Raw genomic sequence first — 72089 nt, forward strand, 5'->3', positions numbered from 1 at the left:
GATTTGACAATAATATTCACAACAGGGTTATGTCTTATGAAATTGTTTTTGGCCCGATCACCCAAGCGTTTGTAACTAAAAATTGTTATCTAAATTGCAACCAGGGAAATGAACGAAATACAATAGTCCAGCTTATTGGGTAATAAATCTAAGTTTTTTTGTTTTTTTTTTAAATTTATGACCTTATCAAATTTCGGTGTAATTTTACCGGCACACATGTTTTTCCAATGTAACTCATAGGTAGTAATGTTGTATGGTAAAGGCAAGCACACCAGAAACACAAACTGTACATTGCTTTTATTAAGTATTATTTATTTGCACCAATTAAAAATCAAATCCATCTACACGAAAGAAACAAGTATTGTATTCGTTCCTTTTAACAAAACCAAGTAAATACGTTAGTCACTTACGTTTAGGCGCAGAGTTAAACATGGGTTCATTTTTTTCCTCTTTACATACAGTGTACTTTAAAGGATGATTGTTATGCAACATTTCCCAAAATTTGTAACAAAATAACTATGTTCATGTGACACCAAATCTAATTAAAGAAATTTTAAAAGCTTCATAAACTCCATGTATTTGATTAAAAACCCCAAACATATTGATGATTCTATGCCAATGTCTACATGTATATCCCATTCGATTCCTTCAATTCAATTATTTCACAAATTGTTCACTCTATAAATGAACTTGAAAAAGCTATGACAAATTATGAAGAAAAAAAAGCACACCGATTACATCTTCATAAAAGTAAAATCGCACTCAAAGTAAAGACATGGGGGAATATCACAGTACCTGCAAATGCCTTTAAAAAAATGTACACCTGGAATCAATTGTTTGTTTAATTAATTTTCAATATCAGATTTGTGACAGAAAACGGGAAAAGAATTTGAAATGAGTGCAAACAGTTCTACTCATAATAACTACAACGTCCTCATGTCTGTTAAGGAATACTGAATGCTTATGTAAATAATTGTGTTACGGTAATCAAAAGATCAGAACTTACCAGTTGAATTCAATGGTGGTCACAAAAAGAAGTGTTCTGGTGAAACCAACACTTCTGCTATTTTATATTAGATTCACACACTTTTACAATGTACATGACTAATCATCAAACAAATTACTAAATTTTGTATTAATACATGTCTCATTGCAGAAGTCTAGCTGAACACTGATCTAGTCTAACGTAAAACATATATAACAGCAATGTTCTCAACATCTTCACTGCCCAATCATCACCTGTGTTTCAAGATTAAGGAATGAAAATTACTCGTTCTGTAAATGCTTCCAATCTTAATCAACATAATATAAACAAGGCCTGGAAACAAACAAACAGTTACATTAATAGCCAAGCAGTACTTTTCGTTTCACAAAGGTTTCTTGAACTTAACGCTACATGATTGGATCATTTCAAGCAACAAAACTATTAGAACTATTAGTGTTCGACTCGTGTGCCGTGGTGGCATGGGTTCGAATCCTGACCGTGGGAACATGGTGCTTGTGGCTCTTGAGCAAGGCACTTTACCATTATTGCTTCGTCCTTCGGATGGGACGTAAAGCCGTAGGTCCCGTTTGTTGTGTAATGCACGTTAAAGAACCCAGTAACACTTATCGCTAAGAGAATGGGTTTGCCCTGGTGTTTCTGGCAGTGGCTGCAATGTGCGCCGCAGCACCTTGTAAACCATTATAAGGTGCTACATTAATGGGTCTCATATTTCTCATAAACTTTTTTACCTTTCTTTAATAATTGACATAATTTCCAGCTCCTTGTTGGTAGATACGTGCGCTATATAAGACTCCGTTATTATTATTATTATTACAAAGTTGCACGAAATGTTCCAAAAAAAAAAATCATCGCATTGGCCCCTTTAAGATTTCAAGTTATGAGTTATAGTTGAAGTAATAATAAAAAAAAATTGTTTTCATACAATGTTACATCAGTTCTTTAGCCCTAACATGTATTGTCTGTAAAGTGAAATTGAGTATTTAATTACTTGTACCTATCAATGTTCAAGAGGTGCTTATGTTAAGTACTACTGCAGAATCCAAAGAATTCATCATGCCATTTCTAAAGCAACACCAAGTAAATATAATAAAATTGATCACTCTTATCACAAGCACATTTTAACATTGTCAAATATCATGTACAGTACATATGCTTTAACAAGTTATAAGCAGGCATATCTTATCTGAGCTGATGCAATATCCACTATGCATGTTGTTGGAGTCAAGACGTCCAATGCAGCAGCTGATTGTAAGCATCCAGTCAACTGCTTGATGATTTAGGAGCACGCTTAGATCAGGAAAAATCAGTGTACATGTAGAAACATTTCAATTATTATACAAAATACCTTTTCATTTACCCCTTTAAATGTGTAATTTACTTGCAATCTATGTAACTCATATTTGTTTCTCATCTAGAATAAACCATGCTTACCATAACCATACTTGGTAACAAATTGTAAATGTTGCAGTCGAATGATACAATCAGCGTATTTTAGTATTCTGAACTGCATGTTTTATCGTCTTGGTGATAAATATTGGCCGACTGCTGGGAGCATTTGGGAAAACAACTAAAAACACAAAAAGCTTTGGAGCTTGTTTCACCTTTTGACAACTGACATACTCAATAAGCAGTTTTCTTGAAATTCAATGTACAGTTTTTGTGTTTACATCAATATTTGGATGGGTACAAATGGTGCCTTCTTGGAATGAACCCCTTAATTTATTGTAATATTGCAACAGGCAATTTAAATACTGTTCAATTACTGTATAAGATGTATAACAAACCGGAAACACGTCACACATGTCCCAAAACTTTACAATAATTTAACCTAATGTTTACCTGAAATGGCTTCCTGCGCAAAGAACTTGACATCCACATCTGAATCCCCATTCAATTTATCCAAAACAGGCTTCACTTGACTCTGTACACAACTAAAGAACAAAGGTAAGTAAGTAAAGTCTGTCATGAGCCAATGTGGCCCATCAGGACGGCGTTTATCTCCGGTTTCAATAGCATGAAACAACTGAGAATATTTCTATTCCCCCTGGACGGGATGCTAGTTCACGGCAGGTGGAGATAGGCGAGTGGTGATGAAGTGGCTTGCCCAAGGACACAAGGTATTACCAGCAGCTAGACTCCAACCCCTAACGAATCTTAACCGCTAGGCCTCACTCACCCAGAACAAAAAGGGTTCAATTTCTTAGCACATTTCAAAAACTGTTCACTGAGCATAAGTATTTCCTTTGGCTTTGCAAGGCTGTTTGGTGAAGGGGTATTTAGATTACATTTGAGGACATTTCTGCGAGTTTTGTTATCAAACATACAGCCTGTCCCAAAAAAATGCTGCAAGCAGAAATGAGCTCTGTGTCCTTGGAATATTGAAAAATGTTTAATGATGCTATATAATGTTAAACCTGGGATATTCAGCTTTCAAATGCTATTTGTTTTAACTATTTTGCTTTTGCCAAACCCAGAGATATGGTCCATTGAACACAAACACTCAAAAATCAATTTGTGCCACTTTCCGTAAGTTGATGCTATAAACAGCAGTATTGCCAGTATAATACACATGTATAATCGTGCAGAAATACAATTTGTAAAGAATAGGTAAGGAAACACTGGTAAGCTCAATTGAAGTCGGATTTGAACAGGTGCCATGTCTTGTCATGTCATTATTGGCCTAATAATGTAGAAAGTGGCACAAATTGATATTTGAGTGTTTGTGTTCAACGGACTATATCTCTAACTTGGCAAAAGCAAAATTGATAAAACAAATAGCATTTGAAAGCTGAATATCCCAGGTTTAACATCATATAATCATCATGAAATATTTTTCAATATTCCAAGGATACAGAGCCTGCGTCTGCTTTTTTTTGGGGGGGGGGGCAGGCTGTAGTGGAGTGACAATAAAAGTTGTCTCTTCTTATCTTGTTTAATCATCAAAAGACTACGTGCATGTGACAACTAATGCGTTCTAACGACTATACAATTTCACAAATCAAGGTCAATGCTATCTGACTTGAAATATTTTGTCAAAACAATGTGCCCCAAGGCTTTTTCTGTGGGTCACTAAGGCAATTTAAAAAGGAGTCCAGTTCCAAGACTTGAATAAAAATAAGGCCTTCAAAAGTCTGAGTTATTCTCTTAACCAGGGCATTTGACATTTTTAGCCCTGTAATCTTAACAATGCTGTACAAGATGAGCAACTTACTACAAACTAATCGGTCAACCAAACTTAGAAGCCATTACTACTGCAGAATAAGACTTATGCGAGCAGGTTGCAAATATGCACAATGCTCCTCCGACATATATGTTTGTCAAGTTTGACAAGCATGTACAATAATGCCACCTCAATAATGACTTCAAATTGCGCTGGACGGATCAGTATACAAGCAGCCAAAACAAAATAAACAATACAAATATGCAGTTTCAACAACTGTTGTGAAAGTGATTGGTAGTAATAATTCATACTTACCCACTTTCTAAGTTTGGTGCTAGTTTCTGTAATGTTTTAGCCACATTGAACCGAACATTGGCCACCTGGTCAGAAGCCAAGGTAACCACAACAGGCATTAGCACCTTATTGGTCACTTCTGCACCGACCACATCAGCCATCACATTGATGCAAAACAAACAAGTCATCCGGTGTAGGTAGTTCTGATCCCTAGACATGGCCAACACTTTAGGAAGAACTGTATTCTGAAATAGCAAGTCACAATTATAGACTATAGTTATGACCATGAAAGTGATTTTTGGCAGAAATAACAAGATGTTTGAATGGAAAATTGCAACTAGATAGTCTATATCCTCTTGCACAGCAGATTCCGCCATTAATTATGCAAAACAAGACTGCGTCTCGACCTCAAGATTTCAACCATTCAGCAGTCGCCTTCTATTGTGTCTTTGGTAAGCCATTGTTGTTATTACAAAACCATGGCAGTCAATTTGACCAATCAATAGCTTAGTCCACATTTCTGATTGAACTGACGTCACAATTTCTCAAGTCGACTACGATAGGCTGGTGTGTGGGGTCGCATACAATTTGAATGCTCACATACATCAGGTGTTGGTTACAGGCAGGGCTCCGTTGAACAACAGACAATACTCAAACTACAACTAGAGGGCACCTACAGAAGTGACCACTTCAACCAACCTACTTACAAAAAAAACCACTTTTCTTTTGCTAAAATATCTGTAAACATTGAGGGATAAAAAGGGCCACAGTAACAATTATTTGAAGCAGATATAAAGGATTCATGAAGTGCGCCTACCTGGGCCCAGTCAGTCCCAAATTTCTCTACAAGTTTCTTGAGATTGTTAGTAGCGGCTTCTCTGATGGCAAAAACTGCAATGATAATACACACATTTAATCAAACATGTCACAAACACAAATGATAAATTTAGGGAATTACATGTATTTTATTTTATATATATACAATTCGTTAACAAACAGCATTTTTATTAGTAAATTTGGATCATTTCATAAAAATATGAACTTTAGGGGACCTTACTTACAAGTAATGCTACGATTCCATTTTCTATGACATAAATAGGAGGCAAAGTCATTCAGTCATTCAAATGCGCCGTCTATTTGAAAGGTTTGTTCTTACAGCGAATGTCTTTGGCTTTCATTAAGACTGACTGGGGAAAGGAATGGGACACCTTGACTGAGGTACCGGTACATGTAACAATTACACAGCAATTGTTATCATACAAATTCAACATTGCTGCAGGGGTGAAGTGACATTCTTTTCCAAAAGTGTGGAATTATTTTGACTACCTCCAAAAGTGGAACAGAGGGAGAGGGAAGGGGAGGGGAGATAGTCTATACCAGCTTATAACCAGGGACACCGAAAGAGAAGCACAACAAAATTTGAATTTGTTTAGGTCAATCTCATATATTCATTCTTAAAAGTCAACAATTTGTCAAGGATATCCCTCCCATTGAATGCGTATATCCAAAACGCTTGTAGCAACAAACTCCCTTGCAATCACGTTTGAATAATGGGGATTCTAGGTGCAATTCCCTGGTACTATTAACCAGTTAGACAACAACTAGAAAATCAAAGTGTAATAATGAATCACATATCTTACACACTGATGTGTACAATTTATTGTCGTTGCAGCAGAGTATGGTGATATAATGACCAGGCTAGTGGTGTTCCAGTAGCTGCTACTGGACCTTTACTCACCGTGATCTACAAGCCATGTCATACAAAGACTGTTGAGTTTCTCATCAAAGAATTCCACTCCCTGTAACAACATCAGCAGATTGGGAAATGACACACATTAGAACTTATTTTATTAATCAATAATATTTCAGGAATGGAATAAACCCTACCACTCAAAGGCATCATCAGCATATAAAACACATGAGCCAAGCTTGCCAGCCGACCCTGGCAAGCTTGGTGGTCAAGTGGTCAGATATATACACTACTAAGCAGTCCGACCTGAGTAAGCTTATGAATTTTTCTTGCAAACCCTCAGACAACACCGAGTATACAAATGTACAGTGTTAATAAAATAGGTTGTTAAGGGCAAAACCCAATATATTAAATCAACATATTATGGTTACTGCCAGATAACGCTGTAATGAGGCAATTCAAGTCAGAGTACACTAAACAGAAATATGTGAAACTGTACTCTCCCAACTCAGAAGTCCTGTATTTGTTTATAGTCAAACTATACTAAATTACTAAATACAACAAATGTAGCTATCTTGTCATACTAAATTTAGCCGGCTGGGGCGCATCCATGTTTGTGCACATCCATGATTGTATGGACCGTACATGAGCGTGTCAATTTGTTATTTGTAGAAGGGAATGAGGAGTTAGCACTTTTCTTGTATTTGAATAATTTGTTTTTGCTCAAACGCCAATTTGTTTTTGTTTTTTGACACAAGCGCAATGCATCATACATACTCATGTTGCAATGTACCACACACGTGTTATGTACGTGTGTCGGCAACTAATGTTCAATAAATACTTCCACTCATCATGCAGTGCATGCACAATTATCCTAGACTTGCACATCCATACACTTAGCTTTTAAAGAGAATATACAACATTTGCAAACATAAAAACACCAACTAACTTTTTATGAAATACCTTACTGGACTGTTAGTGAATGACAGTCTAAAGTGTCCTGTAAAATCATGGCACCTGGTGTGCTGTCATTTTTAAGAAAAGTGGTATTTTTGTATCAATTTCCAACGCCCAACGTTGGTCCCCCAACCAGCGTTGGAAAAAACTGGCTTTTTTTCAAATATTGCCCCCAATTTACCATATTTAGTCTGAATTTTGTTTGCAATAAATTACACATCAATGAAACAGGTACAAGCCTTCTAGACTGGTTCCCGACGTCTGAAAATTGCTCCATTTCAGGTTAACTACACGAACACTAAACGAACACAAAACTTCAAACAAGTCAGTGTAACAATATTTGTTATGAAATACTAATCCCCAAATCCATCCATTTCTGAAAATTACAGCAAAAGCAAATGTTGTATATTCCCTTTAAACTATTGTTTGATGCACAATGTGAATGTGCAAGTCTTCCCAAAAAGCTTGCACTTGAATTGAGTGCACCAGATACGAGTCAAGTACAACACAAAGTGTGTAACTAATTTTCTTGTTGGCTATCAAACAACATGTAACAAAAGTTCCTATTGGCCGAACCACCACATGTAGCCAGCTTTTTTCCCTTTTTCCTCAGTGGACGCAACTTGAGGATTTATTTTCGCAACCTACAAAAATGGAATGGAGTACTTTTTTCCAAAGTAACAAAAGCCAGAATTCAAGCTACAGCAGGAAAAGTGGCATCCCTGCATACTATTCACTCACACTGAACTAAATACACATAACCTCTATATTAAGGGTCCCTACTTCCCATGATAGGCAGTTTGTTGTACTTTCAAAGCAAATAAAATCTTTGATGTGATATATTTAATTCACGATTAATTCGTGGGCTTAACGATTTCAAACATTGCTTTAACGTTACTTTCAGAACAAAAACCCATCAGATTTGTTTTGTAAAGGTAAATTTTTGTAAGAAAATGCGACTCGCTACTAAAGAGTCTTTGCTACTAAAGAGTCATTTGCATTTGTGTCATGATGGTCGAATCTTATTCAATGTCATGATGGTCAAGTCTCAGCCCAAGTCATGATGGTCGAATCCAAGTCACGATGGTCGTCTTAGTCCGAGTCATGATAGTCAAGTCCGAGTCCGAGTCCGAGTCTTGATGGTCAAGTCCGAGTCCAAGTCGTGACGGTAGAATCATAGTCCAAGTCTTTTGCTGATGTGACTTGAGTCAATTCCAATTCAATGAATTTGTGACTCGAGACAGAATGCAGTCCATGTCCTAATAGACTCGAGTCTTATAAAACTGAAAAACAAGCATTCAAAAAGCATTCAAATTTAACAGCTACAAGAAAGGTCAAATCTTAACCTCTATAAATCTGTCTTCTTTCTATATGGAGGACGAAACTGATTATTAAAGATTAAGGCATTTGTTATTATGCAAGTGAAGGTTTGTAGATACAGTAGAACGCCGCTACAACTAACATAGCTACACTGAACAATTGGCTATAATAAAACCACCCCCTTTTCTCCCCAAATGTTGTATACAATTACTGGGCATTGGTGGCCAAAATACATGTAGCTACAGTAAGCAAGCACTGTACCAAACACCTTTTGTGGACTACATTGTTCGTTATAGCAAAGTTCTACTGTATACTTCACCGTATTATGAAATAAAGAGAAACCAGTCACATAACATATGTCTAGATTGCTGCAGCTGAGACCACTGTTAATGAACAGTGCAGTACTCAGTAAGGCACCAACTAAATCGCCTAACTGAGAATTACACTGTCAGTGCTTCAAGCAGCAGCAATCTTCAGCACATATTATATGACAGACACACAGAGCTGCCAACAGATAACAAAGTTAGCCAGGTGTCAACCTTTTGCCCATGCTTGTGTGAATAGTTTCATCTCGCATAATGTTAGCTTCATTAGGGCGTCCCTTTTTATTTCTCTAGTTCTCATTTTTTTGCCTCTGAAGTAGTAGGGTTGGTCATAATGACATTAATATTCCAGGGCCAACTTAACCTTGGGGTCTTTGTCTGTGCCTAGTTTGAAGTCAATCTGATTGCCATTTTTAAAATTTTGCAAGGATTTGAAGTCGGCGTATAAGCCGCATCGGCGTATAAGCCGCACCAACTGCAGCGGTTCAATTTTGTAAGGCCTCCAAATTCTAGTCAAAATGCTCTGAACCAGTTCCATTTGCACTACGAAAGCTATAAAAGGGCCACAAATGTTATGTCAAATCATTTACAGTCAATTACTGGAAATTGATGATGAGAAATAAAAAACGGGAATTGCTGCCGGCTGGCTCGTCAGTGAGCCTGTGCCGGCGAATGACATTATTTTCCCCCAGCACTTGAGAGAGTATGCAACCCACCATGTGTTGTCTGACTGCAGCGCTACAAATCCTGCTTTGTGGCAACAGACGCTGAGTTGTTTTGTCCTAAAGGATACACAAGTCCGTTTTTACAGCAAAACTTATCAAATTGTTGTGATTACTAACGAGTAGTAACGTCAAAACTTCAAGTTTGGATCGTAACTTTCTTCGAAAACAGTCAAAACGATGCCGAGATTTTTATGGACGAATCCATTAATTTCGTAGGGGTCACCCCTGTTTTGAGTTTTACACCGTTTCTTGAATACATTTCAAGAAAAAAATTATATTGTGACGTTGAACAACTGATTATCAAATAAAGATATGTTTCAAACTCCATAAAAAGTATTAGTTGTCTTTTTCCTTTTTTTAAACTGGGGAAATATTGGTAATTATTGTTCCCAAGAAAGTGCACCCCTTTATTACCACAGATGGTGTGGTCCATGGGGAACCCATGCAGCATGCATGCAGCATAGGCAGCATCACGTACGGCCGGTTGTCGATGTCCAAGGGACAGCTTTCACTAGCCGTACTTTTTACCGCTCGGTATCTTTTTGTGGGACGTGCTTTCGGTTTGTTAATGACTTTCTTAATTGATATTTAGTAACACATCTCTTCTTTTACTAGTACATTAAATACACATGTAAATGTCATTTTTATTCTTCAAGTCTCGGCGTATAAGCCGCCCTGTGTATAAGCCGCAGTAAACATTTTCATGGGCAAATTCAACGTATAAGCCGCGGCTTATATTCCGAAAATTACGGTAGAATAATTTTGCTAATAGAAAATTAGGTGAAGACGTCATGTCACTTCGGATTTTGCATATTAGTAACATTATCTATCTACCAACCCACCAAGTTTCAAGACGATCAGACCTACTCTATATGTATTTTGAAAAATTGTATTTTTGATGACATCATCATGACGTCACATACTTGTCAATTTTTTTGGCAAAATATGTATGACTTAACAAACCTATTACAAAAAGAATTTTAAATTTAGCTTGTTCTGTTGATGAGATATGGCTGAAAGGTAAAAAAATAAAATCAAAAATTGATATAAAATCACAAGATGACGTCATCATGACGGCACCTCAATTTTTACCCATAATACATCCCGGTGTACCTACATACCAAGTTTCAACCCAATTGGACTTATAAATCTGTAGATATAGAATATTCAAATATGCACATTTAAGATGACATCACGTGACACATGATAACGTCATCATGACGTCATCATGTATGTAGACTGGTATGTGTTATATATATGAAAATTGAAGTCAAGTCACAACAACGTCATCCTGTGACGTGACGTCATATGAAAAGCGCATGTTTCCAAGACAAGTATCTACATAACTATAAGTCTGATTGGGTTGAAACTTGGTATGTACCTAGACCGGGATGTGTTATAGACAAAAATTTGAAAACGTCATGATGTGACATGTGACGTCACATTACCATGATTACAGGTACACATTTTGAAGGCAAATATCCACCAGACTGCATTGGTCCTGATCACTCTACCGTACATGTCCCATCAGTCTATGATGACATAAGCATACAATAACAAATTACCCAAACAGCCATATGTTTGCACACAAACAATTAAATCTTGTTATCGTGATGTAATTACACATCAAATAACAATCAATTTATGATCACATTTTCAAAATAGCTTTTGAACTGAATAGAGTACCATGATCGTTTTTCCTCAGGAATTAAATGGTGCCTCGAGCTACATTTCTTTTTCCTGGAAACAAGACCGCATGACCTTTACTTCCGATGTTACCGAAAGTGCATTGAGAATTGGATGCAACTAGAAAACGGAAGCACTTTTACTAAAATTAAAAATATGATGGAAACGTTGAGTGAGGGATGCCAAATGCAAGAATCATGATGTTACTGAACAATAACTGAAAGTTATTGTTGGGAGAATTTGGAAATCACTTTTCATTGTGTTTTTTTTTATTCCAATCTATCATTGATTCATGTCCAATGATGATGTTTGTAGCAGAAATAATGATATCAGCTACAATGTTGACCTTGGGCTTCCTAAAGCCATGACGTCATCAAACCGCAAGTTAGGTGTTATCAGAAATGTTCACTTCATGATGATGTGTGCTTTTTGAACTAAATCAATAATCATTTTGCTCATTTTAAACTGATGATGTCATCGATCTGGAAGTAACATGTGCATAAAACCCAAAGGAATGGGGTTTTTTTTCTCTTCAAATTAAAGCAAATAGTTCCAATGGAAAAAGCTGAATTTTGTGATTCTTCTTTTTGTTTTCACATAAAAATATTCACAACCTAACTTGTTAATGTCCAATGAAAAATTGCCTGCCCGATGACCCTGCGTTTGTAACTGCTCTTATTTGTTGTTTTGTTAATGAGGTCCAGACGGGATCGATAGTAATTAAATAGTTTTTTTCCCTGGGGCCTGGAGCCCAAAATAAGGTCGGTCGGAAATGAGAACCAAAGAAATAAAAGGGACGCCCTCATACCATGCAGGATGACCAATCACAGCGTATGAATCACTGTCTATGTATGAACAGTATTTACATGTCATTCAATCCCAGAAGTCCAATCATCAAGCATTTTTTTTGGGGGGGGGGGGTCTGTGCTAAGCCTTTTAAGGTTTGTATGTCTTGCAATGCTTGGCACTAACATGTGCATTACCGCAAAATGTCTATTTTATGACATACAGTTCAAATCATTGTTTTCGTTGACTATTCACAGAAAAACACACTTATACTGGTATGTAAATGGAATAAATATATGATCTTAATTTCAAACATGTTTTGTCCAAATGAACAACTTTGCATGGACACTGGATTGTCTTTAACTCAGTTACTGAAGTTTTGATAGTTGAGAAGGGGAGCAAAATCACCCCCCCCCCCCATAAGATGGCCCCCAACATGGCTCTTTTGGGGGTTAATGATAAATTTCAGATTTTATTTGCACAAAATTGGGGCACGTTCTGTGATATTTGGCCACATTTGTAGATTAAGTATAAGGGGTTGCTCAAGGTAACCAAAATTCTATCCATTTTGTTTTGACTCCCTTATTTGTTTAAGAAAGTTTGTGAGCATTGGGATGCTATTCAGCATGATATTTTAAAGTAAAACAGGTTAACAATGCAACGTGGACACACCATTTTTACCACATTTGGTTAATATTTGAAAGTTTCATGCACACCTTTTCCCCGATGAATAGCCGAGAACACAACAAGCCATTCCAAAGTTGTACTTTTGAAATTTCTAAGAAATTAACAGATTTCTGAGGTTAGCACTAAGGCTTCACATAAACTTTTCCAACTACATGTTAGGAATGGTCAGAAATATTCTCAGTTAATACTTGGGGAAAAAAAACCTGGTGCAACAAAGTTACAGTACTTACTTAATATGGCAAAAATGTGGTGTCCATATTACATTTTTAACCCATTAAACCATTTATACTGAAAAACATCCTAATACTCCAAATCCTTTATTAACAACAGGAAGAGTTACAATCCAAATGAATAAGTTAGTTACACTGGGTGACCCTGTACACCTGTCTCAAAATGTGTTCAAATCTTACAAGTGCTTATCCCAACTTCCTGGAAAGACACACCTGCAAAAAGGACAAGTGTCCCTTTGACAACTTTCCGGAATCATTCAACACTATTGGTAAGAACTTGGTGTATTTTTTTAAACAAAGGACAAGTCAGATAATGCAAGTCTTAATGGATGTGAGTGAAATGCTTCCCTTGGCTGACCACTAGCTTGTGCTTGCATTTGTATGAAATGTTATTATATGAACTTTTAAAACCTTTCTCTAGTTTTATTAGCAGGGGAATGGGTGGGACTACTGGTTTAGTTAAGAATAATTAAAGTTTTATTTTGATCACATAAAACGAAGGATAAATGTAAGCTTAAAAATGACAGCAGAGAATGAAGCACTGATTTTAAACTGATTGTCGATTTCAAGGAAAAAGGTTATAAGAATAAGTTGTGCAGAAAGAAGATAACTGTCAGAAGACATGTGACCTGTATGGTTATCATTCAGCAATAAATTATTCAACTCCTCATTGCTTTCGGGCATATATGTACGTGTGGTTTGACAGAAAAAATGTACATGTCAACTATGCTAGAATGACGAGATGTCACCTAAATATTCACAACAGTTTTCAATGAAGGCTTTCTGCCTCATAGTTTGACTGGAGCATGCCTACAATTAATGCATTTATCCTGCCCTTAGGACTGTGATTGAATGGGTTAGAAATCTGCAAGATCAATGGTATTAATTTAGCTTGGTGACAACATGATTTTGTGTACATTGTACTTGTTTAACAAAAGGCTTCATTTCAGGACATACCAAGTGATGGGTACCAACGAAGAGCTCACTGCACTCTAAGAACTGACTGAACGGGATGTGTCTCAACTTTGTAATTTGTACTTTACATCTTCAACGCTGTGATTATGTGGTCCATTTGTGTAACTATACAGGGCGTCTTAAAAAAGATTACCATCTCTTAATGTAAATTATCAGAACTGTACTGAATATTTAAGAAAGAGGCAACTACAAGGAAAAATCCAGGATGTCATTGAAGACTGAGCAAACACGGCCTCTATGAAAGTCAAAATCAGCACTGTGACAAGTTAGTACATGTACACAATGGAAAAGTGGTGATACGGACAATGATTAGATGCTTCATTGAAGAAATGCAATGAGACGATCTTTCTGATCACTCAATCTTTTAATTCATTTTTGTGGTAGGAGTGTCACACCCATGAGTTCACACCTTTTCACCTCTCTCTTCTTCATTCAACTACGTATCTGTTTTTTCCCTAAATCGCTCACCTTCATCCTCATCCCGCACAGCGCCTAATGCCATCTACGACAGCACTGACTGGGCTACTGCCCTTCACCCTGCAGCTCCAATCATGGTATTTGGTAACTTCAATGTCCAAGACAAGGATTGGTTGATACAACCACGCAATACTGATATCCCTGGCACTGGGGCTTCATTTTTCATGATCTTATTCAGATAAAATCATCACAACTATCTTGGATCGTGATTTTGATGGGAGACACTTGCTCGACCTCTTCTTGTGGTCAACCCTGATTATTGTGTTGCCAACATCTTTCCTCCTGATCATGCTGATCTCCATGCTAAAGACTCCACTCTCTACTGTGCTTCCCCCAACTCCTCTTACACTTTTTGCAATGATGTCGGGGTACAACGTCATCATGATATGAAGAATGGGTTGAAGTGGGGAAGGAAGAAATGGTAACCTTCAATGCTAAGAAATGAAATTACCGTCTCCATCTCACTATAGAGACAATACGTATCCATAGGGTCCATTGAAGGTATTGACCTCCTGATGCTATCCTGTATAAGACAACCGTTCGACCCCTTATGGAGCACTGCTGTCACATCTTGGCTGGAGCTTCTGCCTGTCACTTATCTTTACTGAACAGAGTGCAGAAGCGTATATAGTTAATCTGGTTAGTGAATAGTTGGGCTCATTACAGCCGCTTTCCACCGTAGGTCTGTTGCCACCCTCTGTTTTACAGATATTGTCATGGTCATTGCTCCATTAGTCTATCCAACCTGGTTCGGCCAATCAGAGTGTTTAAGAGAATCACTTGGCTTTCTGCATGTTCTCATCCATATACTGTTGCAGCACCTACCGGGTAGATGTGAAACAAAAGGATATTCCAATAGCTTTTTCCCACGTGCTGCATCTCTTTGGAATTCCTTGCCTGGCGCTCGTATCCCTCCAACCTACAATCTGTCCTGTTCAAGAGGAATGTTAATTCCTACCTTCAGTTTTCCTGAGTACCTACTCTTCTTTTAATTTCTCTTGTAGCCCTGTAACTGGGCTTGTTTTTGGCCTTGTTTAGGGTGAATATCACAACGTTGCCTCATGTCTCTGAAAGCACGTCTTATAATATATTTCCTTGTCTTGGCGCTGATTCGCCTAATCCACTATCCCAGTTCATACTCTTGAATGTTAGCTTGGGCATGGTGAAAACCTTATCTTTCAAGTGACCCAACAACAAAAAGACACAAGGAGTGAGATCTGGTGATCTTGGGGCCATTCAACTCTGTGAAATAACGAAATCACCCCGTCACCAACAGCTCTGCCAAGCGATGCCTCAAGTATGTGAGGCAGGGTTCCTTCCTAAACTTATCACACCCATCTGAAAGCTGTATGTCACCGTCTTGGGAAGATCAGCTTCATATGTGGTACCGTACCATAAAGTCAATGATCATATCCAGATAGCCTACATTTGGTGGACCTGGCCTATCATATATTCCTAAGTAACATAATAATACATCTGTCTGCCCTTTGCCACCCAGGTAAAAACTTGTCACAGTGCTGATTTTGACCTTTTCCATAGAGGCCTATTTGCTCAGTCATCCTGACAATGACGTAATGCAATTAGTATTATTGGATAGAGGACATCCTGTAATTCATCGTAATTCCTAGCAAGCTACCTCTTTCTAAATATTCAGTACATTTCTGATAATTTACAATCAAAGGATGGGTATACTTTCTTGGAGACACCCTGTACAGTACCTAATACAGTACTAGCAAAATTCAATCAAGGGCTGTTCATTTTCAAATTAAGTAGTTTTCAATTATTCTAAGTTGGACTTGATCAAATTTTGAATATCGAAATGCACTGATCAAGTGGTCTAGTGGTTAGTGTTTGTGACTCATGATCAGAGGGTCAGGGGTTCGAATCCTGCCGCTGGCCATATGTTGTGTCCTTGGGCAAGCTACTTCATCCTCACTTGCCTCTCTCCACCCAGGAGTATAAATGGGTACTGACATAAGCTGGGGAGTAACCTGTGATGGACTAGCATCCCATCCTGGGGGAACAGAAATATTCGCAGTCGTTTCATGTTACAGAAACCGGAGATAAACGCCGGCCTGATGGGCCACATTGGCTCATGACAGACTTTACTCACTGATCAGATTTAACATTCGCCATGCTTAAACGGCTGCTGTTCAGGATTTGCTCACAGTTTGTGAATATTTGCATTGAAAAAGAAAATGCTATTCATATATCTGGTTGAGAATGGAAAAGTGGGTATATTGGTCACATGACAGCTTACACTATCAGCTTAAAAGGTGCAAAATGCTCTTCACTGAATAAATGTAGCTTCCTTGTAAAGAAATCTTGATGTTGGAACAGAATTGGATCAAACTTCTCTTTAATATGTTAATTGTACACAAGTGAAATCTGCTTGAGAATTAGCTGCTCACTCGTTTTATCATCATTCGATGTGGTTTCAATCTCTCACTCCACTTGTTAGCACAAGTGGACAGAATCTACAAAAAAACTACAATTTGTTTTCAAACCATTTCTGTTTTATGATTAGTAACAGCACAGCATAAACAAGTGCACCGGAAAACGATCAACATATATAATATTACTGCTTGTGTAACTAAAACCAACCCTGATCACACTGAAGGTTGACTGCACCAGCAGACAACCAACAGATAGACTCGGAGTGGGCATGATAAAGATATGACCCCATTATAAACACACACACACAAACACCCACACCAAATCATAAAGTGATTTTGAAGACAGCAACAGAAAAGTAGCAAGAATACATGATATACTCATTGAGCATAGAGATGTGCATGATCACTGAAGCAGCAAGCATGCATGAAAGCATGATGATCTGGCACCTCCATGTGGCTTCATGACATGCACAACTCAGCACAATTGAGTCACGGCTACTAACCAGTTGGCCGGCAAGTAGCGGCATGTACTCAATAATTGCCAGTCGTACACGCCATTTAGTATCTTCAGCAAGTTCCACTATGGCAGGTAGTAATGACTGTGATAACTGTTTGATACCAATAACATTGTTGACACAGTCCAGGTTGCTAATGATGTTGAGACGGACCTCAGGGCATTCATCCTTCAACTGAGCCAGGAATAGGGGAAGCAGATGGTCGATAGTTCTGCAAGTGAACAAACCACTTTATCATTGGGAATTCATCTAATGATATCAAAACATCATCATTTTCATTTCAGTCTTGAACCTTTTAAATTTTTCAATTTTCATCTGTGAATGCATTAAGATTTAAACACACATACCCACTGCCACTTAAAGCTGATCAACACCATTTGCTAACATTCAAAAAGGAAATGTTCTACTGGACTGTATGTAAATAATAGCATCTAGCATCCTGTGAAATTGTTGTGCCTAGTATGCCGTCATTTCCTACAACAGAGGAAATATTGTTTCCTTGTGAGAAAAAAATGGCTGCTCCCAATTCATCAAATTTAATATATTTATTTTGCAATCGCTCACATATCTGTGATGAGATTATTTCTCAGGAATGACAAACTTGGGATCATACCAAGAGAGGGTGCCAGTCCAACCATATTTTGGACAGGAGAGGGTTATAGACCTTTATCCTGCCACCATTTCAGTCATGTTCCCTGTATCCAATAACATCATTGAATGATAAAAGGAACCAGCCGTGCTTTGGTTACGTTGATTTGAATGGAACAAATTGAAATGGTCACAACATGATAATGGTCTATTGACGGAAACCTGGCTTTGAGTTGAGAAAACCTGAGATGCATTTTCATAGTTATCTCCACGGTCTGCATAATGCAGTGATGAGGCGATTGTCAATGGGAAGGGCCGATATCATCTAATCGGTGCATGTTGCGAAGTTCATGTTTGGATTATGAATTCAAAATAATTATTTCTGTGGTTTGGGCTAGAATGATAGCTGGACAGTTTTGGAAGTTCATGTTTTTAAGTTTGGATTTGGTTCAATCAGGTTATGAAAAGGGGATATGAACGTATTAACTTTGAGACCTTTTTTCATTGGCGCGGGAATCGTTTTGGGGTAATAGGCCTAAAGGGTTGGTGGAAAATTGTTGATCTGGTGTGTTTCATTCTTTATATTTATTTACCAATATGCGAATCTCTTTTTTTTAACTGAAAAAAAAGCCATAAATTTGGATTTGTTGGGTTGACTTGATTCATTGAAACCTTGAAGAAGCAGCGTGTCCACGTAAATCTCGTCGTTCATGTCAGCTTGGGTGCAGAAGTTGTCACGTACTCGGTGATTGTTCCCAGCATGTGGTTTCTTCTGTTGCTGTCTGTGCGTCATTGTACCATAATATCATCAGCACGTTTTCACAGGCCTTTGTTGGTAACCACAGCGCACAATTAGTGAATGTACTGCAGTATCGGCAAGATTAAACAACTGACTTAAACCCATTCATGACTGTACCGGTAATTATGCTGCTTTCAGTAATAATTAGGTTTGAAAGAAAATTTGAAAAATGTGAAGTAAAGCTTTGTGGTTTTATTTTTTGTGTGCAATAAATGGGTCGCTATCAATGCTTTTATACGCAACAGGGTCGCCAAAACCTTTCGTTGGAACAGAAATTTCATACTGTCCGATTTCGTCTTAAGCGAATTTCTCCCCCTAGAAATGTGCACAATTTTGCTGGGACTGAAAATATGTGTTTGTTTTCGAAAAATCGGGAGCCAACTGTATAGACGAAGTATGTGCAATTGAAGATGTAGTGAAAATACGTGTGTGCTAAACCGTACCACAAGAAACAAAGACAAGCTTCAGTAGTTTCAGTGGTTTATACCCTATGTACTAGTTCTAATTTGCATTTTATGAATGAAGAAATGAACCATTTTCTTCAAAGGGTGGTGCAAACCGTATTACTAGGGACAATAATACAAGGTGAGTCTTGATGACGAGGACGAAATACAATATGAAAACGGAGGCTTAAACGTTGACGCAAAAATATTGTCTACTCTCTCGTATGTATCCACCCTATGCATACATCAGGGTTCTCCCCATGTACAAACGTGTGTATCAGCCCGATACGCTGGAATTGTAGCCCGACACGCAGGCAAAATTGCCGATCGCATTTTTCAGCCGCCAATACGCACAATATAATGATTACACATGCCATTTGTGCACAATATAATCGTTGCACACGCAATTATTTCATCTCGCTATGCAAAATCTTGACGATCCTATATTTCAGACGTATGTATGATCAAAACACGACACCAAAGCCATGCCGCTATACGAGTTCCATGCGGCAGTGCCCACTAGCCAGCTAGGCCATGTGCCATTGCCATTCACTGGTTACCACCGCGTGGTAACAGAATCAAAGCTATGACCGGAACCAGTGACAATGGCCTACATAGTTATTGCATACACACACATAGCGTAACTGGTCAAATTTAAATCGTAAAAAATAGCTAACAAACATCGATGGAGAAAGGGAGTTTCTGCGAATTAAAATCCCAGAATGTGATTTCTCTTTTCTGTGTGTATGTATTTTTAATTTTTATAACAAGGTTTTACCGCATGTTACTTGAAGCGGAACAGCCATGTGATTCCGCAAATTTGTTGGTAGTCATCGGTCACAGCACGTGAGTCGCTGCACAGTGCACGTATGTACAATGAAACTGCGCTGTGTGTGCGATGTGATATATGGCCGGTGCTTGCCAGCTATGACCATCGTGAATTTCCGACCATTGAGAGCATGGTGGTGAGGACGACTTAAATTCTCGATCTCACTATTATTATTTTTAAGAATCATCCACATTGAACATAGTTTTACATTCGTTTTTTTTTTCATTGTTTTGCATATTACATTTAATCCATACTTTTCCAGTTCAGGAAGTTAAAAAACTTAACATGTTTGTGAAATGTTGATTCTTTTTTTAAATACTTTTTTTGGGTATCAATCTCCTCTGAATTTTAAGAAAAAAATCCAGCTTAAAGACCCCAGATTTGCTTTAATGAAAATGAAAATATATATACTTCAAGTTTATTTTTAAAAACGTGTCCGTCCCAAGAGACATTTCAGTCTCCTGTTTAAGTTGAAGTTTTTACCCAATGACCACCACAAAATTATTTCATAAATGTTCATGCTTGAACAAGTGATCAAGTTCCACGATTCCACACGGATGTTTTAGGAAGTGGGTGGTCACTTCTTGGCACAATACTTCTCTTTCACGTCATGTGATTTTTTCTTTTGTTCAGGATGGTCACCAACTACCACAAATCTGTCAGGATTACACCGCATAACTGCCAAAGCCATTGAAGTGGTTTGATAGATTGGTTGACCCATAGAGAAAGGACAGGTTGTAAAGCAGCCATTTTAACCTGTCAAATGTACCAACATGATGCCAGCTTACCGACCTGTTCAAAATTGTAGCCTGATAGGTTTTGATAGATAGGGTTACCAGTGACAAATTGTGACTGAGTGTAGAGTATATCTGCTTGAGTTTACATTCAGCATACATAAACTTTGCTGTCCAATTGATTGACATTGACAGCAATTCATTAACTTTAATCTCAAAAAATCAAGATTACTTTTGTGTTTTCAATCATTATGACCCCCCCCCCCCCCCGTCAATCACAACTTTTGTAAGTGTTAATACAGTTTTTACCACATACAGACTGTTCCTTATTTCCTTAAAAAAGTGTTATATCTTACAAAATAAAGTACCGTACCAAACACTTGAAAATGAGTGGAATTGTGATGCTCTCACTACAGAAAGGCTGGACAGTAATATATACAATATCGCAACTTACTTATCTTTGCCCAGTATTGGAGACAAGCCCATGATGACAGATGCCAAAGCACTCTTGACATGTTGGTTTGCATCAGACACCAACTCCTGCCGAGGAAAGTTTCAAAGCTTAATATTCAATTTGAGTATGCATAAAGCCAAAAAATAAACAAATGTTTTGTTGCCCTCACATGAAAAATTTCAGGAGGGTCAGTCGGTCAGGGACATTTGGGGGGGGGGGGGGGGGGGAGGGGGGTATACAAAGTACACATACAGTCACAGACAACAGTAAGAAGCAAAACCCAAGGTCACCCAACACAGTGATAGGTTCCGGCAAAACAGTTTGTAAGGGCCCTTGATGCAACAGCGAGACAAAAATATCCGACGAAACAACTTTGGGGTGCCTTGTGTTGTACTTATGGAATAATTTGGCAAAATCGCCATTTAATAGATATATTTGCAATGCAAGTTGTTTTATTCTCAACATCGCTGTCATGGACCAGACAGACACTGCGTAGCCGTCCATCTTGGCTATCGTGTTTGCACATGCACACAAGCGGTACAATGTAACATCTGGCCAAGGGCACAAAGTGAATCGTGGGTACCAGCAAAGCATATTTTTAAAAAAGGATTTCTTTAGAAGATTGGTTTTCATCACTACTGTTATATTCTTGTTAAATTTTTTTGATTGTTTAATTTTCCATTCAACGTGTCCTACTGTCATGAAGCTTACGCGGCAACTTTGATCAATATTTTGTCAAGGATTCCATTCAGCTACCAGTTCCCAACATACATGTACACGAAACGTTTTTTCAGGCTATGTGTACTGCATGCACCAATCCAGTATTCTGTGTACGTACATGTACACAATGTGCATTGAAGATATGATGCGTGCAGTAAGTGTACATATACACCACATGCTCCAGGTCTCTACCTCCATTACACCATCCATCAAAACACGGAAAATTTGAACTGTACTGCCATTTAGGTATGTATGTTTTTAACGAAATGCAAAATTAAGGCATTTAAAAAAAAAGCCGACCAGAGATTTCCAGATTTTAGGGTCGATTGGGTGAGGGCAACAAAACAATATTTTTGGGGCCTAATTTTTGGTTGGAAACACCACTGCAACTGAAACTAAAAAACTAGAGGTTCACGTTTGTTGAGTTACAAACGCAGAGTGGTTGGGCTGACATCTATTTCATATGTCATAATCTTTGCCACAATATAAATCAACTGAAAATAATTTAAACATTTTTCAAACTGCAGATAGAGGGCGCTCTAACATTTTATGACGTCACTGGTATTATTTTTGTAAAGCCCAACCTAGCCAGAGACTTACATCGTTGAAAGCAAGTTCAGATCTTTTTCCAATTTCAAATTACAAGGCACTTTAGGTTTTGACCGGAAGGAGGGTCACGTAATATAAAAAAAATTAAGACCCTGGAATATTGTATCAATTCCTGTAAAAAAACAAAATCAGATCTCTCACCGTTGATTTTATATTCATTTTCAAAGATTAATCATGTGGTCTCAACATATACCGGTATGCACGCCTATGCTACTGAATTGTACATTCATCAAGTACAATTGTTTAAAAATCTAATAGCTCATATTTTAAAAGTAAAGGTTGCACACCATTGGCGCAATACATAATATTGCTCGCAATACCTTCTTTACCCAAGTGCACATGTTTTTAGGAAAAAATGCCCAATTAAAAAAAAAAATCACCCAAATGGGCACTTTTGCCAGCCCAACAAACAAATGTGCTTCCGTTAACAAGTTGTCATATAACGTGTACAAAACACTAGTAAACACTTAAGAATACATTGCACACCAGTTAAAGTTATGTACCGCCCTCTCAGTTTTGGCGAGCATAAACTATGAGTCAGGGGAGTTCCCGAATGAGCAATATTCTCGGGAATTTCCCTACTATTACACATGCACAATGCAATCCACGTACGTGCCTTGCAACCATCTTTAAGGCTTGGGGCTGTGAGCCTTATATTTCAAGGGTGCTGAGGGGCATGTCCAAGTTCACTTATTGCCAAGAGACACAGGGAAGTTTGAGACCTACTTTCACATTAAGATTTAACCCTAAAAGGGCTGGGGGCCCTAAACTTTTTCTGCGATAGCCTTGCAGCTTATTTGTGTGTAATATGCACCACTCCGGATGAGGGCCGATATATGTTGAAAGTTACAATTTCATACCATAAACCGTTTAGGAGAAACCCGCGGGGAAGTATTGTCGGGAAAAAAATGAAAGAAAGACGGAAGAACAATTCTAAACAACGGTCGGGTTGTGCCTGACCACTCAAAACTTATGGGAACACAACAGTATGCTACATTTCCAAATGTCAAAATGCATTGAATTTCAGAAAAGTGACCAATTCAAGATTTGGATGCCTTAAATGCACCTAGGCATGCAAATTTTCTATTGATCTGCTGTTTTTGCTTTTTTCTTTAAAAATCCAGCCATGAAACAAACAAACAAATATATTACTGTGCTTCTGGTTCGTTTCATGCTGTGGTGCCTGCAGAATTGGCTCTGGGTTTTATAAACAGTAAACTCCGGCTAAACTGACATCGTATAAACCGTCATATCGCTTAAATTGGCCGTCTGACGAAAGTCCCGATTGTCTCTAATGCATTTCCATTGACATTTTCATTTCTAAGTCGGCCTTTGTAAGCCGCCATTTTGCCTATGTCGGCGTGTTACTTTCAGTCCCATTTCCTCAAAACCACAAAAATTCCTCTGTATAAGTCGGCATCATGCTCTGCGGTTTGTGTCACTGTGTCGAGTGAAAAGTCCCACACACAGCTAACTGACAACTGTTTATCAATGGCACGGCCCGTGATTGATGCATCGGCCAGCACGCGTACACTAATCGCACGTGTACACTAATCGCACGTGTACACTCTTTCATGCACAGTCTGTAAATTGTGTGCATCGTTCGCTTACACGTGCGCGATCAAAAAGGGGTTTTCCCGATAGCACATCAATACCAGTACCCCCTATCGACTGCACGCATGCGCTCTGTTCATTTTAGGGGTCCCCTTATTGTATCAGTACCATGCACAGTTGCACACATGTAATTTGTGACTGTACACGTACATACATGCACAATGTACACTACATGTACATGTTCATGGTCGTACAGTATACAAGCGATATGTCATACAACTGTTAACGCTAGCCGACCGCGCCGTCCTTGCTTCGTATGTACGTACATGTACATGCATGACTTTCTGTGATCAATACCACAGCCTGTTTGTGATGATAAACATTGAGGATATATTTGCTTGAATCAACCGTGGATGTAGAAATAAACCAGGGTAAATCAAAGCCTTTGAATTTTAGCCATGAATCTCATTTGCCATTAATTCAATCTATTTTTTTCACTCCGTGATTCAATTTGTGTATTTGTGTAAGTCAGCAAAATGACAACTTGCAGCAGAAGCCGACATTCGCGTAAGTCGCCACAAATTCTCTGGTCCCGAGAGTGCCGTCTTAGCCGGAGTTTACTGTATATGTACAGTGTATATACACGGCATAAAAATGTGCAGACTCTTTGTGCATTTATAGTCTGGCCAATGTGAGAGTGTATCACAGGTGCAGATAAAGACACTACTGCATGTGTAGGACTCGTTGGAAAAATGTGTCTGGATTATGCAATTTGAAACCGTTGCTGGTGTCTCAAAATTACATCAACATGATACCTTTTTAGAATTACAAGAATTTTAGAAGGGCGCTGTTGTAGCTGCTGCCTCAAAAAATTATGTCTCCCGTTTTATGTAGCTTTTATCACTTTTAGCCAACCTTATTTTGTTCAAGTGTGTTCATAGCTATGCAGAGAACCAAGTGGAGACAGGAAACAATGGCAATGTCTACCGTCAACCCATATTTGAACATGGAATCTGGATTAGGGACACTGGAATTTGTGAGTGCCGAACTACCATTATGCACTTTGACCCTGGCAAACGGATTTGCAAACGTGTGAAACCTTGGACAATAACCACCTTTGCCACAATGTGTTACCAATATCCAGATCACCAGTGTCTAGCACAGAGTTGTAACGAGTCACTGATTTTTGTGACTCGAGTCGAGTTGAGTCATTTTAAAGAAGTGACTCGAGTCGAGTCGAGTCATTAGGTCAACAAGGTCGAGTCGAGTCGAGTCGAGTCACAGAGTGTGGTCGAGTCGAGTCGAGTCGAGTCAAGTATTTAGCTCGAGTCAATTCGAGTCACAAATATTTGAACACTAAATTACAATAAAAAGCAACAAACACAAGAGAGAAAGAATACAAGGCACCAGTCTATTACGGAAATCCAAAGACATAAAGTATGCTGTATGGTACCCAACCAACAGTTTCCATTGCTAGCTCACGACCCAGATAAGAAGATGTGAAACTTCGGTCTTATAACTGGTTTGGCTTCGGGTCTAGATTTTGTTGTTCGCTGATCGCTGACAATGTTAAAACCTAATTGCATTATACAAAACTGTTTCTGATTATTTAAAGGTGGGCCGGCCCGTCCGTATCCATTTTTTTGTGTGAAATCGGGACATGAATTTAGCCAGCGTTCCACCAAGAACTTCAAAATCGCCCGAAACCAATGATGAAACCACGGATTGAGAAATGCGTTTTAAGTCTGGTTCCCGGTTTAGCATTACATGCTATAGAACCACAAGGTGGGAGTCCGCGACACGGTTTATGTTTGTTGTTTCATTATGGAGGAAGGAAACAGACTGCCGCTGTATATAAACATACATTATTCGCGAACATTAACGTGACGTGAACAAAAACTGGCAACGCGAACGGCGCAGCGTAAGTCATTGCAAATATTTTTCGCAAGTAAGTTTTGCTTTTATTTTGGGACTCGAGTCTTATTAGCCTTCCTCGAGTCAAGTCGAGTCATTCTGATGAGGGACTCGAGTCGAGTCGAGTCATTTGCTCGCAGTGACTCGAGTCGAGTCGAGTCATTTACCCGTCGGGACTCGAGTCGAGTCGAGTCGCCAAAAAATGTGACTCGAGTCGGACTCGAGTCGAGTCATTGACTCGAGTCATTACAACTCTGATGTGTAGGTTTCCTGTACACAGAGTGTCCAAGTGAACCATCGGCCCGTTTGGAAATGAGTACATCAAGGAAAGGCAATGAATCGGATGTCTCAGTTTCCATTGTGAATTGTATACTCAGGTGTTGTTGGTTGCGATGGCGGAGGAAACCATCGAGCTTGTCCGGGCCTTACTCTTACTTTACCACATGGTTTATTGACTTGGCTCTCCCCAGAACCAATTGTTTGCGCGCAGTCAATCGGAAATCACTAGAGCATGAAAAATGGACCACAAGTCGAAAACACACTTTTTTCAACCCACATTTGGACTGACAAAGAGTAATTAAAGTCAAAGGTGTTGTGTGTCAATTTTGTCACTTAAACTTTACTCTTTTATAGGATGTAAAGATCAAGGCCATATGTGCAAAAATAAGAAAGTTATGCCCGTTTGTTGATCTGGCCCCAATAATGCAAGCCCTTTCACCACATGACCAAATGGCACTCAATACCTAAATCTGTGCGTGGATACTTTTGAAGCACTTTTCTTAGATTTGTGTAGTGGTAACACTATCACTACACTACACTACACCGTTGGAACGATCCGAAACACTCTTTCAGCTAGTATATAGTTGATGTATGGGCAGCCAAACATACTAACATGCCAGCTTGCTGAAAAGCAGTGAATAAATCTGTGTTCAAAGTGCTCTGTGTGTCGTTTCCTGGTCGACAAAAGTCGCCCATGGTAAAGAAACGGGGTAAACATAAAACACATACACAGACATCAACAAATCTTTCAGAAATATACGATGTTAGATATTTAACTTTTGGTTCCTGCTCCCCCCCCCCCATGTTCTGACCCATTCCCCTGTCAGCACCCATTTACCTTCACACATGGAAGAATGTTGGTCATGATGATCTGCTCCCTGGAGTCCGGTGCCAAATTCTCACAAAATGCTTTGACTTTATGTGCACTGGCAGCACGAACCTCTGCCTCACAGTCTTTCAGCAAGCTCTGAAATGCTCCCACTAAGTCTTGTTTGGTGATCTCGGGTCCAACAGCTTGCTGAAGCTTCAGGAGTAAACAGAAATAATGGAACTAGATTTTCAGGGTGAAATTTGAACACAGTACACACAATATAAACATATCTTAAGTTATGTGCACATAAACAGATGAATTCAGCAAGTAATTATTTCTGTATTTGTCATGGAATTCTGAATCTAATCCAACTACACGGACTCCACATCAAAGGTGTGTACACTTCACACTCCATTTACTTCAAATTATTGACAGAACAACTATGGAAGTATCCTTTGAGACTAGCTTTCGCACTTTTGATTAAGGATGAAAATCCCTCGTGACTCCATCAGCTTGGTAGACCTGAACTGACAAGGTGCCTATAGCATGTCAGATTTGTTTGTTACCAGATTTGTCAGTAAGACAGAACTCAGAAGTTAGAGGTATTCAGTATTTAATAAATGCTATCCTAGTAAAGTTGCTGCAGATGGCAAGCTAATGTATTGGCTTGAAATGACGCCAGCTACAATTAATGAATTCTTTACTTCAATTTATTGTGTGGTCCAAACGTTACTTTGGATTCCTCTTGGACATTTTCAATAATTTGATAGTGACACATTCTTTGCAACCCAGAGTGTCAACTTGACACTTTTATTTACCCTTTCATCATTGGATATGATGATTGTTCTATCCAGGTATTCAATTGGGACTGGGAATAGACTCTGTGCAAAATAGATAGCGCTTTGAGACCACTTTCAAAAGTACCAGTGGCAGGGATGCACTGGGTGTGTGTACTGGTTCCCATGCTTATAACCCATAGTACGCACAAACAATGTTGGTGCCACTAGCAATGTCTGCAAATGTCCCACTCAGTGTTCATGGAAAGACCCACTAGTCTTAATATGAGAGAATTAAAACAGTGTACAATGACATTGACCCCAAATATCAGCTCACTGTGATAGCTGCAAAGAATGAAACAAATCTGGATGCAAGTAACCCTTACATCGGTGAATTTGTCTGCCACCATGTAGCGTACTCTCCAGGATTTATCCTCTGCACAATTTCGGAGTGTTGGCATGATAAGCGTCTCTGTGTCCTCAGGTGATAATGATGTTGCAATATTCACACAGGCCTCTACAGCCAGTAGACGTACTGAATCCTGTACATTCAAGAACAGATTTGTCATTTCTCAACTGCAATTCAATCATACAATGTGCAGTTTTTTGTTTTACCATGTATTACTGCCACCTCATTTTTTTTGATTGACTAAGACATTTTGTATCAAAAAGTTACATTTCAATTCATTATTTATAAATGCTACACAGAAAGTTGTGATACGGTGCACCTTTACTTCAAGAATAGTTTGATATTTAACACTGAAGCTAATTTAACAAGACTGAACCTGAAAGTTAGATGGCTGGACTATATACATTCTGCTATTAATGCTGGTCCTTGGGTCAAGCACAAATGATTTCCATTAGTTACTACGGTTCTCACTAGGGTATTTCAAGATCATGATTTTGTCACCAGAGACACGACATGGTGTTGTGTGCTGTTGTGCTGCATTTTTGGAACATCGCTCAGTTCTACAAGTTTATGAACGGCAAAGCTCTATTACATTTTTTTTGCAAAAATGATTGTCAGCTGGGTCTTGGTGAATGTCCTTGTTTTGTACACTTGCTGCCCTCCTCAGCATTTGCACCAATGCAACCAAGGTAATCAATGTGTCAGCACCAAAGCACATAGATGGTAGCACAATATGTCTTTACATCATCGAAGATGGCCAAGTAAAAAAGGCAATGAGAAATAATGAAGTAATTACGTGTTTTAACACTAACAGTCCCGAATATCATTTGTCACACACCGTAGGGAGTTAGGGTTTTTAATTAACTTACTTGTTCATCAGCTGCAAGATTGACAAACATTGGGATGACATCTGACTTGAGATAATCTAGCTCTACTGCTTTGGCAAATTCTCCAAGTTTACTTGCTGCAGCTCGTCTGACCATAGGGGTTTCATCAGAGCACAGGTTTCTGAAATGCCTATAGTCCAAACAGAAATAACTGATAAGTTATTCACTACACTTTTAATTTGTTTACAAAAGCTTGAGACAGTTTTGGTATTATTTCTGTATTTTTCACATTCAAGGGTTTAAAACACTCAGTCATCTCTTTAGGATGAAACTATCACACCCTTACCCCCCAAAAGGGCAACATGGGTGAACAGTAAAAGGGGGAAATGAAACATCTTTTATTGTAGTGGGCTGATCTTGAATTCTGTTGACTGTTTTTCTAAATGAAACCAAAAAGGCAGGTAGTGGTTTTTGTTTTTGTTTCCCTAAAAAAAAAATATTTAAAGACTAGATGTAAAATCATGTGCAGATCAAGCTAAAGGGATTTTTGACATTTTCTTATATGAAGGAAAGGACCATATTTATTTAGGAAAGTGTAATGTCACATTGTGAGCAATCATAAATCACCCTTAATCCTGTTCCTCAGACCAACACATACATGTAGGGTGAATAGAAGTGTCCAACACAAAAGTAAGATAAGAAAATCCAAAGTGCATTGTATGTATTCAAATTGTGGTCATTATTTTGTTGGTTTGTTTGTTTTAATTAGCATTTTTTAAATGTTATTTTAATAGTCATTAAAATTTAAAAAAAAAAATACGGTACCACTAAAACATTCCCCCCTCCCCATTTAACTGTTGGAAGGGGTCTCATCACTGTTAAATATGCTCGATATTAAATGATTTTACAGAGGACTACTCAAATTGCAAAATTCCTAAAATCCACTGTTAAATTTCATCCTTTCATAAAGAACCAAATAAGATTAGGAAGAAATGCATCATATTCTTACGTGCGAAGTTCTGCCTTGATGTTACTAGAGCACTTGGCATAACAAACACTGAACAGACCACATGCTGATGTACGGGATGTAAACCAATCACCAGAAGACAATCTCTTGACAAGTGGATAGAAGTGAGCCTCCATGTCAGCTGAAGAGTGTTCCTCAGACAACTTACGAAGGGAATCAACAGCCTTGTCACGAACCACTGTTTCCTCTACAGTCGCAAGGCTTTCCAGAGGTGGCTACCGAGTAAACATCAAGAACAAAACTACAATCAAGCTTTTCAGCTTAAAAGGACTCTTTAGCTTGAGTGCTGCAGCCGAATTGCTGAACCGAACCAAATTCACCGAACCAAACTGAATTGTTCAGTTGGGATGTTCGGAAACACAATGTTTCAGTGTGGGATAGCAGCTCAACAAATCACCATGTCTCTCAGTTAGTTACATGTAGTAGTTAGTAAGTTAGTAACAAACGTTGACATTGTCTATTGTCTATTTTAACCAATTTCAACCAAACTTTGTTGAAAGTATCAGTAGCCCAGCCCCAACATGTCACATGACCAAAATGGGGTCAAAGCAGTGTAGTAGTCGAGTACCAAAATCCGAGTACCAAGTTTTCCGAGTTCATTTAGTGCCGAGTACGGGCCAAGTAAGAGTACACTGTTATGATCTCAGAATAAATATAATTTTTGTTTTGCTTTTATGTTGGAAAGTCATTGTTTGTGATTTAAAAGAGTGAGTGAATGTGCAGAGATCCTGTACAAACAAGCTGAATTTAAAAAAAAACATGTATACCAGAATTTGTATCCTTATGGAGTCATTTCTTTGTTCTCGTGTACTAGTTTGAAAGTGTACTTTCAAAATGCTTGTTCATGTATTTCAATCAGAATTAATTTCCTGGGCAGAAATTCAGACTTAATATCCCTTACATAAAATATTCCAATTTGCGACGGATCAACACACCTTGGAAATTCCTAGTTTTTGAGTGAAATCCATATATATCTATTTCTTGATAACATTGTGGAGACGTATTCACCTATAGAAATTGCCCTGTGCAGGGTTCTCCCTAGGATTTGTTCAAACCTGTGGGGGAAGTTTTGTTGTGATTCACCAACCTGCAAAGCCACAGCGTGGGGTTTGAACATTTTGAACTTTAGAAGCTCTCTGGTGCATTTCAGAGCAAATCTAGGGAGTCTTTAAGGAAGATTTTTCCTTACAATTTAGAGGAGATCTTGTAACATTTTTTGTAATAAAATAAAAAAATAAAAAAATGTATGTATTACATTTACAAGTAACTTTCAAATTAAGAAATTAAGGTGAAAAAAAATCACTTTTACTTCCGATTACATGCCTTTCAAAATAACGTCTGTAGGTTGGAAAAATTATTTCACCAATTTTTTTGGGCTGCTGATTGAATCATGGAGGAATAAAAACACAAGATTGAATGGAGCATATTTAACAAGGAATCATGTATATTTGTGCCAGGACTATTTTCATTTGCACCACGAAAATTATCAAGACTGGCCATCAAAAGTGATTAAAACTTGCCTCACCTAATTGAAAATATATTTGAGGTGGGTGATTCCACCATATGCTTTTAACGTACATCACAGCCGCTAGCACAGCCAACATTCAGTCTTGCCGGCCGTACATCGCGCCGTACACACGGCGCAGTATCAGTGTACATTACTGCACTGTGTACGGCCCATCCCTGTGGCCGAAAATTTTGCACTGCTGCAGAAGCACGCTACGATGTTTCGCCACAAGTTCGAGCTTTGCAATCTCGTCATTTTAATGGAAAATTCATACACAGAAAATAAAGATCACGTTCTGTGAATTAATTCGCAAAAATTCTCTTTCTCCATCGATGCTTGTTTGGTATTTTTACGATCCAACTTCGGCCGATTGCACTAATCATCATCGCATACGCACAATGCAGTAGTCACTGGTTCCTGTCCTTCATCATAGCATTGATACTGTTAGCACGTGAAGGGAACCAGTGTACCATGCTGTATGCGCTATTATTAGCTAGGTGCTGGCTGGCGCAGTGGTCCACGCGACAGACCCATCATCGTGTGCATTTTGATCGCACATGCATCAGAAATACAGGATTTTTGCCAAGATTTTGCATGGTCAAGATGAAATAATGGCATGTGAAACGATTTTGTTGTGCATTTTAATGGCTTGTATAATAATTATATTGTGCATTTCGGGGGCTGAAAAATGTGATCGCATTTTTGTCGGCATATCGGGCCACGTATCGGACCTTTTGGCCCCAAATGCAATAGGCTTCTTGGGACTACCAAGAGCAATCTACAAACCTAATTTGAAGATTAGGCCCAAAAAAAGTCCGGTTTCTGGTATGGAGCTTGTCCAAAAAGTGGTGTTTTTTTTACCTGACTTTTTTGCTTCAAATGTCGGCTGATGACTGCAAATGGTGCCCGACTAAACTTAGTGCAAATATATGGGAGTCCAGAGAGGCCACATAAAGCTTATTCTCGATCATAACCCCATCTAAAAACATGTTAAAATTGTGCAGCAGCAGGATTCCAGTCAAACCAGTGAGTTTGGCAGTTTTGAGACATCATCTTTCATTGAAAAAAAAACCTTTTTCATTTTGCCGACGCGCATGGCTACAGCGACGCGCGCGCATACCAGAAACCGGAGACTTTTTGGGGGGGCCTTATGTAAAGTATTTTTCAAGTTATGGCGGCTGACAAGATTTCTATTGTTTTAGCCACTTTGACCTTGATCATTGACCTTTAGGCCCCAAATGCACAGCTAGACATTTTGCTCGAGCCTCTCACCGGCCGTCGACGTTGTTACATGTCGCCGTGTTTGACATCATTGCCCAGACCCTAGACACGCGGTAAACATTATGACAGTCACACTAGTTCACCGAGGTAATGCTCTACCGTGGGGGAGGTACGCTGTGCATGTATACCGCGTAAAGCGTACAGACTCATTGTATGTTGGACGGTTTCCTTCTTGATTTTCCCATTTTTTGGAAGTATTGTACATCGGCATTAGGCCCTAATTGTTTTCGTAAAGAACATGTACACCACTTTTGTTTATTTTGGGGGCTATTTTTTTATACCTGTTGTGGTGCAAAAAGACCTTATTTCTGACAAAAAAAAATTGATGTTCGAAACCACTGTTTTCAAAACCACACAACGGATATTGTGCACTTCACATTTATTGCATCAACTTGCCCGCACATCAGCCAGTCACGTAAAAATACAAGTGATATCACTATTTTAATATTGACCAATCAGCGCCACAATATTCAAATATTATGATAATTACTCTCCAGTTAGTGGTTGTTGCATTGATATCTGTACGTTTGTCATCGTTTGGACTAGCGAGCACGATGTGAAACTCGGGCCACGTGTTCATAAAACATACGGTGATTGCACTTGAAGTTGGATTTTTGTCGTGAATGGCTGATAGTAGGAGAATTAAGAGATTCATTGGTGCTTTGTGTCCAACGTGCAGCCTGCCGTATGTAGTTTGTTTACTACAAAAGCACGCCACTAAAAAGGCGTTATGTAACTCAAGGTCACTGCGCTGGCTAAAACAGGGAACGTTTTAGCTAAAACGGTTCATATATCGTACTAGGAGATAAACTCGTTCTGGTTTAGAGCTAAACCCTCCCTCCAGATAAATAGCCAGATTTTATAAATTTTTGGAAGAATCACTTTCCCCTTACACGTACTTACCGACGTCAAGTCAAACAATGGATACATACCATAGTTTCAGCACATCTCTTAAATTCACAATGCTTTGCATCTTCTTAAAAAACATTCAAGTATTACTCACCAAAAGTGAATGCACAAATTCTGGTCCACCAACCAATGCCGTAAAATTCCCAAGCTGCTCCGCCAATGCCAGCAATACTTCATCCTCATCATAAATAGTATCTTATTCAAAGAACACAAAATGTAACCAACAATAAGATGGTAATACATACAAATCTTTATTACATTTTTTGGGGAGGGGGGTGTTTGCATTTTGTCTGATTTATTGTTAAAGCCGTTTTGTGTACAGACTCTGTGCATGAACTGAATGGGGCTGTGTGGACTATAACATACATGATTGCCTGGATGGACATGTTGGTTATGCGGTTAGTTGTGAAGATGCTCCCACTCAAAATTACATTGAAATTTAAGCCTCGCGGTGTTTTGATCTTAATCCGAAACACAATTTATGTCTCCAGGGATGAGATTGGTCTATGACAAAAAAACCTGAAAATTTTATGCATGAAGTGCAAACTCCGGTGAGCGCGAAGCCATTACGGCGTGAGGTCCGGGGCCCGGTTAAGGGCCCCAAAAATGTTTTGATTTAAGATGCTCTGTTGTGCAATCTGAGGCGATTACTCGGCACTTTCCTCTGAAATTTCGAAGCAGAATTTGTTTTAATTTTAAGAAGAATTTTCCTCAATGTACTCTTGTTCTAATAAAGTTTCTTCTGTACTCAAAGTTGAGAACCATGCTGTTCTCCCCAGGACTTTTTCAGACCTGTGGGGGAATTTTTGTTGTGATTACAACAACCTGCGAAGCCACGGCCTGGGTTCGGGGCCTCTTAAGGGCCCCGAAAAATTTTGAACTTTAGAAGCTTTCTGGTGCATTTTAGAGCATTTCAGAGGAGATCTTGTAATATTTTTGTAAAAAGAATCAAAATTGTAAACTTAAATCACTTCAGCTTCCCACAACAAGACTTTCAAAATAGCGCCGGTGGTATTGTTGGAAACATTATTTCACCATTTCTATATTTGTAGTAAAGCAAGGAATCGTTTATATTTTGTGCCTGGTATTATTCTCATTTGCGCCACAAAAATTATCAAGACTGGCCATCAAAAGTGATTAAAACTTGCCTCACCTAATTAAAAATATATTTGAGGTGGGTCATTCCACTATTATGCTTAACGTACATCACGGCCGCTAGTGCCGCAAACATTCAGTCTGGCCGGCCGTACATCGTGCCGTATACACGGCGCAGTATCAGTGTGCATTGCTGCACTGTGAACGGCCCATCCCACGTGGCCAAAAATTCTGCATTACTGCAGAAACACGCTACGATGTTTCTCCACAGGTTCGAGTTTTGCAATCTCGTCATTTCAATGGAAAAAACATACACAGAAAACGAAGATCACATTCTGTGCATTAATTTGCAGAAATTCTCTTTTTCCATCGATGTTTGTTTGGTATTTTTAGTTTTACTATTTCTATGATCCAACTTCGGCCGATTATGCACGGAAAACGATGTCAGTACGGGCAGTAGTCACTGGTTCTGGTCCTTCATCATAGCATTGATTCTGTTAGCACGCGAAGGGTACCAGTGTACCATGCTGTACTTAGTTAGTCTGTACACCTAACCAGCGCAACACGTGCATCTCAAGTACCGACACAGGAACTTGACCTAAATAATCACAACCTCGGCCCCGAGCGAAAAATCATATCGCACTAATGGCAACGCATGGTCTTCAACTTCGTTCTCACATTGGGTATTCAATATGTGCGTGTGTTATAAAAGATACATGTATATACGATCAACGAAGTTTATGTCCGTAAGTAAACTTCGGATATTTTGGCAAGCAAAACTCATTATGAATAATTAATTAGCACATTCTACCCCCCTATTTTCTCAACGGATTCACATGATTCACGTTGGTGGACTATTGAGGCCCCAAAAAACGGATTTCCGAGAAAACAAAACGGAGAAATCACATCCCTGTGTCTATAAATTGGAATGTATTTAATTTATTTGACAGATTTTCTTTTGACGAACCTCAATTGAATTGAAAATATCCTGGAGCATTGCTCACGTGTGCCAACCCCGAAAGAGGGCCCACTACCTTGGCTGATGTTAATATCAAACAGAGCATGAAGCAGCTGAAAACGTTTGTGGAACGTCATTGCCGAGGTTTACAGAAATATGTCTGAAACAAATTCGATGTATAGTTAAGATCGTTGAAGGATAATGATTTTGGGTCCTTTCTTGCACATGATTTTTAATCACGTGAATTTACATCTGTCTTGGTTACTCGCTGGTTATTTGAAATGTACAAACAGTAAGCACATGTCCTGCTTGAAGGTACAGCCCTCGCTTGAAAATGATGTTCCAAAGCAACAGACTGAGTGGAAAATGTTCCCAGGTAGCTCATGAAGACTGGTACAACATGTGTACATATTGTGCTGGTACAGTTTATCTCCAGATTTTTGATTTAAAGTTAAACAAAAAAACTTGTGTTATACAAACACAAATGCCCCTGCAACCGTGACTGTTCCCATGACATGATACCACCCTTTTAATATCAGATTTCTTTGGAGCTATCTGGGCCAAATGGAACACTCATTTATATCACCATCGTATTGTTGAAGACAACATTTACTTTTTGTTGTAATTTTCAGAACTGGATGGATTTAAGGGTTAGTATTATATAGCAAATATTGTTACACCGACCTGTTTAAAGTTTTGTGTTCATACATGAAGATGCTTACCTGTTAAAAAAGGAATGAGTTCACTGCGAGTCCTCTCCACTCCAAGAGCCAAAGCTATGGTTGACAGCTTCTTGATGCTATTAAGTCGAAGCTACAAAGCCCCCACCCCCCGAAAAAATTGTTTTAATTAAAAAAAAATAATAAAAACAATAAATACATAAATAAATGGTCAATTTTTTATAAAAGGTCTGAATGCGTGCGCAAGCACAAAATACAACAGTTATTGTAAACAGGTCCTTTAGTGAAACCGGTATATATGCCCCAATGTCACTGTCCTCTGAAGTTACGGTTTTATTTGTTTTCTTTTGCTTTTTTGGCAAATTTGTTTCTTTCAGACTTTCAATAGTTAAATATTACAAAATTATATCACTGAAAACATTCCAAACACTCCGAAACGTATCGTTATAACGCAAAATATAACATTGATGATGAAAAATGTGGCAAAATTGCTTCACCAAGGTTTACCATGCCCACTGGGGTCAACATGCAAATTGAGGTCAACCAGCTAGCGGGATGCAGCGCAAAGCGTGGCATTCCTCTGGTATATGTGACCCGCTCTGCAAAAATGAGTCTGATGTCGCATAATTTGAATTCAAGCTTTTGCCATTTTGAAATGGAAACAGTAAAAATTTGCTCAAAATTTGGATTTTTTGTTTTTGTTTTATTTTGGTTGTTTGATAGTTTTAGTTCAAATATCTTACACAAAAATGTAAATATTGTAAGAAAAAGGAAAAAAATTATGAATCGGTGGTGCTTTTCTTGGTTAGTTACAGTGTATTCGTCATTTTTCAAAGCCCTTTTTCTCCATTGAGACACTTCTAGCTTTGCAAAAACTTTACAGAATGAAACAAGCACAACAATGCAACCAAATGTCCTAGAGAGGTCCATGATATACCAAATGAAAGCTTATTTCATTCCCATTTTATTAATGTAGTTAACTCAAAATGTCAGTTTTGCCACAACAGACTCATTTTTGCGGAGCGGGTCACATATAATAGCCTTAAATCTTATATATAGCTCAGTGGATTTGTCAGAATACTACTGAATTGTGTACTTTTTTCTTAAAAGCACCCAATTTTGTACAGAGTACATGTACCGGTACTTTAACCCTAACTCCTTAGGCATTTTTGCTAGGACGCAACCTCAATCCTGCAAAATCTCTAACTGCCTCCATGTAAAAATTACAAACAGCCTCAATCCCGAAAAATCCTCCTAAAATCCTCCAACTATCACTGTCAATATGTTGAGGCAGAGCCACTGACATCCTGGAGCAGCGCGAAGGATTTCAAGTACTATCTACATCGTAGGCCTAAATTTATAAACAACACAAGGTCTGGCCGTAGACCTTGAAACAGTACATCCTCCAAAAGCAGCCGCACATTTTTGCCATCCTCAATCCTGCAAAATCCTCCATTTTGCAAAGAGGAAGGTTAGGGTTACATTATAAATCTTTATATTTTAATACACTTAATTTTTCAAATTAGGTTTTGCCCTTCACCGACGTATAAACACTGTATACTCAGTGTGTTACCTCCCCAGTGAAAGTTGGAAAAAATCACTCAGGTGGGACTCGAACCCACGACCTCCTGCTTTCTAGGGCAGATGTCTTACACTCGACCATCGAGCTAATGGATCGGTTGGCTGGTTCAAATCTTATGTACTTTATAGCAGCGGGTTCCGTATTAACTATTTATAAGATGGAATTTTTGCATCGGGGTGATGTAAATCAAATTAGATTTTGCCCTTCACCGACGTATAGACAATGTATACTCAGTATGTTACCTCCCGAGTAAAAGTTAGCTTGGTGGTTGAGTAGACCCTGGTTAATAAAAAATACTGCAACTTAAATTTGCGTGGTCCCCCTGGGATGCTGACAGCATTTAACAGTCAGTTACATGTGGTAAGCACACTTTTCAAATCCTAAGCAAAATCAACAATGACATCATTTGACCCCTAGATGACCTTTGACCTCAATTGTGTCAATTAACCTGAAGTTCCCCTACCCAAAGATTATTGTCACCAAGTTTGGTTGAGAGTGAAGTCTGACTTTTCAGATGAGAGCACTAAACAGTTAACCTAACCGAAATAGAACACAGGAACACACGAACATACAGACACACAGAAGGAATACACTATCGCAAGATCCCCCTTTCTTAAAAGCCAGGGGGATAAATGTGGCTATCCTCACGGCAGCCGTAAAGCACTTCTCATCTGCTATTGTTACGACATTGCAAAAAAATACCATCGCAAATCTATATAATATTTATAACTGCCCTACCAGAGTGCTTTGCCTTTGGTAGCTTGATTGGTTAAATGCTTGACTACCATGCCAAAGGTCCTGGGATCAAACCGTGCTATGCCAAACCTTTTCTTTTGGGTCATTCCATATCAAATCACCCCCCAAAATTGCAAATTTTCACCCCTGACACAACCCCCTTTAAATTGGTTCCTATTGATTGTATTGGGGGCAATTCCACGGTAACGGAAGGACGTTTTCACTCATTAAACAAAATTTCAAATGTGTGTATCACAGACACTGTTCATAGTTACAGCAAACAAATGTCACAATTGTATTGCTATAATGCTACTGTCATTTTCCACACTTTTGGGGGGCATGAATGCCTCCCGTTTTTGAATTATGAATATTAATGAGGTCGGTAACGGAAGGACGGTAAAACGGACAAGGGTTTTCCAACTTACTCGCGTTTTGCGTAAACTCTGTGAATTTTATGGGGCAATTATATTTTAAAGGTAAGAAATGGAATCCCTGAAGCTTTATCTATACTATACCGCCTTTCATTTGACTTTAAGTGTTTCGGTAATATAATTACAACGTTTTAAGCAGATTATGATTTGGTAACGGAAGGACGGTAACGGAAGGACAAAAGGTTTACTCAATTACAGCACGAACAAAATGTGAATTTACACTAATTTTACAAGTGAAACAAATTGCTGAAATGTGTAACTGAATTTGAAATCAACAATATGCAGACCTGGCATAAATAATTATACCCAAGAAACTATTGAGATAAAGATAGAAGCCTGCTAATTAATGATAACAAAAGAAAAACGAAAACAACCCAAAACACATAATTCACGAACACATGACAACTACAGAAATGGACTTCAAACCCATCACCTCAATCCTTAAAAGTCTAAATACACAGTTTTTGAGCACTTGAGTATATTGGTTACATGTTCACCAACAACTTTTAATAATAAGACCGGTAGGTTCAGTGGTTTACCTAAAGGGTGGGGGGGGGGGGGGGGGCAACCAGCCTACATGTACATTTAAGGTAAAAACATCTACCGGTAGAACTGATGGCTTCAGTTAGGTGTTGCTTTTAATTGAACTCTAAAATCAATGTTTGAAATCAAAATACAATGATTTAGAGTAGTAACAATTAATTTATAAACATCCAAACTGAAATTGTTAACTTGGGCATAATTTGTCAAAGATTGCACCTCACATGTCCTACACATGTAAATTGAATGAAAGTGCCCCAAAGTACCGGTACTTTCTGCCATCTCATTTTTGACTTAATTTGCTTCTGGAATGGCTTCACAGAATTCGTATCTTTCTCTATTGTCCATGAATGCTGATGGCAGCAACTTTATGATTTGATTTTCTGCAACAACTCCATACATGTACAAGTACTGGTACATCAGCATATATGTACATGTACATTGTACATGTTGTACATGCCTGTGCCTTCCTTTGTAATAAACACCTTGCCCTGCTTATCCTGCTTTTGTGAAGGTGGGTCACATGAATGTCCTTTCAATGCTCATTATACATGCATGTATTTGCAGTGATTTTCATTTTTCAAACATGAGCGCAAATGTCGTAACATTTGATAAAAATACGATTTGTCCTTCCGTTACCGTCCTTCCGTTACCAATTTGGTAACGGAAGGACGTGATTTAATTAATTGTAATTAAAAACCGAGAAGTACAGCAGTGTCAGTTATAATGTCATATTGAAGGCCTACCTAAACCTGCTTTGCACAATAACTTTCAATGCATTCATACGTATATTTTCGGTAACGGAAGGACATTTTCGAAGGCTGAAATATTAGAAGTCACTGAAGCGAAGCAAATTACGCAAAATGTTAAAAACAAGTTTTAGTCGGTTTTTCAAGACCAATACTTTCTCATGACAGAAACTGATGGCATTAGTACATATTTTTGTGTGTGTTTTGGTAGAATACTTTCATATCACTATTAAGGCCGTTTTTTTTTAATTACTTGGATTACGGAATCGCCGCCGGAAATTGTCGATTCTGACTACCCCAAAAAAAAAAAAAAAAAAAAAAAATGTGCCTATCGTACAAAAAACTCTATATTGCGCGCTGTCCAGGCCTGTAAACCATAGTATTAGTACTGGTTTGATCGAACGACATCAGTGTTCTCCAACTTTGTAGAACAAACCTGGCGCCCCGCCATGCTTTCTGCGGCGCCCGCCATGTTTAAGAAGTCCCCGCCAAGCTTTAAAATCCTGCCGCCAGGTTTAATTTTTTTGACTCTACAGTGTACATTTACAACTAAAATAATTGATTTCAGTTGTTTTTCCACACATTAACAATGTGTTTCGATGTCATCCCAGCCCGATCGGGGTTGTCTTAAAATCTCGCTGAATCAATCACATGCACGGTACGGCCGGCCGTGCGAACACCAGCGATTCCCCATGCACTGTACGTACTATACTATTAGGTACGCGCGATGTACAAGTACACACTGACAACTGAATCCCCAGTTCCGGAGTGTGCCGATACTTCAAGTAGCGACAACCCCGCCGCAAAAATATATATCTGTATTAGTACACACACACACCAGCAGGAGTACGTACGGCAGATCTTACGTGCAGCCAACCGACTTTCTTTTTCTCAGTGCTTCCACGCGCGGTACACTATATAATACGCATTGATGTTTTTGTACGAGGAAAACGAGCTCGAGGCCAAAACACGCGTGCACATGGTGTCCGGACGATCATGCCGATTGTCAAAAGTTATAAATGGCGATCGTGTATGGGCCCGGTTCTCAAAGAGAACAAAATCCACTTTTAATTTATTTGACTTACCAAACTAGTTGTCGACATTTAAGAACATACAGGTAGGTCATAAATAGAGGGAAATTTGGGGGAAAAATGACGATGACAACGTCAAAACGCAACATGAAAATAAAGATGACGATCGCACGGCACCGGCACCACCCATAAAATCGCGTTAAAAAAAACGTAATTTGTATCCCATTTTGTTTTTCACAATTACAAAAAGGTGTCATTTGATCTGAGAGAAGTCTGCTTTAGGTTGAAAAGGAGATTTTTGAATGCTAAAAAAATCGGGGGAACTGGCCTGGTCACTCCATGGTCACTATTTCTTTGAAACCGTGGTTTTGAAAATGCAGTGACTGTTCATTCTCGTGCCCGTTTTGTTTCTTCATGTCTCTATGGGCGCCGCCATGTTGGATGATAGGGCGCCCCCATTTTTTTTTTTTTTTTTTTTTTTTCATTTCCCGCTCGCCGCCGGAAATGGGGACCCAAAAATTCCGTAATCCAAGTAATAAAAAAAAAACGGCCTAATCACATTTTTAGGATTAAAACAAGATTATTACATAATCCTATTTTTTGGTACTGAAATGTATAAAAAATAAAATTCCGACTTCAAATCTTGAAAATATAGACTTTTAGCTTTCATTTGATGCCAAATTTGTTTAAGTCACATGTATTTGAATTTTTTGGTGTCATGTCCACTTTGGTGTGGAATTGCCCTTGGGTAATTTAAAATGATAAGTGGTTTGATAGATACCGGTTCCAAAAATAGGCCTCAATTGCCTACACTGTACTGCTCATGTATTGAGTGCTGTGTATAGAGGGTATGCACGGCCGTTTTCCCACAGTAAACTTATATTAGGGCTCACGCACTCGCTGTTTGCTGCCGGTGATCATTTTGTGTACAAAACGAATACGCGCAACATACACATCAAAAAGTCGGATGTTTTCATTCCCCATTTATAAGTTAAAATTTTGAAATATTCCTCGTAATTTATAAAGATAGTTCAATGATGTAATAAACTTACATATTTTCCCATTGTGATTGTGATTTGAGTCGAAATTACACTTGTTTTTGCTGTTTGAAAAGTCTCATTTTAACTCCGAGTACGAAAAATGCTGCGCGCATGACATGTTACGTTCACGGGCCATGCGGCACGCACAGACCGGTCCATGCGTTCAAGATCCACGGCAAGAATTGTCTGCCCTGGTGACTGTGTTTAACTCGGTCTCGACGGTAGTGTAGCATAGCAGACGTCAAGAAACCATACGTCAGTCGAAAGCTTATTGAAAATGTCATTCAACCATCCACGTTCCATGATAATCGGCCTACGCGTTGCAAAGTTACGATTCTTTTTGTTTTTCCCAAAACTTTTTCATCACGAAATACATTGAAAATAATAATGGAACCTTGAAAATTGTAATTAGTGATATCGAAGCTTGAATTGCTTTTTTAAAAACCTTCAAAATATGATTGTATTATGATCGGCAAACACATTGAGCTGTAAGTTTTCAGACTATTTTGCTGTTTTTTTTTCAAAATTTTCGCTGTTTGGGAACAATATAAGGGGTCGGAAAAAATTCCGTACTCGGACGTCACTTTTTTCAATTAATTTTCTAGCGCCAAAAGTTACATCTTTTATGGTTATTCCTCCACTTTCCCTCCTCTACTCTCACCCTCTCCTTTCCTTAATTTCTATTTATTAATCAGTCAGTTACTTCATCGGGATTCGAACCTCTGACGCTTGCTCGATACACGAGACTCTTAACCGCTAGGCCGCGCACGATCGCTGTTGCAATAATCAATCTTTGGACGTATTTGAAGTATCCATTGAAATAAACTAAATATTCATGAGAAAATAAATATTCATAATGACGTATTGCACTATCATTGGCAGGCTCATGCGACGTCATGGTTGTTGATGTCACGTGTATAACATACCGCTGTCTTTCAGCCACTACAATCAGTTTTGACCGGCTGCTTGCTTCAAGTTAGTTCTGCACGACGTATGCATCCAAAATGTGCTCTAAAAACACATTTTGAGTAAATTTTTTTCACCTTTACACAGCTTCCTGGATTTCTCTTGGTTCAAATGACAAGGTGAGGTGACAATTAATATGTTTGGCAGCAGATAAATTGACGTCCGAGTATGGAACTTTTTCCGGCAAATCGGTGGAGCGTTTGTATGGAGGGTAGCCCCATAAATGTGGCCTATTTACTGGACTGCCTCCGTAAACATAGGCCACACGTCCACATGTACAAAAATCGTGTCGACTTTGCCAAATTTGATTTTCACATTTAGGCTTAGTTTGTAGGATTTTTTTGCTTTAGAAGCATACTCACCCACTTTATAGGCTAGTCAGAAAGTGCTGCCTTTTTCAGATGTCTAATTTTTGTGAAATTTCATGTTGAAATTTTGATACGCAAACGTGTAAAAATGAATCTGGAAATTTCACAAAAAATATACATCTGAAAAAGGCAGCACTTTCTGATTAGCCTATAAAGAGGGTGAGTATGCTTCTAAAGCAAAAAAATCCTACAAACTAAGCCTAAATGTGAAAATCAAAATTTGGCAAAGTCGACACGATTTTTGTACATGTGGACGTGTGGCCTATGTTTACGGAGGCAGTCCAGTAAATAGGCCACATTTATGGGGCTATATGGAGGGGTACCCGTAATTCAACGCTCCACTCAGTAGAGCTAGTTTTTATAGGTGATTTTTGAGAAATAAAAAAACATTTTTTACTCTAATTTGCTCAAAACAAAACAGGGGCCCTACACTACACGATCGCCGTACATGTAGTTAGCCTAGGCACCAGTGACCATGGCCACAGTCACATGATTCATGTACTAGGTATAATGTAGGCCTAGGCCTACGTAAAATAAAAAAAATTAGGCTGAGTGATGGAACAACAATTCTAATCCACACTTTAAAGGTCATGCTTTTCTTTACCTGAACATCCTCATTCCTCAGTTCGTCAATTAAAACTGCGATTGGATACAGAGAGTCGTCTCCAGATTCGCTGGAAGCCATTTCGCGCTATGTTGAGCACACTGTTGATGGTCGACTCGAGTGTATTCGTCTAATCTCTGGATGGATTGCGATATGCCGTGGCACAGCGCTGGCACAGCATGCGCATGGATATCGGATATGGATCGGACGGAACTTCATACACACGTACGTGCGTACGTCGTACGTACGTACAAGTGCGCAAGACTAGTTCCCGCCCCGATATATCAACATTTAAAAATGAAGAGGTTGGAAACCAGTCTACGCGGCAACTAAAACGACGGGAAAATGTCCCCTATTCGGGGTATTATAATTAGTCATGTACCCATGAACGAGGAATAGTAGAGACAGTTCCGCCGTTACTGTATAATTTAAAGGAATGTACAACTATGGAGTTATAATTGCTTTTGCAGCAATTTTCAGAAAATAAATGGATTTGGAGGATTAGTATGATATATAACAAATATTGTTAAATTGACTTTCTTCACGTTTCGGTTCGGAGATGCCGGAAAAACCATTGATCTCCATATACACAGACTGGATAGGACATCGCGTACGAACGTGCGTCCGCGCGCGCGTATTTTGAAAAGGGTAAAGAACACAAATTCGCATTTCGAATTGTGTACACTTTCGAATGGAGGATTAAGAAATGAAGTTGGGTTTTCTTCGCTTTCTTTGTCATTTTTGAAAGAATAAAAGAAACAGAGATCTAAATTGATCAAAATCGACGAGGAGTATAGTCAAGGTGTGCTCAGCATTAGATTGCTGGAGTCGGGAAGTAAGGAGCGTTGAAGAATAGGACAATTATTCGCAAGTAAGTTGTTTTTTTTAACGAGGCCTATACAACATGGCATGGAGAAATATGAAAATGGGAATGACAAAGCAAATTATGTCGCTCTGAGTTTGAGGGGACGGGCCTGTGTGGTAGCTAGCGAGATATTCTGTTCAAATTCCATGCGATCTAGGCCTGTCATGCTCAGTGGTCGGCATTATTTTTCTTTAAAAGACATACCTAGGCCTAAACGTGCATGATTGACCCGGCAATGGCAATGAACAAAAGTTGACTTGTTTAAGATAGTTTATTCGAATAACTTTTATATGCAAAATCTGATTGAATTATGTCTGCCTTGGCTTAACGCCTACCGGAATGTTTCTATTCTTTTCTTTATAAAGAGAAACCGAGGAGATGGTTTATGCTAACTTACTGCACAACTGGCCGATTGACCTTCATATCAAACAAAGAACTTCAGCAAAGCCATATAGCAAAACCACCAGCTGCAGGACCGAGCCGGACGAAAATGGAGAACTTCACGGAGGGATGGAATCGACTGTATCATCCACTGAATGGAACATGCGATGTGATATGCATCTGCGCGTTTGACTTAATCAATTTTTACGATGTGGAACTGTTAACATTGATTGATTTTGGTTTTGGAAAGAAGTTGTGGAGTTCAACGCAAGTATTTTTATAAGCTCCCAAGATGACTGTCACATTATTGACAGTTTGTATGGTGAAGAAAGCAATGAGCACTTTAACGGTTTGAAATTATGTTGTGTACGTCGTTATATAAGATTACTAGCTATAGCCATAAACACCGTCATATTCGCTCACAAAAACGATTCCCATTACACTTACAAGTAATTATATTTATTTTCAGAAGTATAGCTAAACATTTAATTGCAAGACCGTGCGTAGCTTGAATTTATTCTTTGACAAAATTATGTAGTACTATTTTGGTTTGTGATTCATCTCCTTTCACAAAATATCACAAAGAGGTAAACGATGTCATTCCCTGATCAATCTAGGGACGGGAAGACATTTTTACTGATTACTTTGTAAAATTAAGGTTTTTTTACCTTTTAGATTGTAATTGGTTTATGTTCAGGTTTTTTAATAAATATATCAATCATTTGAATGAATCTCCATACAATTTCTCGTGTGAGTGTTCAGTTAAAAAAATATGATGTCATTTCGGCATATTATTAATACAATTATTCATTTCATTGATGGAGTAATTCAGTGTGCTCTAATGACCAATGTGCCAAAAATGAAATGGCAATTTACTTACAATCATTTTTGAGAGGAGAAGGGATTTTAAAAAAAATAAGGGAAAAGGAAATGGGGGGTTCTTGAATTTTGAAAATGCATAATAAGAAAGTGTATATCAAGAAAGTGTGGAAAAGCTGTTTGGAGGGTAACTCTTCATCGTTCAGGGTTTTTTTTTAAGATTGTTTTGGAGGAGCGCTTGAACTCCCTCCTGTAAGAAAAATTACACTAAACAATCCATTTTCCAAAGTAAACAAAGTGAAAGCACAATGCGCGTTTACCCGTCTGACAGTAAACGCGCCGCCATTGTTCGGCCGCGCATTCGTGCACAAACACGGCGCGATGTCCTATCCAGTCTGTGTATATGGAGATCAATGGGAAAAACCAAGAAAACTGACATATTCTTGTAGTCTGGTTCCCCGACCCCACTTAATTTTAAGATGATGACACCATGGAGCTGTGTTTATAGCTCCATGATGACACTGACAGAGTAATTTATAGACTTTAGGGAATACGGGCGATTCCCAATAGTGCGCCTCCAAGAGTTTGCAACGCGTTGGCCAATCACAATGCGCAAAATCTGTCGACCCAACGCCCGTTTGGAAAAGGTCGACTGATTTCACGCATTGTGATTGGCCAACGCGCTGCAAACTCTTGGAGGCGCACTATTGGGAATCGCCCGTATTGTAAGGTCAGAGGATCAGTCCAGCCGGCTTGTACCCCTTCATAGGTGTGTACATGTATTGCAAAGAAAATGCGAAAAAAATAAATATCAACAATAAGAAGAAGTTTTTGAAAAAAAGTTTTCTCCAATGGCGGTTCTCTACAGGGGGGGGGGGGGGGGGGGGGGGCGGGGCCTAGGGGGCTTTAGTGCCGCCACCCCCCCAAAAAAAAATTAGTCTAGCCCCCCCCCCCCCCAAAAAATGCACTAGCAAAATGTATGAATGTGACGTACATGCGAACGGTCTCCCCCTAAAATAAATTGTCGTGAGAGAAGGGTGCATTTGTACACTTTCAGTTAATATAGTGTGCCTGATGATTTTACTATTTGCTCGTACCCCCCCCCCCCCCCCCCCCCCCGCCCTGCAAACAGCAGGGCGGGGGGTACGAGCGAAGATTGTACCATAGAATTTATCAGCGCCTCCCACCGGGCACGAGCCCGGCCCCCAAGTCCGACAAAATCTCATCCCCCAACCAAATAAAGGCCAAAGTAAATAAGTACAATGTAAGTACGCATAGGTCCGACGCCCTATAGTAAGTCCGGAAATATCGTTTGTCCGTTGTCGGAAATATGAGGCCAAATCCCTAAATACAATGCCTCATAAATCCGACGCATCATGAGTTCCGAAATTTCGGACTTCTGAGGCGTCGGACTTACGATATACGGCCCCACTCAAACCATTTTGGAGTCGGCGGGATCCCATCAAAATAATTTAATAAAATTGAAATAAATGGGCGCGTTGCCGGATATATTCATCATGACAGGTGTGCAGGAAATGAACACACGGTTGTACTGTCTGAAGGGGCATTTAATCATGGGTTTGTGTTCCTCAAGTTGCGCCATGATCACGTCACACTGTCTTGACTGTAACTAATCGAGGTATGACGCGCCCCGAGTTGATTCGCATGCATCACATGTTGTACATATCCGTACAGAACACGTACGTACGGACAAGTGCGCAGGCCGCCAGGAGAATTATACTCCCCAAAAAGGGTATACAATAATGGCGAGATAATGATAGTGCCGGGTTTCCACAAGGTATATCAGGGTTATCTGCTAGTGGCATGGCGACTATGCATGCCCGCAGAGCATTGCAATGGACCATGAATTAACTTGACAGGAACTTTTTTAGGGGAATAAATGTGTGCTCCGGAGGTTTTTATCACTCTGTTTAATACCGCTTAGAGTCTGGGTGCTGATAATTACCTCCGGCGAGGGTAATTATCAGCACCCAGACTCTAAGCGGTATTAAACAGAGTGATAAATACCGACCGAGCATATATTTATTCCCATTCATAAATACCTTATCCTTAAAAAAAATATCAAATAATTCGTTCAAAAAATCCCGATTTTGTTCAACAAGTTCACTTCATGCTTTTTGAAACATCCCTCTAGCAAAATAATAATAGTGTTCAGCTGGCGAGCAAGATGTAAACAACCCTTTTATGGAGATTGACGCGCGCGTAGCAGTGTTCTGCGCGATGTCACGCAGAACGCACCTGGGGCGTTGCGTTTTGAATTTAGAACTATAAAATTCTGACTCGCTTGTAGTGTTGTGCATGCCTACGCGAGGATTGTGAACGTTCAACCAATGAAACGGTAAGAGGCACTGGATTTTTAGGAGTCCACATTTTATTGTGACACTGGAAAAGTGTTTAGGACCAGCTAGCCACGTCTTTATCATCCGTTTAAGACCGGCCACGTGACGGGCTCTCGACCAATAGGAAAAGCTAAACTGTCTGAGGTATTTATGAATGAATGTCAGATCAGAGGTGGCAGCAAGTCATTTTTTGCAAGTCCAAGTCACGTCACAAGTCATTATTTGCAAGTCCAAGTCAAGTCACAAGTCATTAGGTCCAGTCACAAGTCAAGTCACAAGTCATTAGGTCCAGTCACAAGTCAAGTCACAAGTCATTTGGTCTAAAAACAAGTCAAGTCACAAGTATCTTTGTCCAAGAACACGTCAAGTTGCACATTATTTTGTCCAGCTGTGATAACCTGGCGTGAACTTACGAGTTATTTTGAACATGCCTCCTTAATTCCCCTTTTTCAATGTACGTGTTGCAATTACTATTCTTGTAGTTTATCACATATCTGTCGGATATTAGCCCTTTGTATACTTTAATAAATTTATTTTACATTGTAGAAATAAATGTTGAGATGACCGTGAAAAAAAGAGACTTCCTCACTCGATTACATGTAGTATACTAACACTTTATTGTTCAATTTTCATGTATACTAAACGCCTACCAATGGGTTAGGCTATCCGGTATTTTACATGCAATTGACAAAGGCCTGCTTTCTTTTCATGAAAGGTTCCTTTCAAAGTTTGTTCAACCAATACATTAAGCAAGAGACAATTGGTCATTGAAAACTGTAGTTTGTTGTGACAGTCTTATTGAACACTTTTTAAACTAGTGGGAACTATTCATTTTACTGGATTCAGTCACTGAGGTCTATTTTCTGGAATGAAAAAGCTAATTAAAAGTTAATTAAAGTGTATTGGGTCGCTCGAGTAGCGTCTGACTTGAGTTGGTAACAAGTCATTTTTTGCAATCCCAAGTCAAGTCACAAGTCATTGTTTGCAAGTCCAAGTCAAGTCACAAGTCAAAGCTGGTATTTACAAGTCAAGTCACAAGTCACAAAAATAGCGACTCGAGTCCGACTCGAGTCCAAGTCACATGACTCGAGTCAGCAACTCTGATGAATGTGTATTAGAATACACGTAAGGGAACCTCAAATTGAAACTTTTTCAAAACTAATTAGCTATATTGTTCAAATCTGCCATATTTTTCTGGCAATTTACCAATTTTACAGCATTCTGCTAGAAAAACTGCTAAATGACACCGGCACTCGGATGCTCGATAATAGTGCTCGCCATAAGGCGATTCTGTTTGTGCCCCCAAATAAAAACCTAAGTTTTGGGAGGTTTGCAGACGCCCCTAGTCTTTGTAATATACCATGGTGATTCAAGAGACTTGGCTCCATGGATACCCCCCCCCCAATAAAAAGGGGGTGGGGCCAGGGGACTTCCAAAAAGGTTTTGTTGTTCATGTGGAATAAGTCATATCGGCCAGCCAGTTGAAAATTCATTGAGAAAACAATCGAATTTGTTGATGAGCACGGGGAACGCCACTTTATACTAAAAAATATATTTTATTGACCATTCATAAATACCTCAGACAGTTTAGCCATTCCTATTGGTCGAGAGCCCGTCACGTGGCCGGTCTTAAACGGATGATAAAGACATGGCTAGGGGTGCGTTTTGGCGGTCATAACCAAGAATTGGTTCGGTGGTTTCTTGTCAGTGAATTTCTTCGGCAATTTTAATTGGGTTAGAATTACGCGTGGTCATGTAGTACTCAAATTCCCAAAACAATTAAAGGTAGAGTCCATCATTTGCAGCCATCCGAAAAGTAACTGGCGTAATTATTGTTGAAAAACTAACTTGGTTGAAAGATAGTAAGGAGACTAAACTCCCTGTGAAATTATTCTTTCTGGGAAGCTGTCATTTTGAAGTTATCAACGAAAGAAGGCATTTCCGACGGTGATTTTAAGAAGCACCGTAGGAAAATTTAAATTAGTAGTTCGTTTTGTTATTCAGCGCAGCGCGCACAAGTATTCGAACGACGAGCGCGGTTGTTATAATTCGTCGGATCAGTGCGCGACGTCGCGCGTATAGTTGCAATTCAAAACAATTCAAAACATGATTCAGCAACTTTTGATTTGAAATTGAGATCTTAGAATGCTGTTTTTCTCGGAATGTACAGATGAAGCTTAGCTGAAACTTCATCAGGTTAGTTGCTCAGTATCCTTCATTAGATTTTGAACTCTTTTGTTGCTTCAAACGAACAAAATGCACAAATTACAAATGATGGACTCTACCTTTAACCAAAGAGAAACCACCGAACCAATTCTTGGTTATGACCGCCAAAACGCCTTAAACACTTTTCCAGTGTCACATAGAATGTGGACTCCTAAAAATCCTGTGCCTCTTACCGTTTCATTGGTTGAACGTTCACAATCCTCACGTAAGCATGCGCAACACTACCAGTGAGTCAGAATTTTATAGTTCTAAATTCAAAACGCAACGCCCCAGGTGCGTTCTGCGCGACATCGCGCAGAACGTGCTACGCGCGCGTCAATCTCCATAAAAGGGTTGTTTACATCTTACTGCCAGCTGAACACTCCATTATTTTGCTAGAGGGATGTTTCGAAAAGCTGGAGTGAACTTGTTGATCAAAATTGTTTTTTTTTTGAACGAATTCCTTGATTTTTTTTTTACCGAAAAGGTATTTATGAATGGGAATAAATATGTGCTCGGTCGGTAATAATCAATCTGTTTAAGACTGCTTAGAGTCTGGGTGCTGATAATTACCCGAGCCGGAGGCTGAGGTTCGGGTAATTATCAGCACCCAGACTCTAAGCAGTCTTAAACAGAGTGATTAAAACCTCTCGAGCACACATTTATTCCCTTTGTAAAGTACTTTAGACCTTGCAATTGCAAGCCAGGCTACACGTTCAAGGGTAGGCAGGCAAGTACACTTTTGTTTACCCTGGCCGGTTTGGAATGTTATAATGTTCTTGTTTTCTGTCCCTCTATCTCATCTCCCCTGTCAAACTGTCCACCCTCCCTTCCCTCCCCCTCCCCAAATCATTCCTTCTCGCATCCTCAGAGTCAGAGCACGTTTTGGCGGCCCTTGAACTGGAACATGTTTCTGATGTCACAGCCGTGACCTGAAACATGTTTCCTGTGCACCGCTATGACCGCGAAAACAACTGACCGCAAAATTGTTCATGACGTCATGTTACTGCCTACGTGACTGCACACCACCCAAAAAAAGTCACGCGGCGACCGGACATGATTAACAATAACATTCAAAGCAAAAGTGGGAGTTTTTTTTTATAGCGTTTCCCTAAAGTTCTAAAAAGAGTAGGCCTGATATTCTGTATCAACTTACGCACCAATTGAAGGTAAAAACCCACTATTGAAACCCCATTTATGGTAAAAAGTAACGTCGTCTGCTGAGTTTGTTTACCTTTCCGCCATCTTGAAACATAAGTGAACCGACCGGAAACTTCGGTTGAACTTTGGGTTGAAACAATGACGTCATTTCAGAGTAACCGAAGCGCCAAAACGGCCGCGAACGAAACATGTTTACGGTCACAGCGCCAAAACGTGCCATTGATGGATCGTTGATTACATGTCATTGAAATATTCGTCCCATACGCACGACGCGCGCGCGGTGCGCAGCGCACAGAACTTCCATTGCACGGTGTCACTGCTGCCGGTGGTGGCGCTGTTTTCAATCGAGATAAATTGAATATTCTCGACCTGTTGAAGAGTTTGCATAAATTAAATATGATGAACTTGTCTAACTTTTAAACAGTTTTTAACCTGAATAAATTGGCTATTAAAAGTCAACCAATCATATGACAAGGATTTATTCAGGTGTTATATAAAACAAATAATGAATGTTTCACGTTCGTGCAATGGAAAGGATAATTTCATTCGGTGACAGATGAATGTTCCATTCCACGAGGCGAAGCCGAGTGAAATGGAACATTTCATCTGCCACCTCATGAAATTATTTTGTGAAAATTCCAACTTAACATTTAAAGGGAATGTACATCATTGGCAATTGTTGTAATTTTCAGAAATGAACTATTTGAGGGGTTAGTATAATAGATCAAATATTGTTACACTGACATGTTTGAAGTTTTGTGTTCGAAAATGCTGGAAAAACTAAGAAAAACAAAAATGTTCGAGGAGTCTGGTTCCCTGACTCCACTAAAGATGAAAAGGATCAATTTATAGATGCCAGAAAATTGTAAGGTAATGGAACCACTCTAACTGGCCTGCACCCGTTCATGAACATGTAACCAATAGCAAACAAAATTTGGACTGAACAAAAATGGTAAATTGGAGCAGTAGTTGAGAAATAGTCAGGTTTTTCCTACGGTGGTCGGCCGACCACCGTTGGAAATTTATACAAAATACCAATTTTCTTGAAAATGACTTCACACCTGGTGTCATAATTTTACAGGATGCTTTAAACTGTCATTTACCAACATCCTAGAAAGGTTTTCGTAAAAGAAAAAGGGTAGTTTTGTTTTCCGATGTTTGCAAATGTTGTATATTCCCTTTAAGGATTTCTTTAACTTGATTAATTCTGAAAAACCATTGGGTATTATCTATCTCAACTTACATACCGTACCCAACTAGGCCTACAAGTTCGTCAGAAAATTATTTTTTTCGGGGGGGGGGCATTTTTAAACGTAAAATAAAATCGGAAAATCACGCCGAAATAAATTTTTCTGCTAACTTTGTAACGGGTAGGTGAACTCGCGATTTATGAAAGGGAGTGTTTAGAACTTGATGAAATTTCACTTATACTAAGGGAATAAATGTGTGTTCGGGAGGTATTATAACGCTCTGTTTAAGACCGGTGGGAGTCTGGATGGGTGATAATTACCCGAGTCGAAGCCGAGAGTAATTATCACCCATCCAGACTCCCACCGGTCTTAAACAGAGTGTTTAATACCGATCGAACACATTCCCATATATTCGTAAATACTGTTGCGTTCCCTAATAGCAGTTCATGAAACATTTATTGAGTCAACAATACTTCAATAAGTTGGAGGGAAACAGAGCTTTGGGGGTAACCATGGAGGTCTAATTCTACCTCCAAGGGGTGACATACAGTCACACATGTCAATACGTACACTGATTTATTCATCTCTAATTACATAACTTTGTGGAGATTTCATCAACCTATAGGGTTTCTCCTTTTGGTAGTTTTTGGTAGCGTTATAGAGATAACAGGTTGGCGTCTACAAATCCGATGAGAAGGAGATATCCAAGATGGCGGCCAATATGGCCGCCAAAGTTGGTAAAAACTGGGGAAAAAAAGACATATATTAGCCAAATAATGTGATAAAAGCATAAATAAAATGGAATAGTTATATGTTTTAGACTCTCAAAAACTCATTTCTGGTATTTTTTTCCTATAATGCTTCAAGTTAAAAATGGCGGCCAATTTGGTAGCTAATAAGGCCGCCATATTGGTAAAAATGAAGGAAAAAAAGTCAGCCTAATAACATGATAAAATCACAAGTGAAATAGTTAGTTATATGTTTTGTACCCTCCCAAATTTATTTCTGGTATCGTGGTTTTGATATCATGGTTCAAATGCACGATAGCGGCCAATATGGCCGCCAAAATGGAAAAAAATTGAAAAAAAAATCATCTATATAGGTTTTCCCGGCCAATTTCCCAATTTTTCTAATCAGTTTCATTATCAGCCATTCAATTTTGCGTGAGTTTTGCACATTATGATCAAATTTCTTTTTAATTTGGGGGGTATTAGCAGCCAAGATTTTTGACTGAATGTCAACCTTTTGACGGTTGACGCATTCAAATTAGCAAACGTCGGTGCGCTTATAACGTATACTGTTTTCCGTTTCTTATTCGTTTATGGGCAATCACTTTCATTATGAGGTCATTCAAATTAATACGATTTTTTTTAAGTGATATATTTTCCCATTTTCCTCCGAGGTTGAGTTTCCCCAAAACATCTTAGCGACTGTAAAATTTACAATATGGCAATGGTTGTACCATGGGGAACCCTTCTCTTGGGTAATTTCTTAAATGTTTTCTTGCGTATGTCTGACCGAACACTTAATTAAAGGGCCCATGCAAAGTAATTGTTCAATGCAAACCTGGAAAACACATCTTTGTGTCACATTTTAACCTTATTCTCAACTTTCTTTCCATTTTGAAGGGTGTTTTTGGTGCTTTCTCCGTTTTTATGATGATGCAAAGTTCCATATTCACGCATCAACAAGATTTTGATGTCATTTTGTGAAGATTAATGTTACTGGGCTATTTCAGCACAAAAAAAGTTACGATTTCTTTTCTTTGGTGATTCTTTGTTGTGTCAGTACTTGGCAGTAAGCCAATGAGCAATCCTTTCTCAAAAGTGTTTTCTTAGCAAATTTTGGGTGAATAATTTGAAAGAAACCCCCTAAACTGAACAGTGTCTTCCTGAAATCACATCACAGCAACAGAAAAGCATGGAACTTTTAAATGTTAAAGACGTGCACTTGCAATAAGACTAACCCCCAAAAAAGATGTCAAAATATCTTTCATACATTTCAGAGTAGTAGAAAGTTGCACAAAATGTATTCATGAGAACAAAATCATTCACGGACCCTTTAATTAAGAAAGAGAGGTGTCCATTTACGGATTGAAGACATCAGATATGATTTACGCCGAGATAATTCAGAATTTTACATGCAGGAAGTCTTAAAACATCTTGACAAAAAGTGAAATATGTTTGCCCATTAATGAAAAGGAATGCCCAATCAACCACTTACTACTGGTTCAGTCGAGATTGATTGAACAACGCGATACTTTTAATGCACCTTTTACAGGGACAAGTGAAGCTAAAAGGCGATAGATTGCTTGGATAGTGAAATCGAATGATTCTTTTTTGATTGTCGAATGACGATCTGCGTGATTGTTCAATTTCAAATTAAATTGAACGAGCCAGGCGTTAAATTGAATGAAAAATTGTTGAAGTTGGCCGGGAAAACCTACATAAACCAAATAGTGTGATAAAAACATCAATAAAATGGTTAATTAATTATGTTTTTGACCCTCACAGATTTTATTTCTGGTATCCTGTTTTTTTTTGCTTTCATGCTTCAAATTCGAGATGGCGGCCAGGATGGGCGCCAGGATAAAGCACCCCAAAAAGTTGGTGAAAATTAGTTCTGGGGGGTGCACGGGGGTCCCCCAGACATCAAACTCGTGGATCCGGGAACGAGTTAGTAGTTCGTGGGAACAAGTTGGTAATTCGTGGGAACGAATTATCAATTCGTGCGAACGAATTAGTAATTCGTGCGAACGAAACAGTAATTCGTGCGAATGAATTAGTAATTCGTGCGAACGAATTAGTAATTCGTGCGAACGAATTAGCAAATGCCAAAAAAAATTTCCACCCTGTCCCTTCCCGGGCTTCATAGTTTACCAAATATTTGCTAAAGGGAATGTACAACATTTTCTTTTGCTGTAACTTTCAGAAACTGGATTTGGATGAATAGTATGTTATAGCAAATATTGTTACACTGACTTGTTTCACGTTTTGGGTTCATAGATGCTGGAAAAACCAAGAAAACCAATCATGTTCTTGAAGTCTGGTTCCCTGACCCCACTTAAGATGAAACGGAGCACTTTTAGATGTGGGAGGATTATTAGGTCAGAGAATCAGTCTAGCTGGCTTCAACCTCGTCCCCAGTGCTTACTTTATTTCCAACCGCGTTTCCAATAGTAAACCCTGGATAGGAAACTTTCTTCCTGTATCCTGATTGGATACCGCAATTGGCTAGTAATGGATTTTTATCGTGTACTTGGTGCTATTATTCACAACATGCAGTACGTGTTTTCGCGATCATTCGTCCACGCCTTCTCGAAAATACTAATTTCCTTTCCAATTTGCTCATATCAATATGAAATATGATACTGCATGTTGTCTCGATAAGATCGATCGTAACAGTTTGATTTCAAAAATCGTGTTTTCGTAACTCACGCCGTGCTCGCGCTGCTACGAATTGACTTTGTTTTTACCCCAGACACCGCATACCAAAACAAACGCTAATGTGTAACGCATATATCCAGGCACCAGACTGTTCCTCATTTACATACGTGTTCAAAAATCTTGCACATGCAAATGATCCAATACCAGAGTGAGAGAGCAGGTAGTGGTGGACGCGTACTGCTCGACACCCTGGGGACGAGGTTGAGCTGGCTTGTACCCCTTCACAGGTGTGTAATCAATTGCAAAGAAAATGCGGAATAACTAAATATGAAAAATTAGCAGCAATTTTTGAAAAAAAAAGCCATTGGAAATAGATACACAAATACCGCTTTACTTAAAAATGTCAGCACACCAGGAGCCATGATTGTACAGGATACTTTAGACTGTCATTCCCTAACAGTCCAGTAAAGAATTTCGTGATAATGTGATCATTTTGTTTTTTGATATTTGCAAATGTTGTATCTTCCCTTTAAGTCTAGCAGATTTTTGACGTGCATTTGGCAAAATTTTGCTATTATACCTTAATTCTCCTGTTCTGGCCGTTAAAGGGGTAGGCCCTATAAATTATGCACCGAGCCCATACCATATAAGTTTTCGTCAAATTAGACTCGAGGGTGTTTTTGTATCATTCCAAAATGACATTTTCAACCTAAAGCAGACTTCGCTTTCTAATGACATCATTTTTTGAAAGTAATTTTGAACATTTGTTTTGCGACAGAAAATGCGATTTTCTTACGCGTTTTACGGTTGGTGCCATGCAAAGCAATGCGGTTTTGCGTGTCCACTGAGCGCGCGTCGCGCGCGGTGACCACTATCTTTATATTTTCCTGTTGCGTTTTGTCGTCTTCATCTCGCTTTACCCCAAAATTTCCCTCAAAAAGTTAAAACCCCTAGTTTTGTAAGTCCAATAACCTACAAGTTGATTTTTTTCCCCTCATAGAAAATCCACCGCCGTTGAGTTACTGAATTATTTCTTCACAAAATTAGATTTATTAATTCAGCTTTCGCGGGGCGGTTAATTCATTTTGTGCAAAATATGAAAATTTAATATACATACCAAGTCAGTCAAGATGGAGTTTTTATCTTTTAATGCCGCATTAAAGAGACGTAACTGCCTGATTCTTTTTTCTTAAGTTGTCGGGGCCCTAGGTTGAATGATGTGCAGCTATTTTCCTTGTTTTTTTTTCCCTTCCAATTTTTAATTTCAAGTTGTTTTCAGAAAAAAAACCCATTGTTCTCAATATGATGCAAGATACACAAACGGAACTGATTGGACAAAGAAACAAAGAAGTGTTTTGTTAAAAAAAAGTTTGAACTTTTTTATTAGGTGTTGGGCCTGAGCCCAACACCTATTGTTATTGTAAGAATTTACTATTTTTTTTTTTTTTTTTTATTTCTCCAAGACACATTCGTTTCCAGAACCGTTTGTCAAAATGAAAACACATATGAACTTCAATTGTCAATACATGAATGCACAACCCACTGAAGATGTGCTTTTTTGCAATTACGTCATCATGACGTCATCATGGGTCACGTGACGTCACTTCAAAAAATAATCAATTTAATCTTTGAAATTCAATATAAAATCAACCGTGAGAGACCGGAACTTGAATTTTGCGGGAATCGACATGATAATACATGCTCTTCAATTAATCTTGTGTGCGTAAAATCACATGACCCTTCCTTCCGGTCGAAACCGGAAGTGCCTAATAATTCAAAAGTGGAAAAAGATATGAACTTGCTTTCAACGATGTTATCATGTGGGTGGGTTGATCTTTCCAAAAAAATGATCGGTGACACCATCAAGTGTTCGAGCGCCCTCTAGCGGCAGGTAAAAAAATGTCCAAAACGCATTTTCAGTTGATGTTTGTGGCGAAATTTGCGGTAATCGCTTCAAAAGTAATATACATAATGACCTTAATGCAGACAAGACCTGTGCGCCAAAAAAAAAAATTACGTCATCAGACCGGAAGTTACAATGAAAAGAACTCTTTTCCTTTGAAAATTGCTAAAAAATCAACCGTCAGAGATATAATCCAGTTTTGTGCTTCAAATGGCACTTTTAATAATAGGTCTAAAACTTCATAAGGTTTCGTTACAATAAATTTACTAGAAGATGCCCTGCAGCCCCCTTGAAGTTTGAAGTTGAACATGCCTACGCATTGATTGTTGTGTGTACAGCAAATGGGGATAATTGCGTACAAAGGGAAAATCCCGAAAAACAGTGTGCTGCGATTGCGTAAAAGGGAACTTCCCCTCATATGATACTCAAAAATTGGGCTGGCAAAAGCGCCCAACTGGGCGCTTTTTTAAATTGGGCGCTTTTTCTAAAAACATGCGCATTGGGGTTAAGAGGGTATGGCGAGCAATATTTTGTATTGCGCCAATGGTGTGCGACCTTTACTTTTAGAGATATGAGCTATTTAATGGGTTTTTGTAACAATTGTACTAGATAAGTTTACAGTACAGCAGCATACGTGCGTGCAGATCCTCACCTGACTCTTTTTAACTATCCTCTGTATAATTACTCCATGCGCTATTTTCAACCCTCAACCCTCAACATCAACATCAACAATCAACAATAAACATTAACATTAACATCAACAATCAACATCAACATTAACATTAACATCAACAATCAACATCAACATCAACAATCAACATCAACAATCAACATCAATAATCAATATTAACATCAACAAACAATATCAACAATCAACATCAACATCAACAATCAACATCAACAATCAACAGCAACAATCAACATTAACATCAACAATCAACATCAACAACCAACATCAACAATCAACAATCAACATCAACAATCAACAATCAACAACAAAAAATCAAAATCAACATCGACAACCAACATCAACAATCATCAACAATGAACATCAATAATCGTTAATCAACAACACCAATCAATTATCAACAATCAACAATCGACATGAACAACCACCGTCAAATTCAATCGACAATCAACATCAACATCATCAATCAACAATCAACATAAACATAAACAACCAACAATCAACATCAACAATCAACATTAACAATAACAACAACAATCAACAACAATCAACAATCTGAAAAAGCCAAACCTCTAGTTTCATATTAATTTTATTTATTGCAAGTTTAGTTACAAGAGCTTTTAACGTAAACTCATGCATGATAAAATCCCCGGCGGCGGCATCTCCCAGACACATAATGCAGTGTTTTTGTGTGCCATGTTTTTGTAGGGCGCCATGGGACATACATATACTCTCACTTATGTTGTGGAGGTCCCAATACTATAACCGCAAAGCAACCACGGCATCCTAGCGATGTGGGGAAAATAGTGGAATTAGTTGCTTCGGAATTGTTGTTGCTTTTTCCCATTATCTCTGAAGAAAAGAATTGGAACACATTTCAAACTGGATGGTTCTGGGAAATGGCCGAAACAGTATTTTGAAAATTTGGAATAACTCGTGTTTCATACAGCGTAAATGTCATACTTCTTTTTGTAATTTCTTTTGCATACAAGCAAAATACAATTTGGAATGTTGCTTTTTGATTTACCACTTAAACTGTTATATTCCAAATTCAGAAAGAAATTGACAAGACTTTGATTTAATGATGTCGTATCTTTGTAATCTCTTTTTTCTCTCCCCATGTTATGAAATGTGTCCCTGCCGCCAAATTGTGTTTCAACACTTAATTTGGAATTCAATTTTTTTCATCTACTGCATAAAGTCTTGATATGTGACTCTTCTTTTGGTCAAACTTTTCAAAATGGATGCCCCGCCTACAAAAAGGTAAGGGAAAATGGCTTTTCAATCGTACATCTTCCATTTTTACCATAACCAATAAGCCAACTGACTTTTCAAACCATGTTGCTTGTATATCGTGCCTGATATTGACTGTTCATAATTTTTCTTAAGGAGTGTATGCAATTTAATTGTATAGAATAATGAAATAAATCATTTGCAAATGACAGAGTTTAAACCTAAAAGAAAAAGCTACTCTAAATATTTTGCGGTCAAGTGCTTTGGGTATTGGTAAGTCTTGTGTCTATGGTAACATAATTAACCCTTGTCTATTAATACTCTGTTTGTACAGTACAAAGTAGAAAAGATAATAATACTTAACAGTACCGACAGCAAACAAGCTCTGCACTGTTCTCACAGGTTTTAGGAGGGCAGTCTACTCTGCCAAAATTTGTATGCAGCCCTGCCAGAATTTTGATGGCCTTTTCTTCCACATTATACACTTCAATTTTTATTGCTTTATACACCACAGAAGACCTCTCCACTTCATATGTTTCCAATAATTAAAAATGTACCAAACATAACATTTAAAGAACCACAGTGTAACAACAATATTCTTGAACCAGCGCCCCTGTGTTCTGGAAAGGGCAGCCGCTATCTATGAAGTCAGCCCACAATCACAACTTGTACCCAATATTCCACCTTGCTGGACTGCTAATCAATGGAAAACACTGTGTCTGGGTTATATGAGTGATGTACTGTGCAAGGTCCATCCGGTTGACACTTCTCAACCAATGCAATATCACATATCCCAATCCCAACTATGTGTACATCAGGCATGCAACAGGGAATAAGAAAAAGAGAAAACTCCAAACCACACAAGACATTGTACAGTGTTTTGCAATTTCTAATGGCATGCATCCCTGTGAAGTAAAAAACGAGGAAATCAGCGGATCCGAGGAAAAGTTGCATGCCCCCATATATGTACACCCATGTTTGTCTATGGTGTAAATCAAGGATTTTCTATTGTTCCTCTTCCCTCTTCCTTTGTTTATAACTTTTTGCAACAGCTCTCATTGGTTTTGTACACGTTTTCTAACCGAGGAGTCTACTCGATTTGGTTCCTGTCCTCAATTCATCAATGACGTGTCCTCGATTTACACCATAAACATTAACACTGCCCATTCCCTCACTCCCCCAACAAAACACTGGAACATGTTGCAAAACAACAAACCTTGAGATAAAATATTAAAGAGGAGACTTGATTTAATCTTGAAGTTTGTCAGTTCTTGGTCTCTTAAACAGCAAGATGTGAGGTTCTGAAAAAGAACAATATTGGTTTGTATTTATGTTAGATATCTGACAGTCTCAACAAATGCATACAGCACAATACACAAGTAAAGAAAAAGGCAGCCAAACTAGGAGGGGGCATATAGGGAATCTAGGAAATAATGCTGAGACAATAAAAATGTCATCAAACAAAATTTTGCCTGCACAATATCAGGGGAACCGATGAAGTGATAAATGTTACCATCAAGATGCAATATTCAAATGGTTGACTTCTTGACGTACATGATACACGTTTCGTACACGTTTTTTATCTCCAAGAAAATAATTTGTCCACTTAGCTGCATTAATCACTTATTCATATCCTAAAAATTGTAGAAGCAATGCAGTTTTGTAAATAATTTATTGCCGAAAATATACAATTCAATGGTTATTCAGAAAAAACATTTTGTCTCATCAGTGCATTGAAAAACCCAAATATCATCTTTGCACAGCTACATATACAATGTAGAACAAAACCGACATTTCTTAAAATCTATTATTTTGAAAAGGGGACGCAGAAAACCTTTTGTTTGATGATTAGATTATTCACAGAGGAAGGATGTCATTGACAAGGGAAGCTACATGTACATTTGTATTTGATGCAATGTGACCAGTATGTGTATATGAGGAAAAACATACCAGGTTTATGGATCATATAGTGTACCCATCCAGGACTCTGTTGCACCCCTAGGTTTCTCCATTCTGTCTCAGTCATCAAATGGTTTCGGGGAAGCAATTTGACAAGGGCTGAAGGTAGAATCACATGCCTGCAAGAAGACACAGTACAAATTTGCATAATAAAGTACATTGTAATTGTATACACCTATTGGTAACAGCAACTTACACATTGTGTTTTGTCACTCCAAAACTTATAAACATCTCTCTATCACAAGCTAGATAGCAAATTGGAAGGTCTGACACCAAATGTATGTCATTTTGTTAATAAAATTCATTTCAGGGTCATTCCGTGTCAAATCACCGGATAAATTGAAACTTTAAACCCCACCCCCTTCAAACTGGTTGACAGTACGTTAGTTTATGGGGTAATTTAGGCTGAAAAAGCTGAAATCTTCAGTTTGGGCGTCATCGGAGCCAAATTTTTTTGTGCTATTGCCTAACACTCTGTGGTATTTTTCGTCAAGATGGGCATGGTTGCAGATTTGTTGATCTTGGTTGCTTTGGAAAGGTAACATCATAAGAAATCCAAATTTACCATTATTTTCTTGTTGAGTAGCTTGAATAAGTTGAAGTACATGTATGATGACCATTTGACCTTTACTTTGACCTTGTGGACACCGTGACCTTGAGACGAACTTCGATGAACAACTTATATGGTCATTTGAAAATTTGAAAGTGGCGGGTGGTAGCGCTAAAACTTAAAATTTCAGCATTTCCAGCCAAAATTACCCCATACACTAAAAAATGAACCAATTGAAGGGAGTGGGGTTTAACCCATTGGGTGATTTGACATGGAATGACCCTTAAATTCTTTCTTGTAATGACTTTCAATTAAGAGTTCGCCAAAATTGCCAAGGAACTGAAGTTTGGAAACCTATTAAGAAATGGAAAGAATAATGAAGAGGCAACATAAAGACCCTGACATGCCTGAAGACTACATTTGGGAATTAAGCCCACAGAAACAGGCAGGCACTGGAAACACAATCCATGTCTGTTCATGGAGGTAGAAATGAGGAAAATATTGTTGGGGAATGGATGAGTCGATACACAATTCTTTGGTTGAGGACTGTGTTTACCGTGACTGTTTATTCCACAACAATTATGTTATTTACACATTGAATGATTGAACTGGTTACAGTGAATTGAGACAAAGAGAACTGGGTGAACTGACTACATGATTGGAATTGAAACAGAAAACAGAATAGAATAGAAAACAGAATGGAATAGAAATGGAATGAAGAACTGCTAGTGGAGCAGGACTTATATACTGGTGGAAACAGGAAGTCTTGAGAATAAGAAATACTTAAGAATGGGAAAACTTAGTCATATCTTGGTTTCCTTGAGTCTCAGAAAAATGACTAGGAATGAGTAATATAGTTCCTTAAAACAATGATCTTGAAAGTAACTTGGTTGTACGAAGAAACTGATCAATGACTTGTGTGTGTGGGCAGTGAAGGTCATTTACTCTGTATAAAAGTATAGGGACTACACATTGCATAGGCACTGTGTGGGTGTATGTGTATACAAGGAAAATGATGAGTAATGCATTCAGGAGAATTAATCATTGAAAAGTTCAAAAGGAACATTGATAATTAAAGTGAGATAATTAACTAAAAACTAAGACGAACTGATAATTAAGAATTGATAATCTGAAAACGCTACAGGAGCCCCCTTCCAGTGAGTGTGTGGCAATTAACGAGCGAATGTAACATAGCGTTTAGGCCAATGCACTCTACGTCCAGAACGGGTTGTGCGAGTTGCGTTATTAGTGTTCTCAGGATGAACATTTGAGTCAACTGAGGGGTCGGACTGAAGTGATGACTTCGGAACTGCGGTGTTCTGAGAAGAAGTGTCTAAATGCGCACTTTTCAGTCGGTCGATGCTGAAAGTATCTGTGCGATTGTTCAAATCGACGACAAAGTGTTTAGCAGAACAGCTGAGAACTTTGTACGGTCCATCATATGGTGGTTGTAGGGGTTTGCGCACAGAATCTCGACGAACGAAAACATGGGTACATGAATGTAAATCGTCTGGAACGTTGGTTTTTGTTCGTTGTTGCGCGCGGGGTGTTGGTGGCTGAAGTTCATGCATGGTGCGTTTCAGGCGATGAACATAGTTTGTCGGGTCCAACTCAGCAATGTCACTAGAACTGTCAAAAAATTCGCCAGGTAAGCGAAGGGTAGTGCCATATACGAGTTCAGCAACACTGTGATGGAAATCGGATTTGACTGCTGTGCGGATCCCAAGAAGAACAAGTGGTAGTGTTTCTGTCCAGTTGTTAGGATTCAACTGCGCCTTTATCGACGTCTTTAGTTGGCGATGGAATCTCTCGACAAGTCCATTCGCGATTGGGTGGTATGCTGTGGTGCGGATGCGTTTGGTACCGAGCATATTGGTGAGAGCGCCGAAAAGAGCTGATTCGAACTGAGTACCACGATCAGTTGTGATGGTAGATGGTACACCAAATGCAGCAACCCATCTAGTGATGAAAGCACGGGCTACTGTTTCTGCTGTGATGTCAGGCAGGGGGATGGCTTCTGGCCATCGCGTGAAGCGATCAATGCAAGTCAGGAGGTAACGGCATCCATTGGAAGGTGGCAAAGGACCAACTAGATCTATGTGTACATGATCAAATCGTGCACTTGGGCCTTTGAACTGGGAAAGTGGTGCAGCGGTGTGACGATGGATTTTAGCTCGCTGACACTGTATGCAAGATTTTGTCCAATTTCTTACATCGCGGTTGATACTTGGCCAAACATAGCGGTCTGTGATGAGGCGTTGAGTAGCACGAATACCAGGGTGTGACAAGGAATGAAATGCGTTGAATACCTGACGTCGCAAGTCATTTGGGACGAATGGTCGTGGATTACCTGTGGACATGTCGCAGGTAAGGGTCGTGTCACATGATGGGAGTGGCATGTCCTTGAGAGACAGCGAGGATGAGGATTGACGAAGTTGTTGGAGTTCGTCACACTGTCGTTGTAATTCAGCCATCTGGTTGAAATCGATGGATGTGTGGGACTGCTCTGGACTGAGGGAGTTGAGCTCAATACGCGAAAGAGCGTCCGCGGCAGGGTTGTCACCACCTTTGACGTATCTGATGTCACAAGTGAATTGTGTCCATTGATGCTGACACAGAGCGTATGTGAGGGGCTTGTGATCAGTGAGCACGTGAAACTCTCGACCCTCGAGCGAGTGACGGAAATGGCGAATGGCCAAATACACAGCTAAGAGTTCTCGTCCAAAGGTGCTGTAGCGCGTTTCGGCTGGTTGGAGCTTTTTGGAGAAGAATGAGATCGGCTGCCATGAATCATCTACCCATTGTTGAAGAACAGCTCCTACTGCAACATCCGAAGCATCCGTCATGACGCTCAGCGGAGCATCTGGCTTGGGATGTGTGAGGAGGGTAGCGTTTGCGAGAGCAGCTTTGATTTCTTCAAATGAGGCTGTAGCTGCGTCATTGAATGTGATTGGTGCTGACTTTTTTCCAGTGTTAGCCAGCAGAGCTGTGAGAGGATGAAGGACCTGAGAGCACCGTGGGATGAAGCGGCGGTAGAAATTAACAAGTCCAAGAAACTCTCTCAGCTTTGTCAGTGTAGTAGGTGGAGGAAAGTTCAAGATTACACTGACCTTTTCTGCGAGTGGACGTACCCCATGGCAGTCGACTTGGTGTCCGAGGAACTCAAGTGAGTTCACGCCAAACCGACATTTTGCAGGGTTGATGATGACTCCGTACTGACTGAGACGATCGAACAGTAGGCGGAGATGCTGTGCGTGCTGGTCAGCATCTGTGCTAGCGACCAACAGATCATCAATGTAAGCGTAGCAAAAATCAAGTCCACGAGTGACTTCATCAATGAATCGCTGAAATGTTTGGGCAGCGTTGCGTAACCCAAATGGCATGCGGACAAATTCAAATAGTCCGAAGGGAGTAGTGATGGCCGTTTTCGAGATTGAGTCAGGTGCCATTGGAATTTGATGATAGCACGGACAAGATCAATCTTCGAAAATACTGTCATACCGTGTAGGGATGCGGCGAAATCTTGGACGTGCGGAACAGGATATCGGTCAGGCACAGTGGCGCGATTGAGTCCGCGATAGTCTCCACATGGTCGCCAGTCGCCAGGTTGTTTCTTGGGGACCATGTGAAGTGGAGATGACCAGTTACTGTCCGATGACCGAATGATGCCTAAGTCCATCATGTGTTGAAACTCGTCTTTCGCTACTTTAAGACGGTCCGGTGCAAGACGGCGTGGACGTGCGGCAGAAGGTTGACCTGTCGTGACGATGTGATGTGTGACATTGTGTTTCACTGGTGTGTCACGATAGCAAGGTCTCGTAATGTCGGGGTAATCTTTCAGAATGTCCGCGAACTGTGATGAGGTTGGCGTCGCGAGGACAGGACTGAGCAGTGGTGCATTCGAGGATGTTCCTGTAACACTCAATGTAGTTGTTGCATCAATTAATCTGCGATGGCGAAGATCAACAAGGAAGTTGAAGTGTCGCAGAAAATCAGCGCCTATGATTGCGTGTTGGACATCAGCAACAATGAAAACCCAGCGGCATGGCCGCCGGAGTCCAATGTCAAGAGTCAAAGATCGTTCTCCATAAGTGGCAATTGCTGAGGAATTTGCCGCTTGAAGATCTTGACCGTGACGATGGTGAGGACGTTCACGAGAGGAATATGGTATGACGCTTACCTCTGCTCCTGTGTCGATGAGAAATTGCTGTTTCGTTGCTCTGTCCGTTACATAGAATAGGCGACTAGATGAGGACGGGCCAGCAGAGCTTGTCGCCGCTAGTTGCTGGCTGGGCCGTTTCCCGAAGACGAGGAGGCAGGTGTAGTGAAAGAGCAGGGTTTGGTGCACTTATGAGCATTAGCACCAAACTTGCGATGATACCAGCAGAGAGTATCGGGAGATGGACTGCGGGTGCGTCGATGGCGATCACGGGACTGGCTGCGGCTACGACGCTGAGGTTGACTGGACAAGGCAGAAACTTGTGCTTGGAGCAGGGTGATTTGTTCAGCTAGTTGTTGAAATTGTGTAGCCTGTGAAGGTGAACTCTCCCCAGTTGTTACCGTGGCAACATGGCTGGGAAGAGGTGTGACTTCCACAATTTTGTCGGCCAGTTTAGCCAACTGCTCAATGTTGACATCATCGGCGGTGGAGGCCAACACGAGTTGTACGTTGCCAGGAAGGCGTTGGAGAAACAGTTGCTTGAAGATGGATGTCTCCAACTTGCACTCACCAAGCAGCTGTTGCATTCTGCGCAGAAGTTGGGATGGTTTCCGGTCCCCCAACTCTTCAGTTGTCAGGAGTTTCTGTAGCCGTTTTTTCTCCGATTCAGAAGTCCGCTTGATGAGCTCCTCCTTCAACACTGTGAAGGGCTGGGTGGAAGGCGGGTTGATGAGAATGTCCCGCACTTCTTGTGCGATGGAGGGTTGAGGAGAAGAGATTACATATGCGTAACGTGTCTCCTCTGAAGTAACACCACGAGTTAAAAATTGGGCCTCAACTTGCATGAACCAAATGAGTGAGTCATTTGGCCAAAACGGTGGCAATTTTAAACTAACCGCAGCGATGGGCGGGTTAACAGTGGTGCTGGTACTGGGAGTAGTCATAGTTAAGCAATGTTGTAGCAGTTCAGTTTTGATAAAGTTCAATTGTCGGTATCACTGGATCGCCAAGTTGCTGTGTTCACTGTTGTCTGGGTCACCAATTTGTTGGGGAATGGATGAGTCGATACACAATTCTTTGGTTGAGGACTGTGTTTACCGTGACTGTTTATTCCACAACAATTATGTTATTTACACATTGAATGATTGAACTGGTTACAGTGAATTGAGACAAAGAGAACTGGGTGAACTGACTACATGATTGGAATTGAAACAGAAAACAGAATAGAATAGAAAACAGAATGGAATAGAAATGGAATGAAGAACTGCTAGTGGAGCAGGACTTATATACTGGTGGAAACAGGAAGTCTTGAGAATAAGAAATACTTAAGAATGGGAAAACTTAGTCATATCTTGGTTTCCTTGAGTCTCAGAAAAATGACTAGGAATGAGTAATATAGTTCCTTAAAACAATGATCTTGAAAGTAACTTGGTTGTACGAAGAAACTGACCAATGACTTGTGTGTGTGGGCAGTGAAGGTCATTTACTCTGTATAAAAGTATAGGGACTACACATTGCATAGGCACTGTGTGGGTGTATGTGTATACAAGGAAAACGATGAGTAATGCATTCAGGAGAAATAATCATTGAAAAGTTCAAAAGGAACATTGATAATTAAAGTGTGATAATTAACTAAAAACTAAGACGAATTGATAATTAAGAATTGATAATCTCAAAACGCTACAATATCATCAAGTAAGGTACAGTAAACTCCCGAGAACTCGACACTCAGGGAATGGATAAAAAAATTTGACGTATCTGGAGTTCGAGTTACATGTAAGCAAGGTTTCTAATGTTTCTACAGTCAAGTCAGATTTACATGTAAACATACATTTTGTACAGTAGACAATATACAAATTATTACAGTGTTCATCGTTAATTGTTAGAGGTGCCAAATTTTCAGACATCTGTCCAAAAATTTGGCACCTATAACGATCAACGGTGAGCACTGTTATAACTTTTTACATATTGTTGCGTTCCCGCAAATTGCGTAGTTTACTTCTTTCCCAACCAGTCCATTCCACTCCGTGCACAGCGTAATGCTTGCAGCGATCCTGTGTGCCCTCACACAGCGCGAAGCTTTACCACGAAGTCTTAGACACACGTAGAAGTGTGCAGCACATTGTACAGTACCCTATTGTATAGCGCGCAATGCGTGTAGCACTCACTGCTATTGAACATGTACCGCCATGGGACATGTACTTAGGACTTCGCCATTTTCCCTCCACCTTTCCCCGGAGTCGATGCGAATTCCCCTCACACACCTTACCTCGCATCCGACCCACATTGACCCCAAGCATTTAGCGAATGTGGCTCGCTAAAACCTACCCGTGTATTCACCCCTCAGTGACCCCGTACACCCCAGCGATTGTGTCCCGCTAACCCACTGGCCGAGACCTACGGTAGCTAGAGGTCAGGTTACGTCCTTCGTCTCATAGTTTTACTCCATAGCATTAGTGTGTAGATTCCTACCTAGTCTTAGAGACTAAGTCTTGTACACAAACCTATGTACTGAGAAGTTATTCCCTTTCCCTTTTCCTTGAGGATCAGTTCCCCGTAACGCACCCACGAGTGATCCTACTTCGCCCGCTAACCACTGCTCTCGGACTTTCTTCCACTAGAATGTCTAAGTCAGTCGTGTACAAATCTCCCATAGAGAACTTTCCCCATGCCTTTGTACACGGATGCATTATTCATAACTACCAGAATCCAATGCTCCCATTGGCTAAGACGCGCACCCAAAAGTGTATATAAAGCGCGCAGAAATGGCAGTTCTGGTCATTGTTGATCTGGGCTCTGACCCCGACAGAGTCCCTGACATGTACACGTAGATTATCGAGCTGTCCGCTCACTGGCCATAGACCCTACGTATGTACGCCGTAACTTTACATTGTATATAGTGCGCCCTCTATTGACCTGAGATGTAAATAATCCTGAATAAAGTACTAGAGTGTGTGTGTAAGATATTTGTATCTGACTCTTTATTTGATAATGTCTCTCAACCTGAGAGAGACGTTACACTGGTGGCAAGCGCTGGGATACGAACTTACACACACCATCGAACTATACCATGACTTTTAATTAAGTCACTTCATGTACCCCTCCACTGAACGGACCTCCCAGCTTTAGACTCTGACTTTCTGCTTGTCAATATCAGCAGCCAACATGCCTGCCAAGCGAAAATCTCGCAGGTTACAGTCGTTGTATGATGATGATGACACCAACCTGTATTCAAGTCTACAGGAAGAGAGTGCAGAACTTCAAGAACTTAAAAAACAGTTCGAACTTTTCAAGCTTCGTTCAGTGGAGGCGGAGAAAGAGCTGAAACAACTCCGAGCAACTGCTGCATTACAGAGCCCATCAACGGCTGAGCAGACGGATGCCAATGTTTCAGCGAAATCGCCCAAGGACTCACAGCCAGTGATGTCTGCTCCCAGTACTGCCCCTTCCACCGTCCCACAAGCTGACGCCCCTAAACCAACAGCAGCAGAGCAAGCAGCCGAACCCAGCCGAGTCATAAGCTGGATGTTCCTCTCCCTCGCCAAGGAGAATTTGACGGCACGAAGTCATGGGAAGGCTTCGTCCGACCTCTGATGGGTCTCGCCGAGGCTTGCGGCTGGTCCGAGGAAGAAAAGCGCTTCCGACTTGTCAGCAGTCTACGTGGAAAGGCGGCCGAGTACGTGTACCAGCAACTGGATCCCGAAGCAATCAAGTCGTCCGACACCCTGGTGAAGGAGCTTGGTAAACGACAATTGCCAAATTACTACATCGCTCAGCTAGAAGCGAGGAGACATCAGCCGAAGGAGAAGCTGGCGGAGTTTGTAGCCGACATTCGCCGCCTCGTCTTTCGGGGCTACCCTACGGCAGATCCAGTTACCAGAGAGAGCATCGCCCTTCGCCATTTTCTGAAGGGCCTCCCCGACCAACAGATGGCAGTTTCCGTTGGCATGACGAATCCCCAGTCCCTCGAGGAGGCAACAACGGCGGTGGAAAACTTCCTGAGCCTCCGTGACACCACAAGCTCGGGAAAATCACATCGTGTGAACACCGTACAGGCAGCATCTGAGGCTGATCCCGGGTTCGTCAACCAAAAGCAGTTTAAACAGTTCCAAGACAACCTCGACCGACGGTTAAACGGAATTGTCAAACTGATCAAAGATAAGCCCGCCTACAAGCAGAAATCCGCCAAGCCTGCTGAAGCCAAGAAACAGCAGATGGATGTTACTTGTTTCAAATGTGGCAAGCCCGGCCACTTTGCAAACAAGTGCCCCGACATAGCGGCCAAGGAGGTCGTCGTCATACAGACGGAAAAGTAACGCGGACCGTGCCGTCCGGCCTGGCACCGGTCCGTCCCAATGAACAGAATACTATCCGAATGGGTAGACAGCAATTTCAAGGCATGTCTGCATTTTTGCGAGTGCAGATATGCGACCAAGACAGCGAACTTTTAGTCGACACCGGAGCGGCGGTGACCATCATTTCTTCAGCACTTTTCAGCCAGATCCCTGCTGAAAAAACGCCCTGAACTCAAACCCCCGTGCAAAAGCACAAAACTAGAAACTGCAAACAAGGAACTCATTGACATTGAAGGTGTTGCCACAATCGACATGATGATTGGTGAACAGCACTTCCAATGGGATGCATTTGTCGCCCCCATCAGCGATGAAGGAATCCTTGGCTATGACTTTCTATACCACTATGATTGCATATTGGAGGCACGTAACGGCATACGAATTGCCGGTAACTGGGTTCAG

The 72089-nt window shown here is 39.6% G+C and overlaps 2 protein-coding genes and 1 long non-coding RNA gene across 3 annotated transcripts; all 3 read right to left on the reverse strand.

Annotated features, from left to right (window-relative positions):
* Positions 1-1868: 1868 nt before the first annotated feature.
* LOC119722027 (serine/threonine-protein phosphatase 2A 65 kDa regulatory subunit A alpha isoform-like) lies at positions 1869-44645 on the reverse strand. Its single transcript, XM_038192009.1, has 14 exons — positions 44477-44645; positions 36473-36563; positions 33792-33892; positions 29983-30215; positions 29016-29163; positions 28124-28279; positions 26989-27174; positions 21075-21160; positions 17216-17438; positions 6199-6259; positions 5278-5351; positions 4482-4705; positions 2846-2937; positions 1869-2293 (listed from the first exon to the last, which is right to left on the reverse strand). Exons 1-14 carry the CDS (start codon positions 44555-44557, stop codon positions 2283-2285), a joined length of 1767 nt encoding a protein of 588 aa, XP_038047937.1. The 5' UTR covers positions 44558-44645; the 3' UTR covers positions 1869-2282.
* Positions 44646-60005: 15360 nt separating this feature from the next.
* Positions 60006-62767, reverse strand: LOC119722028. Its single transcript, XR_005270374.1, has 2 exons — positions 62618-62767; positions 60006-61968 (listed from the first exon to the last, which is right to left on the reverse strand). It is a non-coding gene; the product is annotated as an uncharacterized LOC119722028 (long non-coding RNA).
* A 4687-nt stretch (positions 62768-67454) lies between these two features.
* Positions 67455-68279, reverse strand: LOC119721746. Its single transcript, XM_038191711.1, has one exon. The coding sequence runs from the start codon at positions 68277-68279 to the stop codon at positions 67455-67457; it is 825 nt and encodes a 274-aa protein (XP_038047639.1).
* Positions 68280-72089: the final 3810 nt, after the last annotated feature.

The sequence above is a fragment of the Patiria miniata genome, unplaced genomic scaffold (assembly GCF_015706575.1).
Source record: "Patiria miniata isolate m_02_andy unplaced genomic scaffold, ASM1570657v1 HiC_scaffold_14, whole genome shotgun sequence".
In the NCBI taxonomy this organism is placed as follows: Eukaryota; Metazoa; Echinodermata; class Asteroidea; order Valvatida; family Asterinidae; genus Patiria; species Patiria miniata.

Excerpts from the sequence above, each read along its gene's own strand:
- LOC119721746 (XM_038191711.1), bottom strand. The coding sequence starts at position 68,279 with ATGACTACTCCCAGTACCAGCACCACTGTTAACCCGCCCATCGCTGCG.
- LOC119722027 (XM_038192009.1), bottom strand. The coding sequence starts at position 44,557 with ATGGCTTCCAGCGAATCTGGAGACGACTCTCTGTATCCAATCGCAGTT. Across the intron at positions 29,164-29,982 it reads ATCAAGGCAGAACTTCGCAC|GCATTTCAGAAACCTGTGCT; the intron begins GTAAGAATATGA and ends TTTGGACTATAG. Across the intron at positions 6,260-17,215 it reads CGCTACTTGCCGGCCAACTG|GGAGTGGAATTCTTTGATGA; the intron begins GTTAGTAGCCGT and ends ATGTTGTTACAG.